At 42.9% G+C, this 72,089-nt stretch overlaps 1 protein-coding gene across 3 annotated transcripts; it reads right to left on the bottom strand.

Annotated features, from left to right (window-relative positions):
* Nucleotides 1-24,219: 24,219 nt before the first annotated feature.
* LOC140076743 (homeobox protein meis3) lies at nt 24,220-51,420 on the bottom strand. Of its 3 annotated transcripts, none has more exons than XM_072123411.1 (13): nt 51,078-51,420; nt 47,000-47,202; nt 43,813-43,960; nt 41,847-41,897; nt 40,047-40,097; nt 38,210-38,359; nt 35,847-35,958; nt 32,325-32,470; nt 29,761-29,837; nt 28,974-29,032; nt 28,790-28,879; nt 28,220-28,307; nt 24,427-24,567 (listed from the first exon to the last, which is right to left on the bottom strand). In XM_072123411.1, the coding sequence occupies exons 1-12, from the start codon at nt 51,087-51,089 to the stop codon at nt 28,249-28,251; spliced, it is 1,158 nt and encodes a 385-aa protein (XP_071979512.1). In that variant the 5' UTR covers nt 51,090-51,420; the 3' UTR covers nt 24,427-24,567; nt 28,220-28,248. The 3 variants fall into 3 exon arrangements, with proteins under 3 accessions (XP_071979511.1, XP_071979512.1, XP_071979513.1); XM_072123412.1 differs by having other exon boundaries at nt 28,220-28,304; XM_072123410.1 differs by lacking the exon at nt 28,220-28,307 and having other exon boundaries at nt 24,220-24,567.
* Nucleotides 51,421-72,089: the final 20,669 nt, after the last annotated feature.

Below are 72,089 nucleotides of genomic sequence, written 5' to 3'. Positions count from 1 at the left end.
ATATTACAGGTGCCCACAGCAAAGTTTTTTTTGCACAGAGAATTTGTTTTGTAAAGAGAAGTTACAATTTTATATTTTACCATAGAAGGAACTTCACAAAAAGGAAACCCCACAAAATATTGGCTACAGTGTAATTTAAAAAAAAAACCCCAAAAACATAATAAAAGCTATAAAACGTTCCCCATAATTGCGCCACCTAAAAATAAAGTTCATCATCCAAAATACAAGCCCTTTGTTATATTGATTTAATTAAAAATAATAAATAAAATAAAAAAAAATGTAAAATGTAAAAAAATTTGATTTTGTCATATAAAGTAGTTGAAAAAAAAACGTGGCAGTTCTTGACACCCCCCCCCCCCCCAATGGGCCACTATGTGCTGAGCAGGTTGCGGATTTGCTCCATTTACTAGAACAGGACCCTGAGCAGGAAAGGGTGGATACAGGTGGTTCTAATGGGACAAGACCCCTCAACTACCCCCCCCCCCCCTCACTAGGTAAATGCACAGGTTTTTCATTAACCTACTGGCCCGGCCTCCTCTTTGGTTGTGTTTTAGGGATTTTCTGGTAGAAAACAGTAATAAATATGAAGTAGTGGAGACTTTGTAGTTGTGAATTCCAGGGGAGGAGCGCTGCGCGGTATTTCTTCACTCTGCCCCTCACTTGACCCATAGCTGTCAGTCGGGCCGGCTATCATACTGAGCTGTCAGCGGCTTCTTCACAAGCCTGGGTTCTGTATTGCTTTGTCACTCACATGGGCTCCAATTTTATTACCCAGACGGTTCAGTCAGATACATCATGGCCCTATCTTACACGGGTGAAGTGTCTCCAGAGCTCTTATTATAGATACATCTATATAATGCACAGTGTTTGTAAAGCTTAAGACCTTAAAGGAAACCTTCCATCTGATTTGATGCATTATGAAGCAAACACACCTTGAGAATGCTGTAGCAACACTGATGCAGGAGCATATCTTGGTTAATCCCTGAGCTGAGTGGTTTTGCTGAAAAAACAATTATAACATTCACGACGTCGGGAAAGCTGGGTCTGGCTCACTGTCATAAACACATTACACACAGGAGCTTGGAATTACAAATGGTGGTTAGTCAAGCATGACTAATCAACCTGAGCTGAATCACTCATAAACAGCAGCTGGGGGATGGTGCAGCAATTGATTATTCTGTCTGGTAGGGAGAACAGTGATTGCATCATCCTCTCCTGCAGAGGGAAACTCACATGCTAGGAGAAGTGCGGAACCAGCCATAGAACGGACAGAGCTTCATTATCATATTGTTATATCTGTTTTATGAGCAAAACCACTCAGCTCAGGGATTAACCAAGATATGATCCTGCATCAGTGTAGCTGCAGTAGTCTCACAGTATGTTTGCTTCAGAATGCATCAAATCAAATTGTAGGTTTCCTTTAAAGTGTACTTCTGTTTTTTAAAATAATTTTAAGGAAATTGTAATATATAATTATCAAAAAAATAAGATCCCCACATTTTGTCTCTCTGGAGTTATAGTATGTTTCATATTCTGAAGCTACCACAGCTTCTTCTTATGTTTGCCCTACAATTGAGCTTAGTGCAAACTGCCCTTACATCCCATAATGCCTTGTTTTTCCTCATGAAGAAGCTAATCCAATGAGAATTCAACAAGTGTATTCACAGGGATCCGCTCAATCTGTATACATAGTATATATATAGTGAATAACCTGGAAGCTGCCATCATGTTGAGGGTACAGAGCCAGCTTCACAGCATGGAATAAAGAGTATAAACCAGCAGTGAAATATAAAATGTATATTTTGTGTTAGCTGCTATAGGTTATTCATGTCACTGCTAAACAGAATTATTAGGAGAGCAAGGAATTGGAGTAGGGGGCGGCAGAGCAGGGAAGACGTCTGTTCTTCAGAAAAGATGGGAACAGATAGTAGTACAGGCTTTGGCGCTTCCAGTTTCCTGCATTGTTGTCCCTTTGTGCACTTGTTTGTTTACAGGAGCACGGCACCTCCGCTCTGACTGCTTTCTGGCAGGCCCACGCCTCAAGTGACCAGAACCAGTCCGAACACGGAACACGTTAAGTCTGTGCTCCTGTAAACAAATAGGCACACGGCACAGAGGGACGGTGACGCAGGCGACCAGGAGCGTTAGAGGAGGTAAGTACAGTTTTGGTTTTTTTTTAATACCCCCTCCCCCCCCAGCCCGTCTGCATAGTTTTTTTCAAAGTAGGACAACCCCTTTGAGTATATACATAAACAGTAGATAGTAATATTTTTTAGCTCCCTCTAGTGGTGGCAGCAGGAGGCAAGCATTTAATTCTATGTAAATGCAGAGGGATTGTTATTTGGAGTATTAAATAGTCTAGGTTATTTTTTAGTACCTTAGCCAAATAATAGAAAAAACTAAACCAAACCGTGTCCTTGGGCCGTGACATTATTTCTGCAGTCTGTTTAGGCAAGCATTAAACATTTTATACTTATTGATGTCACTAAGGAATCCTTCATTGTCACTTTTATCACCTTGTACTTCAGAGTTCAGGCCACAGACGGAAATCATGATATGAGATGGTGGTAACAGGGTATCTGAGCCTAAGGTGCAGCACAGAGGTAACATTCACAATAGCCATTTAACTCATTGGACTATTCCACAATTTGTTGTGTATCACAGTGATACAAAGTCTATGGAACTTATAAAATTCTGTTGTCACCACTAGGGGCAGCATAGTACTGTTTAATAATACTAACCTCCCACGCCCCCCATAGTTACAGGCGGTCCCCTACTTAAGAACACCCGGCTTACAGACGACCCCTAGCTACAAACGGACCTCTGGATGTTGGTAATTTACTGTATTTTAGCCTTAGACTACAATGATCAGCTAAAACAGTTATCACAGGCGTCTGTAATGAAGATTTATTGTGAATCCTGATTCTTATGACAATCCAACATTTTTAAAATCCAATTGTCACAGAGACCAAAAAAATTCTGGCTGGGGCTACAATTATAAACTACACAGTTCCCACTTACATACAAATTCAATTTAAGAACAAACCTACAAACCTAACTTATCTTGTACCGCCTGTAGCTGTAGGGGGGTCACAGTTGTATTGCAGACTATGGTATAAAAGATCGAATGTTTGCATGTTCAAGCCCTCTATAGGTCACCAATATCATATAATGGTGGGGTGTCACATTTGACCAGCAATCAGTTTTGAAGAAATCAGAGCACTCCAGCTTTACAGTGACAACACATCAGCTCAGTAGCATTCAAATAAACAGGGCTCAACTGTAATACCAAGCACAGCCTCAATACAGTGTACGGCGCTGTTCTTAGTAGCCTTTTAAAAAAGTGACAGCACTCACTAGAATGCAGCAGTCTTCTAATGATCGGGGGAAGTTCTGGATGTCAGACGGCCTGACACTTACTTGAGTTCCCCTTTAAGTACAGGAGAGGAACACAATAAGGAGGGATCAGGAACAGGTTTGGTTAAATACAAAGAGCGAGAAGTGTAGCATAACTTTCACATCCTCCACAATGACATGGAGTCAGGAGACTCAAACAAATCCCCTTTAAAGAACCACTTGGGTCAGAAAATAAAAACCTGGATTTCCCCTTTAACACTTTTTGGAGCTCTGTCTGGATTTCTGACCTCCAGAACATCAGTTCATTTATGTATATTCTGTGGCTTTGGGACCTTTGATAGGGGATCCATAACAATCAATGGGAATCCAATCACGATACGCTTCATCACAATCGACTCCGCGTCCACCGGTTACGTAGATTCCATGATACTAGTAGTAGAAGCTGACCACGTTCATCAGATTGCTGATGGTCAGTTTAACCCTTGACCTTTATGATCCTTGTTTTGTTCCATACTGAGGGTCAAGGTGGGAGCCCCGACCCCACCCTACACACACTACATTGTCACCCTAAATCATGAAGACACATAAATATCATATCAATGCGGTTCTCCGGTGGCTGCGTAGAGATCCCCTCCTCCCACCCGGCGAGTCCCGGCATGACATTTGCTAAGATGATTATTCTCGGAGAAGAGATGTTCGTGTGATTTAATAAGGTTTCCTCGGCGGCACATGACTCTTCTGCCTCGTGAGATTATTGCAGATGCTGTGTCCCCGCTTAGGTAATATCTAAAATGTGCGGAGACCTTTATATGACCCCCCCAACCCTCTGACTGGCCAACCATTATTAGTTCTATCCTGCACTGGTATAATACTAATACAGACGTAGAAACCATTCATACATACATCTATAATGGGACTTAACGGGCCTCCATAGAAATTGTATAAACATTTTTTTTAAAAATATTCATATTTTATAGATACGTAACTTGCAAGTGGATTGCCATTGGGTTGGGTTAGAGGTATTCAGCTGGTCCACAAAATTGGTTGCAAGAAGGTTCAAGCCATTCCTACTCTTCTTCTTCTTGGGATTGGAGGACTTCTGACTTTCCCTCCGAAGATGGGAAAGAAGGACTAGGCATGTAGTCTGGTAGCAGCTGACAACAACGTGCATGGTTGGCCAACTCAAAAGTAGAGTCAGGAGTTGGCTGAACCTGCATTGGGCAGAGGGCTACTGAAGATGTGGAGGTACCTCAAAGGGAATCTGCTAGCTCCCAGGTCAGATCACAGGAACGGGATTATGTAGGGCACTCTTTAAGCTGTTCAGACAGCTATTGGTTTAAATATTTATGTAAATGAGCTTCTTATTGCATTAGACATGGTCTTGTCTGCTGGGGCAATGGTTTTCTTCTTTCTACACCACCCAACTTCACTACCGGCCTGGACATAAGCAATGTGGACACACATTGAACGCAGAAGGTGGAACAGTCACGTCTGTTAGGATCAGTGGACCCCCTGGACCACCGCGGGAGGTGGAACTAGCCGACACCTGGGACCGGAGTCTAAGTGGCACCTAGTATTCACCAGAGCCCGCTGCAAAGTGGGTTGGACTTGCTGCGGCAGGATACCACCAGGTCGCTCCCAGGTGCGACTAGCCCGCGGTGGCAGTCGAGGTCAAGGTACCTTAGCGGATGACAATCTCGTAGTCAGGTCCAGGGTCAGGGTCAGGGCAGGCGGCAGAGATGCAACGTCAAGTCCAAGTCCGGGGTCAGCAACAGGAGGTCCAGGCGGGTGGGAACGGGAACACAGGCACACAGAACACAGCAACACAGGACTCAGGAGCGGGAACACACAGGAACGCAGGAATACACAGGAACGCAGGAATACACGGGAACGCAGGAATACTCGCTTGGAAACTTTCTCTAAGGCTATGAGGCACAAAGATCTGGCAAGGCAGGAAGGGAGGTGCCGGATTATAAGGTGGAAGTGTTCAGCCAATGCACCAATCAACGGTGCGCTGGCCCTTTAAATTTTCTGCAACCAGCGCGCGCGCGCCCTAGGGGCCGGGGACACGCACGCACAGCAGTCCGACGGAGATCAGGAACCGGGACAGGTGAGTCTGGGGAAGCGGTGGCCACGGGAGCATTTGTAGGAGCACGGGTGCGACTGCGATCCGTTTACTGAACATTTCAGTTCTACGTCATGTGACTACTAAGGCCACAGTGGTCCCGTAAGAAGTAACAAGTTTCGGGTTCTACTGCTGGAGCTCTGGCTGGTTGGAAAACCCATTTAAGCAGTGACAGACATCTCCATAGTAAAAACACACAAGAAAGGCCCAGCAAAAAGTCATGAAAAGAGGTCAAGCCAAAAGGCTGGGTCAAAAATTGGAGGTTAAGGTTGGGGTGCAGGTAGGGAACTTGTTATGTATTAAACCCTTGGTATCAATGACCTTATCTGGATGCCAGAGTATTGTGGAAAATCTTCACTGCACTTCCGGATCCATAATGCCTATTGGCTGGGAAATTTTACTAGTCCAAGGTGGCTGCAGGAGCAAAATCATGGCAGAAACCAGGAGAGGTCCAAGAGATAGGAAGAAGCAACGATGGAGGGAAATAGATACAGGTAAGTCTCTTTGTACCCTATGCATGTGATTGAGAAATTGACTAAGACTCTTGACTCATTTGATTTAGCTTTAAATGAAATTTTCCGTATATTTAATGGATTAGTATTCCTTTATGGATTTAGAGGGTGTACAATAATAGGGGCTTTATGTGACTGACTGCAGCCTCTTGGGAATAAAGAGTTTAAAGTCAGGGATCTTTAAAGGACTAAAGGATTTACTCTGCGAGAGATTGATGGCAGGGAAAGGATTAGGCTAGAAGAGTCTGGATGCAAAGGGGTTAATAAGTGAGTCTTACTCCAGTTATTTTAAGAGAGTCTTGAGTTAAGAGTCTTGAGTTAATTCCCACCATTGTCCAACAGGTCACAGTATCTGAAGATTATCATGGAGAAGGTTGCGAGTGTCAAGTTGCCAATGAACACCATTAGCCAAGTAAAAGTTTGCGTCCTCCTGGTTTCCTCAAGTCCTCGCTCCGACTCCAAAATAAGAATGTGCAGCCAAGACGGACACCGTGATTGATGGATATTAGTGGAGAAGGACAAGTCACTGTAAATAATCAATTCCGCGTCTGGAACACTCTGATCTGTACAAGACTTCTCAAAAAGTGACGAATTAGGTGGAAGACGATGGAGCCGGAGCTTAACTTGTGCGTATAACTTACTGTAGACGTCAAAGAGTGAAATGGTCAACAAATCTGTCCGTGTCCTCCCGTCACACAAGTCCATTCAGCTGAAGATGGACCTGGTTTTCATGTATGACGGATAACAATGGATTTTGCAGATTTGGATGGGATTGTAGTCTGATATATTTTGTTTTCACGGCAGTGTGTGCCCTTTCCAATGGAAAAGTAGAAGCTTCGTGACCACCACGTCTGATACATGGACTTAAAGGCAGCCCTATTGACTGTCCTAGATATTGGATCTCTGCCAGTGAATGCCTTTAGATTCAAGGGTATCTACCTCCAATCTATTGTCCGTGGAGTGACAGACCATATCCCAAAATATATATTGCAGGAGACAAGGGGCGAGTAGGTTTGTCTAAAACCACATTTGCATTTTGAGCCTCCGTCGCAAATTCCAGTAGGACTTTTTCGTCTACTAAAATTATGGATATCAGAGTAGAAGATCAATGGACTCCAATAGAGTGACTGGAGAAAGATAAGATATAGGCAGATGACCATTCATGTTACACGAACATCAACCAAAGCTGAAGATTGTGGTGGGACCAGTTGACTTTGTTATGTGTGATAACGTGACAACCATAGGTATTTATGACATATCCACAACATATGGGGCATATAGTTGGTCGGGGGTCGTAGAACTCAAATATTGAGGTGACCACGTGACCACTTTCCATTCAGCCTTGGAAGTAGGAAGTAGTGAGCATGCACAGGCCCCTTTCCATCGGCTTAAGACTAGGGTTACAGGACCACATTCTTGAGGTAGGTACAGGTTTGATACTTCTGCACAACACTTATTATGATGGGAACGGTCCTCTAAGAGATAAACACAACTGTCGGAGATCTCTGGCTGAGGTTATTTCCATCTTTAATTGAGAAAACACGTAGACGTGGCTGAGCTGAGCATGTATAAATTTGGAGCAGTCAGAAAGAATTTCTAGTTGTGAAAGAGGGATTTGGCAGACAATACTAGCGCCATTTTTATTTTGTGTTGTCCTGGCCCTCGAGAGCTGGTAGCACATATGAGGCCTTTTTTAGGATCAGAGTTTGGCATCATGAGATCTTCTTTGGCTCCACTGCTAGAATAAGTCGGTGGATGAAGTCCACAAAGAGTTTGGTTCAAAATTGAAGGTCGGCTCAAAATACAGTGAGGCACATTTACTTACCCGGTTTAGTCGCGATCCTGCGGCGCGTTGTCCGACGAGGATTCAGGTCTGCCGGGATTCACCAAGGTCCGTGCGCCCGATATCCAGCAGGTGTCGCTGCTGCACCGAGGTACGCCTTCAGGTTGTCTGACGGCCACGCAATTTCTGTGGCGTGAAAGCCGGCGACGATGTGACACAATCCAATCGCGTGCGCCAAAATCCCGGGGCAAGTCGGCGCAAATCTGAAATATTCGGGAAACCCGAAGAAAGTGCGTGATTCGGACCCTTAGTAAATGAGCCCCAATGTGTTCAATGGGTGATTTGCAATCTCATTTTGTGGGTATTTTTTGGTTTCTCCACAGACCGAATGAGAACACAAGGAGGGTCATTTACTAAGGGCCCGATTCGCGTTTTCCTGACGTGTTACCTGAATATTTCCGATTTGCGCCGATTTTCCCTGTATTGCCCCGGGATTTTGGCGCACGCGATCGGATTATGGCGCATCAGCGCTGGCGTGCACGCGACGGAAATCGGGGGGCGTGGCCGAACGAAAACCCGACGAATTCGGAAAAACGCATTTAAAAAACAAAAAGTGTCGCGGAGCTTGCACTTACCTTCACCAGGAATAGGCCAGTGTACTTGAGTGCGTTCCGATGCTCTTCAGCGCAGCAGCGCCACCTGGTGGACGTTGGAGGAACTGCCTTAATGAATCCTGGCCGGACCCGAATCCGCCGCAGAGAACGCACCGCTGGATCGCGAATGGACCGGGTAAGTAAATCTGCCCCAAGGAGTTTTTAGTATTAGCAATCTAAGCAGAATACAGGAACACAACAACCTGAGGACAATAGCAAAAAAATTGCATATGCGTCCAGGTGTGGACGGACAGACAGAAGTACATCTCGCTGACAGCCATGTGTGGATGAAGCATCTTAAGCTGCCTCAGGAGAGTGGGAGTCATCAGACTTATCCTGTCTCCCCATAATGTAACCCTGACCCTTTCTGCGGAGGCATTCATCACCGGCTCTGCTGCCTCTGATCTGACACCAGGAATGAGGATCCTGCACATCCCACCACATTCCAGCCGCCAAACATCCCAGAGCTTTTCCAGAATGAGACTACTGGGAAATGTAGAATGGTTAACCTATGTATGGCTTGATGAAATGATATATAACTGGTAACAGAAAGACCCCAAGGTTTACATTGCTGCGGATTTGCTTCTGTAGGCACAGGGCACTCAAGGGTTAAACCCTGAACTTCATCGTTTGGCTTGGGTGGGAATGGGATGAGCTATATTTAAAGAAGTAAGATCTGATTATGAAGCATTATACCACTGTGGATACTATCTAGAAGGTACGGCCCCCCTGCCGGGTCATGTCATGGTCAGGGGATTCCATGCTGATGACTTCCTGCCAGCAGGTCGCTTGTGACTTTGAAAAGATAGCTATGAAGTAGAATAAGTACTTGGTTAAAAAAAAATCTTTATTTCTTAGACTAATTTTGCTTAAAACTGTGATTTCTTAGCAGCTTAGAGACATACAGAGCTCCAGCTGATAAAAAATGGGTTACCGTCTGCCACCACTAGGGGGAGCTTATAGTATACTGAGTTATAATTGAGTCTTTTTCATAAACCGTACGTAGTTAGCTATTTAGCTCCCCCTAGTGGCTGCTCCATTAGTTATAAAAAATAAATTAAGAAATATGTCTGCTGCTTTAGCTTTGAAGGTTGGTCTGGCAGCGGATTATTCACATGCATGCACTGAAAAAACATGAGTACTGTTGGGGGGTGAATGGTGAACTGTTTGTCTTCTCTGTGTGTTTGTAACTTTTCTTCTTTTTCTCCTCCTGCTGGCCAGCAAACCTTTGTCTCTGTCCACTATTGTTTCACCAGACAAACCAGTTCAGCAGCCACCACTCAGCATTACCTGATCTTACCTGTGTGTGCAAAACCTGAGCAGAGGGTGAGCTGGGGTTATATAGCTGCATCTGATTACTGCCAGGTGATGCTGAGCTGAAGCCATGTGGTTTATGTTTGCATTTCTAACTTTGGTTACTTTGTGTATATTGTAAACTCCCCTTTTATTTTTATATTGTGTATTATATTGTATTGTGGCATTATGTATATTAAGTAAGAAATATATCTTTGTGTGATGTTTGTTGTTAAAGGTGCAACCCAGGGGTGTATCCCTTTAAAACTCAAGGGAAATAGTTGGGTATTTAATGACACCTGTGTGTACATGGATGGTCTCTAGGTCAGAGTGTCTGATCTGACCACAGGGGAGCTGCTTGTTCCAAGGTAGCTGCAATCTATCCCCTGAATTATCAGCATTTTTGTTCTGTACATTTTATTTTTGTGCAAATAAATGCAAGCCTTTTCTTTGGACCTGAAGCCTGAGTAAAGATTTATTTTTTTTTTAACGGCCAGAAGACCCCACATCTCAACATATGGTGGCAGCGGTGGGATGGCTGTTTGTACTGGACTAAGTACAGTTTACTACTCAGCTGATGGCAGGACGTACCAGGAGGTTTATAACGACGCAGTCTGCTAGACCACCGCAGCGCGCTAAAGCATCTGCACGTCCCAAACTGGTAGAAGGATCTCGCCAAAAGGCAAAAGCAGTTCCTGTATTGGAGATGGAGAGCACCCAGCCAGAGGTATGCAAACCTGTGATTCCAGAGGAGGGCGCTGCAGCTGGTACTGATCCACCAGTGAGTGCAACTGCTCCAAAAAGCATGGAGGAACTCCTTGTATGGTTGGTCCAGCGCCAAGAGTTAAGTGATCAACGTAGAAAAGAGGAGGAAAAATTCTACCGTGAAAAAGAGCAATGGAGGCGAGACAAGGAGGAGGAGCAACGCAGAATTGACATCAAGCAACAAGAGGTGGAAAGAGCAAGGAGAGATGAACAGTTTATCCAGGCACTACAAGCCATGCAGCAAAATCTTTCTCCTGCCACAAAATTAAAGCTGACCAAGCTAACAGAGACTGATGATATAGAGTCATATCTAAAAGTATTTGAAAGAGTGGCTCAAGCAAACAAGTGGCCTGAAGATCAATGGGTCCTTCATTTAGTGCCATTCCTCACCAGCAAAGCACAGCAGGCATATAGCCAGATGAGGACTGATGACGCTGAAAATTATAAAAAAGTCAAAACTGCAATTTTAAGACGTTAAGTTATTATCTATTGGGTAAAGAGTTTGTGTTAATTTCCGACCATTATCCTTTATTTTTGTTGCATACAGTGAAGGGTAACAATGCTCGTCTAACACGTTGGTACTTGGGCTTACAGCCTTACCGGTTCTTGGTACAGTTCAAACCAGGGAGTCGGCATAAGAATGCCGATCACTTATCCCGATTTGGTACCCAAGTCCAAGAGAACTACTTTGTGGAAGGGCAAGCTTCCACTTAAGCAGGGAGGTATGTTGGGGGGTGAATGGTGAACTGTTTGTCTTCTCTGTGTGTTTGTAACTTTTCTTCTTTTTCTCCTCCTGCTGGCCAGCAAACCTTTGTCTCTGTCCACTATTGTTTCACCAGACAAACCAGTTCAGCAGCCACCACTCAGCATTACCTGATCTTACCTGTGTGTGCAAAACCTGAGCAGAGGGTGAGCTGGGGTTATATAGCTGCATCTGATTACTGCCAGGTGATGCTGAGCTGAAGCCATGTGGTTTATGTTTGCATTTCTAACTTTGGTTACTTTGTGTATATTGTAAACTCCCCTTTTATTTTTATATTGTGTATTATATTGTATTGTGGCATTATGTATATTAAGTAAGAAATATATCTTTGTGTGATGTTTGTTGTTAAAGGTGCAACCCAGGGGTGTATCCCTTTAAAACTCAAGGGAAATAGTTGGGTATTTAATGACACCTGTGTGTACATGGATTGTCTCTAGGTCAGAGTGTCTGATCTGACCACAGGGGAGCTGCTTGTTCCAAGGTAGCTGCAATCTATCCCCTGAATTATCAGCATTTTTGTTCTGTACATTTTATTTTTGTGCAAATAAATGCAAGCCTTTTCTTTGGACCTGAAGCCTGAGTAAAGATTTATTTTTTTTTAACGGCCAGAAGACCCCACATCTCAACAAGTACACAAACAGGGCCCATTTACACAGTAGTAGATTGTGGATACCACGTTTGGTGAACCATACACAGTGATATTACATTAGTTTCTGTACCAAGAGGTCCAAAAACCAAACTTATACTCTGTGGTTACCGATCCACTGAACAGAACTGTATGAAGTCAACATGCCCAGAAGCTGACCAGATCCGGAGACTTATAAAATCCATGGAGACCCCAATATTTCCAGCCAGGTGTCCCACCATACCTCCTCAGTGTCTACTGATGCTTCTCAAAGCCACCAGCAAGTCTCTACTGTAAACACTGGCTTGTGGGAAAGGAAGACCAAGAAGGTCTTCCCGGTAGTAATCCCGGTAGTAACTTTAGTAGAAATGCATCATGGGAAGCACTTCCCATGTTTTTGAGGTTATAAAGGCTTCTTGCCCTGGAAAGAACCATCTTTTACGAAGAACTTCCACATGAATCACTGGTTTTGCATGCGCTCCTCATAGCTGCGCGCTGAAGATATCTGGTAGGAGGATCACAGAGGCTTCTGGGGCGTGGAGTAGCCGCGCCGTGTGACCTCAGCTCCGCCTACTCCACGCCCCAGTAGCCTCTTTAGAAAAGTTACATATTAGGGCAATAAAAGGTGGAAAAAGATACTGGGGACACGAGGTTTAGCCTTTAAAAGGTCTATCCTCACGTCCAATAGAGGCACCTACCACCTGATCTACCTTAAGAGGTAGATCCCTGGTGGTAGGTTTCCTTTAATCTTGTGGGACAAGGTTCGGGCAGGATGAGACGTCTCTTTGCTAGTGTTAATTTTGAAAAATTGACAAACTTGGAAGATATAAACTTGATATAAATCACATTGTAAATGATTTTAGACTGGTTTGTAAGGAATTAACATTTTGGTAAAACATACAAGACCTTATGGGATGGAAGGTCAAACATTGGTTTTCGTGTTGGATGCAAATTGTCAAAACATCAGTTTTTTAGAGAATGTTACTAAAATATAAAAGTTGTCTTGGGAAAGTCCCTCCAGGGATTTGGTGCAGCACAAGAGAAGACTTGGACACAGGAGTCTGGAGGAAGTTGTCATGAAGAAGATGTGATAGTAGGAGTAAAAAAAAAGTGAGATGAATGGAGGACTAGGGTAAAAAATAAACGTAGGATTATAGGCCGCCTCCCCACACTGTTTACAAGAAAGGGGTTCCTGTGCCCCATAATTAGTCCACTTTTATATGTGCTCTGTTAGTAAACTTGAGCCTATAACCCCCATGAAGAAAGCCAAGTTCTCGGAGCGACGTCGGGGATTGGACCCAATTCTCGGGAGAGGAGAAGATCCCAGTGGTGGGACATTTATTGCCTATTCTTCTGGATGAGTTCTTATGGTGGGACAACCTCTTTATTAGAGACAACCACCCACTGGTGATTCCCAGGACTAAGAGGCTTCATCATCTAGGAGACATCCCAAGAAAATTGATACCGTAAACCAAACTTGTTAATAATCTTTCTAACTGAGAACTGGAGGACGGGCTGTCTACAAGAGAGGAAGTCCCGGAGATAAGGAAACCTGCATAGAATGAAGATAGAAGCCGGGGAGGAGATAACCACAAGGAGTAAGACTGAGGATTGTCTTCTGGACCTACTTGTCATGGAGATGTTTGATGCTTTAGTTGGAACCTTTTCTTTGAAATGTGAAGCATGGAAACCAGATTTGTACGTATTTTTTGGACTATAAGGCGCACAAAAAATCCTTTGATTTTCTCAAAAATCAAAGGTGCGCCTTATAGTCCAGTGCGCTTCATCTATGAACCGTACTTACAGACAACAGCTGCCTGGAACTGTGCACAGGTCTGCCACCTGCTGGTCATTCATCCTTATGATCAGGTGCGCCTTATAATCCGGTGTTACTTATATATGAACCTAGACATTGAAGCAGGCATTTATTGATGGTGCGCCTTACAATCCGGTGCGCCTTATAGTCCGAAAAATATGGCTCATACGGCTGGAGCTTGATATTTTATCTAGGGTTTAGGGTTTTAGAGGTTTGTGGGATTCTACCAGTGGTACTTTGCTCATTGTAGCAGACCCCAGGCTAGACGTATCTATCTACTACTCCTCAATCTCAGCTTCACTTATCTGTAGGGTGCAAGCACGGGTGCAAGCCGACCACCGCTGGACATTGCCCGGGAGTAAGTAGAAGCGGAGATTTATACAGGGCAGCACGTTGTTTGCAGCACGGTGGCTCAGTGGTTAGCATTACAGCCTTATAGCACGGTGGCTCAGTGGTTAGCATTACAGCCTTATAGCACGGTGGCTCAGTGGTTAGCATTACAGCCTTACAGCACGGTGGCTCAGTGGTTAGCATTACAGCCTTGCAGCGCTGGAGTCCTGGGTTCAAGTCCCAGGGTCAACATCTGCAAAGAGTTTGTATGTTCTCTCTGTATTTGCATGGGTTTCCTCTGGGTCCTCCGGTTTCCTCCCACACTCCAAAACATACTGGTAGGTTGATAAGATTGTGAGCCCCATGGGGACAGGGACTGATTTGGCAGCTCTGTGCAGCGCTGCGTAATCTGTGTTCGCTATATAAATAACGGAATTATTATTATTAATGAGCACTACACAACTAGAACGGTCTGGGGTCTGAATTTTCTAATTTGGTCTGGGGTTTGATCTTCTTCTTATGTATCTGATGTAATCGGATAGTGTATGTTACCAGTTAGAGAAGTCATTCAAGATCCGATTTGTAGAAGCTTCACCCAATTTTTCTAAAGATTTGGTTCTGAACCGATGTTGCGCCAATTGTCCTTGAAGTTGGTATATAATTCCCTCTAGTCCTCAAAAACACAAATTCTTTATAAAAAGCTTCTATCTTGTTTGTTAATTTTAAGTTAACAGTAAATGAGAGGAGACATGTATAACCATAGATGTATGTATATAGCATGTGTATGTAATCATAGATGTATGTATATAGCATGTGTATATGACCATACATTTGTTTATAGCATGTGTAGTAGTAGCAGCAGGACTGTGAAAATGGATTGTAGATTCTGCAGGTGAAGAATTAGAGGTCCTAACACTGCTGTGCTTTTAGTTCTCTGTTCCACATCCCGTCCACTTCAGTGTCATAATAATAATAATAATCTTTATTTATATAGCGCCATCAAATTCCGTAGCGCTTTACGAAACATAATGTCATGTTTGAATTTTGGGACCCCACCCACTGAGGGATCAATGCACAGTAAAAAAAAATCCAATTAGGGCATTTTATGTGTCCCAGAAACCCCCTAGATACATGTCTCTGTGTCGGCTACATCATATACTGTAGGTGATGTGGGAGGTAGCGCTGGTCAGACACGTGGGGGTTTAATGTTAATCCACAGATCTTACTGGATGAGGGTATAATCGCTTCTCCTCTGCTGGATAAGTTCTCACCCTTCCCCAGTAATCACTCACTATTTCCAGTCATAACAAAACACCCTTCTCTCCTGCCCCCGACTCTGGGTAATTACCGGCTGCAAACACTTCTACCATCCAGGCGCCTGGCAGTGTTTATACTGACCATATCCTGCTGACCCCCTCCCCGCGCTCCCCCAAGTCACAAAACTCCACCGTACACTGGGCCCATGTTTAGTGGGGAAATGTAGTAAGTGTATGTTTTATTATTCTACATACTGTAACATTACCTTATTCCATCATCACATCGACCTAGTCAGATTGTACTGTGACATCACTGTGTGTATTATCCCTGTACTGTGACATCACTGTGTATAACCCCTGTACTGTGACATACTATCCCTGTACTGTGACATCACTGTGTGTATAATCCCTGTACTGTGACATCACTGTGTGTATTATCCCTGTACTGTGACATCACTGTGTGTATTATCCCTGTACTGTGACATCACTGTGTGTATTATCCCTGTACTGTGACATCACTATGTGTATTATCCCTGTACTGTGACATCACTGTGTGTATTATCCCTGTACTGTGACATCACTGTGTATATTATCTCTGTATTGTGACATCACTGTGTGTATTATCCTGTACTGTGACATCACTGTGTATATTATCTCTGTACTGTGACATCACTGTGTGTATTATCCCTGTACTGTGACATCACTGTGTGTATTACCCCTGTACTGTGACATCACTGTGTGTATTATCCCTGTACTGTGACATCACTGTGTGTATTATCCCTGTACTGTGACATCACTGTGTGTATTATCTCTGTACTGTAACATCACTGTGTGTATTATCCCTGTACTGTGACATCACTGTGTGTATTATCCCCTGTACTGTGACATCACTGTGTGCATTATCCCTGTACTGTGACATCACTGTGTATATTATTCCTGTACTGTGATATCACTGTGTGTATTATCCCTGTACTGTGACATCACTGTGTGTATTATCCCTGTACTGTGACATCACTGTGTGTATTATCCCTGTACTGTGACATCACTGTGTATATTATCTCTGTATTGTGACATCACTGTGTGTATAATCTCTGTACTGTGACATCACTGTGTATATTATCTCTGTACTGTGACATCACTGTGTGTATTATCCCTGTACTGTGACATCACTGTGTGTATTACCCCTGTACTGTGACATCACTGTGTGTATTATCCCTGTACTGTGACATCACTGTGTGTATTATCCCTGTACTGTGACATCACTGTGTGTATTACCCCTGTACTGTGACATCACTGTGTGTATTATCCCTGTACTGTGACATCACTGTGTGTATTATCCCTGTACTGTGACATCACTGTGTGTATTATCTCTGTACTGTAACATCACTGTGTGTATTATCTCTGTACTGTAACATCACTGTGTGTATTATCCCTGTACTGTGACATCACTGTGTGTATTATCCCCTGTACTGTGACATCACTGTGTGCATTATCCCTGTACTGTGACATCACTGTGTATATTATTCCTGTACTGTGATATCACTGTGTGTATTATCCCTGTACTGTGACATCACTGTGTGTATTATCCCTGTACTGTGACATCACTGTGTGTATTACCCCTGTACTGTGACATCACTGTGCGCGTTATCCCTGTACTGTGACATCACTGTGTGTATTACCCCTGTACTGTGACATCACTGTGTGTATTATCCCTGTACTGTGACATCACTGTGTGTATTATCTCTGTACTGTGACATCACTGTGTGTATTATCTCTGTACTGTGACATCACTGTTTGTATTATCCCTGTACTGTGACATTACTGTGTGTATTATACCTGTAGTGTGACATCACTGTGTGTATTATCCCTGTACTGTGACATCACTGTGTGTATTATCTCTGTACTGTGATATCACTGTGTGTATTATCCCTGTACTGTGACATCACTGTGTGTATTATCTCTGTACTGTGACATCACTGTGTGTATTATCCCTGTACTGTGATATCACTGTGTGTATTATCCCTGTACTGTGACATCACTGTGTGTATTATCCCTGTACTGTGACATCACTGTGTGTATTATCCCTGTACTGTGACATCACTGTGTGTATTATTCCTGTACTGTGACACCACTGTGTGTATTATCCCTGTACTGTGACACCACTGTGTGTATTATCTCTGTACTGTGACATCACTGTGTGTATTATCCCTGTACTGTGACATCACTGTGTGTATTATCCTGTACTGTGACATCACTGTGTGTATTATCCCTGTACTGTGACATCGCTGTGTGTATTATCTCTGTACTGTGACATCACTGTGTGTATTATCCTGTACTGTGACATCACTGTGTGTATTATCTCTGTACTGTGACATCACTGTGTGTATTATCCCTGTACTGTGATGTCACTGTGTGTATTATCCCTGTACTGTGACATCACTGTGTGTATTATCCCTGTACTGTGACATCACTGTGTTTATTATCCCTGTACTGTGACATCACTGTGTGTACAATCTCTGTACATATGGTACTAATGTTGCAGTAATACTTGCCAGTTAGTGCCTGGGGTGACCCTAGAGGATATTATCACTACAAACTACATGTGAAGTTCAGGAATTATTTCCATAAGTAAGTGACCACTGAGGAGGTTTTGGTGCTGCAGTGGTGTTGGGTGTGATGGACTCTCCTCTGTCATCCTGCCCCTGACCCGGCACATCTGCTCCTTTCTTCCTCCCAGATATATTTAGACTCAGGTTCTGCTCTGTCGGGTCTTTCAAACCGTTTTATCTTCCGTCTCTGTCTGGCATCTGTCCCAGAAATATCAGTTCATTATGGAGGCTACAGCCCTGTGTGTGTATATACAAAGTATCCCGGGCGTAGACACAGCGAGGAGCGTGTAGTAAGAGGCGCTGAGAGGAGTAAGAGTCGTCTAGACTCTATCGGGATAACAGAGTATCCCATGAGTCCTCCTGGTGACAATATAGATGTATATAACCAGGCCCGGCGCCAGCACCCGGCCAACCCGGGCAAGTGCCGGGGCCCCGGGGTACTGGAGGGGCCCACTCGGGCCCCCGGATCAATTGTACCAGTGTCGCTATAAGACACTGGTACAATTGATCACCATCCGGAACGATCGCTTTTCTGCCTCTATGCTGCGCTGGTCGGGAGCGCAGCATAGAGGCAGAATCTAAAACTTGAGGAAGAATCTAAAACTCACCTGTCCCGGTTCCCACGATGCAGCGCTCCGCAGGGTATGCGACGGCTTTGAAGCCGGCGCACATGATGACGTCATCGGATCACGTGTGCCGGCTTCAGAGCCGGCGCGTACGGGAGGCCCAGGCAGAGACAGCTGCAGGCGCTGCTCCGTGGGAACCAGGAAAGGTGAATTTTTTCTTTTTTCTTTTCCGGAGGGGAGTGAGGGTGTCCATGGGGGGCGGGGGGGTCAGTGTGTATACAGGGGGAGAGGGGGGGGGGGTGTTAGTGTGTCAGTAGGGGGGGTCATTGTGTCCACAGGGGGAGGGGGGGGGGGTTCAATGTGTCTGGAGGGGGTCATTGTGTCAGCAGGGGGGTTTCAGTGTGTCCGGGCTCAGTGTGTCCGCAGGGGAGGGGGGGGTTCAGTGTTTCCGCAGGGGAGGGGGGGGGTTCAGTGTGCTGCCGGGGGGGTGGGGGCGGGGATCAGTGTGTCCCCAGGGTCAGTGTATCCGCAGGGGGAGGGGGCGCAGTGTGCCAATGGAGGGCGGTCCACGGAGGGGCCCACTAAGGCTCTGTCGCCCAGGGGCCCACTAAAACCTGGAGCCGGCCCTGTATATAACCGTATACATGTCTATAGGTAAATGGTCGAGCCCAGAACTTGGATGATGGTCCATCCACATTGCCGGGCTCCGTCATCGGAACTCCTACAGGTTCCAACCAAGTTATCCTGGTGTGACTAGTCTACCCCAGAAGTTTCCGAAACACAGGACTCAGACACAGTGGGGCACATTTACTTACCCGTGCCGTCGAGATCCCCGCCGTGCGTTGTCTGACGAGGATTCGGGTCTGCCGCGATTCACTAAGATCGTGCATCCAATTTCCAGCATGTGTCGCTTCCCCGCTCAGGTCCGCAGGGGTTCACCTGCTTCTTCCCGGTGCATGTGAGCGCTTGATCTTGTGACACAATTTGGTTTTTAAATTCCGCGGTTTGTCCGAATCAGTCAGGTTGTCTGATGGCCACGCCCCCCAATTTGTGTCGCATGCAAGCCGGCGCCACAATCCGATCTCGTGCGCCAAAAACCCGGGCAATTCGGCACAAAAAGGAAATATTCGGGAATCCCGAACCCTTAGTAAATGTGCCCCAGTGTGTCTCGGGTTGTTTTCTTATCATTTCCGTTCCATTCAGCCCAGACCCCCATGATACCTTCTACCAGCCCCAAGTTTTCTTACCTTCGAATCTCCCAATCTTCCCCACAATTCTCTTCTTTTTGCTCTCTATTTACTTCTGTGATTGTATCCATATTACAAGACATTTCTCCCAGTAAGTAATAAGGTCCCCTGAATGCCCCTCAAACTGTGACTCTGGCATCTTGTAGGTTGTGGACCTCAATTTAGTTACTAGGAGGCTACACGTCGGTGAATAGGGGTCTATGACTCCATGGATGGTCCATGGGCACCAGGATAGAGGTCATTGAGGTCTGTTGCTAGCGATGTCCCCACCATGTAAGGGCCATTGCTTGTAGTCATTCCAGAAGCCGTAACTCAAGTCCTGACAACCGTAGGCAAACACAATAGCCTCACATAGTCAGATCCAGTCTGTAGACTGTGCACCCATCGCCAGGTCCCCATTGGAACAAGGTCCACCGTCCATTGCCAATTCATAAAGTTATTGCTGACTGTACCCGGCATATCTTGCTCTTCCTCCTCCGTTAGCCCAGGGTCCCATGATTCGGGTGACTGGTATGCTAATCAGTCTTTAACATGCTAATTACCGGCATGCCAATCCCAGCCACTGACCTCATGCTTACCCTTCCAAGGATAATCTCTGCTGCGAATCTGGCAGGAATGGGCACAACTTCAATCAGCCGTTCAGAATAATGAGCCAAATTTTCTGCCCCTGCCCTGGGACTGTAATATCCAAGGGAGACCCTACGGCGCAGTCATTCAAGCAGACGTAACTGGATAACTACCGGACCCCTTACTATAATGTATTACTTATAAAGCGCTCCTAATATTGGGAAGAGCCTTATGGGCCTCCTAAGGATCCTAGGACTTGGTGCACCCCCATTCCTCCTTGTTGTCGTCATAGACTTGATGTAGATATCCCAGATTCTCATATGTGTATAAGGTGAAGCGCTGTATTTTGAGATGTTTTTGTGGGTTGGGGTATTTTTGGGAGGCTATGATTAGTATGGATGGTATCTAGCGCTCTGGGTAGGGGGGCTTGGGTGGCAGCTTATGAAGACGCACAGATGGGTTTTCCCTTAACATTGGCAAGGGTTGCACTCTTCTGGCTCGGAGACCTTGGGGGTCTTCATTGAGAAGCTTTATAAAAGATGATTTTGGCACTTGGTGAAGAAAGTATAATATTGGGTTTTCAAAAAACTAATGAATAGGGGATGATGTCATGACAGCTATCAACCTCTAGGGTTTTGAAAAATTTTCTTCACCAAAATAGGGGCAATGGAAAAAGTTGATGAACCCAAGGGGGGGGGGGGGCTGAATATAATGAAGGTTTTTCATGGTCCCAATATATATATGGAAGGTATTAGATTTATTGGTTGGTTTTAAAAAAAAAAAATAAATCCATGCCTAATGCAGAGTTTAAAATAAAAAAAAAACTTGGTAAAAACACAAAACATAAAATCTTAGTCCCCTTTTGCACAGGAAGACAAGTCGTACAAATCCCTTCAGACCAAACAGAAGATTGATTCATCAAAACACTAATGTAGGGCCACCCATAATTAGTGGCTACAGCCTGACCCCTGGGTCAGCCTAGTGGGAGGAACTAGACGGGCTGTCACCATCCATGTCCCTGCGGGCAAATAAGAATACATTGTTGGCACTGTCGTTGGCAGGTGCAAAAGACGGCAAAGGGGCAGAGGGTGAGGAGACCGGTTGTCAGATTATGGTGGTCACATCTTTGTTTGATAGAGATAGAGAAGATGGTGGGGGGTTGGGGGGAGGGGGACACTGCTGTATACATATGTACGGGCCACTTTTGACACTTTTAGGCACAGTGGGACACATTCATCAGAAGGAGAACAGAGGGAAAAGCAAGTAGAAAAAAATAATTTAGATCCATGCCAAAATCAAGATGGGGGCCACTATAGGTTATGCTAATAACTTAGGACATACAGAGATGCTATACCCCTTACTCTATCATAGATATGCCGAGAGTGCATGTTCTCAGTCAGAGGAAGAGGGGAAGAAACCAGACTCTTCAGATGACACTAAGCTCTTGGTGTTCACATCCTTCTACCCTTGAAGCAACATCTGAGCCAGTCATGATGCCCCCATACACATTAGACAACCAGTAATTATCATCTACTGGTCATATTGGGTAACACCATTTTAAGCCAAATGGACTTAAGCACCACCCAAAAGTCAATGAACCTCATAGTGAGAACTTGATATTGGTGGCCGAAGCTTATGGTCATGAGTCAAAAGAAGGTCCTCCATTTTTTTGTAGTCCTGCTTGACCAGGGTGGAGACCCCAACGTTGGCATCTCCTTCAATCAGACCAGCAAATATCATCAGCATGTACACAGACCAGAATCTTGATCTAGAAGAATATTGAAGAACTAAAAACTTATCTGGATGTTTCTTCAAGGTGATTGTCCTCTCAGTAACTTAGAATCTACATATTAGATAGCAACTACATTGGAAAGTTGCCCGTTGTCTCATTACTGTAGATCTTAATAGTTGGTTGTTTTGTCCCTCTGTGGTCGGTGCTTACAGCTTAGCTACAGTGAGAGGTAGTCAAAGACACGCCTCCTGTCTTCTCATTGGTTTAGTCTGCCACTCTCTCCTCCGCCCCCTTCCAGTTCTGCCTCCTCTGATTGGCTCCAGTATATAAACACGTATAAAAGCGTCATGACTTATGCCGCGGTTTCCACGAGGGATCACTAAAGAGAATCGCAGTGGGTGGCCACAAACTTGTGTTATGTCTCCAAAGCTCAGTCTTAGCTTTCTGCTGTGGTTAAGGGTGTGTTTTTTTTTTAATTGGATTGAGGCGGACAACTGTCTTAAAGGGATTGTACCAAGTTAGCAGGTTATCCTTATCCACAGATTAGTGAATGTCCGGCTGCTGGGACCCACATCAATCATAAGAACGGACCAACAGAAATCCAGAGGTCAACCCATTAATTATAACGGGACTTCCATTCTTCAGATCACTGGGGGTCCATTCTCGTGGTCAGTGGAGAGCCAAGCAGTCAAACCCTCACTGATCCTGTGGATATAGTTAACTTACTATATGTAAGAGTCCAACTGTTGGGAATCCTATCAATCATGAGAACAATCCAACAGAAATACGGAGTTCCAGTGAGAACAGGGACCCCGATTTCCTTTTCTCGTTATCAGTGGGGGTTCCAGCAGTGGGACCCTCATTATTCATCTTGTTATCTTCTATCCTGTGGACACCAATAACCTACCATCAATGATGGTCCAACTGCTGAGTCCTCCCCACTGATTATAAGAACGGACCCACAGCAATCCAGAGCTCCACCCATTAGTCTCTCGAACACTGGGGGTCCTGTTCTCATGATTGGTGGTGGTCCCAGCACCGATCCTGTGGATAGGGGATAACTTGCAAACTTGGTACATCTGCTTTCAAGTTTAACCCCCAAAAAGTTTATAAATATAGGCAGTCCCCAGCTTATGTACAAGATAGGTTCCGTAGGTCTGTTCTTAAGTTGAATTTGTATGTAAGTTGGAAATGTATCTTTTTTAATTATAACCCCAGCCAGAATTTTTTTGGTCTCTGATGACAATCTGTGATAACTGTTACAGCCGATCATTGTAGCCGAGGGCTAAAGTACAGCAAATTACCAACATCCAGAGGTCTGTTTGTAACTCGGGGTCATATACAAGTCGGGTGTTCTTAAGTAGGGGACTGCCTGTATATCACACAATGATACTGGTGGGGTTCCAAACACTTGGCTCTCACCAATCTCCAAACTGAAGGTGTTCCGAGACATCAATTCAAAAAGTATCAAAAGAGGTTTGGGAATGTCCAAACATCATATCAGATGGAATTCCCCTCGAAATTCCCATTGATCTCAGCCTTTGGAGTATAAAATTTTTAAAAAAATCCAGCGAGAGCATTCCTCTACAGACCCTGAAGTTTATGAGTGCTATAAATATTCAATATACAATTATATATATACATCCACAGTGGAATTTTTTTGTTTTTTTTGTTCAAGTTCTTTTTCTTTATCATAAAAAAAAACAGGTAAAACAATACACTTATCAACCCAAATAATTATAATATTAATTAAAAAAAAAAAATGTACAAGTTTAACTTAGTCCCTGCTGCAAGTGATGGCGTAGAAAAAAAAAAAAAAAAAAATCAAAACGGAGAAAAAAAAAACAAAAAAAAAAATTCTCAATCATCCGGCGCTTCAGTTCACATCTGTCCGTAGACTCAAGTTCCATGTTGGTCCATCCAAGGGAAGGAGGAAGTAGTGGGGGGCGGGCGGGCGGGGCGGGGGGGTCGTGTGCGTGAAAAAGAATGAAAAAACCCAGAACTATGAGTGTTTATTTTTCACACCGAGTGTCAGCTCTTCAGTCCACGCTGCAAGATGCTTAGGAAGACGGCAACGTTTAGGTTCTTCTCTTCTTTCATCTGTATTCGCATTGCAGCCGTTCCTCGGCTGGAGGGTATTTTTTTTTTTTAATATTTTTAATTTTCCCCTCTAAGGGGGCAACAAGTCCATTCAGAACTGAGGATTTGTTCAAAGGCTTGTGGGGATTTTTTTTTTTGTTTTTTTTTTGGAAGCTGGAGGAAAGGATAAAATCTCAATGACCCTGACACCCGGTATGGCTGAATGTTAGTGAGCGTGAATGTCTATGTTTTGACCGTTCAGAAGTGCGTCTGCCGGGCTCTGCGCTGAAACCAAGTGGTGAGGGGAGGTGCCCGTGGGCAGGATCATGGAGGCGTGGTGGGGGTGCCCGGGGAGGTAGGAGTGTAAAGACGGTCCGTGACGGAGGCCGGCAGGGTGCGGGGGCATTGCGGGCGTGTAACCGGCCGGTGGGAAGCCCATGGTCATAGAGCTGGGGGCCGCACTGTAATCCCCTGGGATCCCTTGGAAGCCTAAAGGCAAGAAAAGAAGAAAACAAAAATTGTCAGTTTCTCAGTTTTATTTTACCAAATTGCATCTGGGTAGTGATTTTGGTTCTAAGATTTCAGAAACTTTGTGAAACTTTTTATGCAAAGGAAATCTACTATCAAAATCCATCGTGATAAACCGGGGGGGCACTTACTTATAGATCCAGACACCGTGACTGTGGTCATCTTCTTGTTATCCATCCTCCATCTACAATCATGCTAATGATCCAGAAGGGCTCTGGGGGAGGTGTTACCAGAGACCCTACTTGCTGTAGCAGGAGCACTTCCCCTTTCCCCACTGTGTAAGATGACATCAGGGAGTGGGAGCAGGGGAATAGTGAGAGGTTCTCCTGCACATTGTAACAGCCTGTGAAGCTACAGCATGGCAGGGCTATGGTAATGCCCCCAGAGTCCTTCTGACTCATTAGCATAATTATAAAAGTTGATTGAGGCCATGGATAACAAATAAAAGTGACGGTACCTGGATCGATGAGTAAGTGTCCCTGGTTTATCATGATGAATTTTGAGGGTAGATTTCCTTTAAAAATTTCAGAATAATTTCTCTAAGTAAAAATGGGACAATATATCATAAATAACATCTCCACAAAGTCTGTTACCTATAGAAACCACTTTTGATACATTAGTGAATGAAGCGTGGTCTCTACAGGTAACAGGGACACATTTTGGATATGCGGGGGCCCAATGTGTTGTCATTCACATCATGCAGTCACACAGCTCGGGCTCGGATCATGCATCAAGGCCCCAATGCACCCTAAACACTGTTTTTTTGTTGTTTTGGCACCCGAGGCCGGCAGCACCCTACTGTAGGTGCCATAATAGGACTCCTAGAATGAGGTCATTTAGTAACAGGCAAATATTATAACGCGATACATGGAGTTGGAATGGATTCCGTGCGGTGGAGAAGGAGTCGTCCTCCTCGCTGAGGCTTGTACAATGGAAGCCTCCCCCCCCCCCCCCCAGCTGTCGGAGAGGGTTAATATTATCCCTCATTTATAAAAATGAAATACTTCCCGCTGTAGCGTAGTGCGCCCTCCGCTGACCCATGATAAAGCGCCGCTCGGAAGCAGAGAAATCTACATACCTGCGCAGTCACTACGATTCGACACGCCGCCGCAGACGGACTATTTAGTTTGCTGCCTATCAATTAGCTCCTGCTGGGGTCCTGTGTCCTCATCTTCTGTAGCTAATTCTCCCTCGCAGCCCCCCCCAACCCCCCCCCCCTTCTACTTGCAGCACAGAGACACAGGGAAGACCCTCAGCCCCCCCCTCCTCGCCATTTCTACTTCCTCCATTATAACTGAAGTGATCCTTCTCCTTCTACGCGTCTCGTAGGCCCAGGATTTTTCTCGCTTGCTGATGACTACAGATGTGCAATGGATACTGCCCTAACCTTTTACATTTCAAAAGGGGGACATCCAGGGGGTCTTAAAAATCACTTAAAATTGGATTTTCTGATTTTTTTAATTTCAAAATTTATAAAAAATGTAAAAAAAAATGTAATTTAGGGATTTCAGAGAAACGGGGGTGAGAGACAATATGGCCGCCTTTTTAGGAGGGGGTTCACTCAGCTCTTACTAGTTTTGTTAAGAAAGGATTTCTCCAAAACTAGATGGACTACTCAGAGTTGGGCGACTACTAGATCAGAGTTGGGGCGACTACTAGATCAGAGTTGGGGCGACTACTAGATCAGAGTTGGGCGGCTACTAGATCAGAGTTGGGCGGCTACTAGATCAGAGTTGGGGCGACTACTAGATCAGAGTTGGGGCGGCTACTAGATCAGAGTTGGGGCGGCTACTAGATCAGAGTTGGGGCGGCAACTAGATCAGAGTTGGAGCGGCTACTAGATCAGAGTTGGGGCGACTACTAGATCAGAGTTGGGGCGACTACTAGATCAGAGTTGGGGCGACTACTAGATCAGAGTTGGAGCGGCTACTAGATCAGAGTTGGGGCGACTACTAGATCAGAGTTGGAGCGGCTACTAGATCAGAGTTGGGGCGGCTACTAGATCAGAGTTGGGGCGGCTACTAGATCAGAGTTGGGCGGCTACTAGATCAGAGTTGGGCGGCTACTAGATCAGAGTTGGGCGACTACTAGATCAGAGATGGAGCGGCTACTAGATCAGAGTTGGAGCGGCTACTAGATCAGAGTTGGAGCGGCTACTAGATCAAGTTGGAGCGGCTACTAGATCAGAGTTGGGCGACTACTAGATCAGAGTTGGGCAGCTACTAGATCAGAGATGGAGCGGCTACTAGATCAGAGTTGGGCAGCTACTAGATCAGAGTTGGGGCAGCTACTAGATCAGAGTTGGGCAGCTACTAGATCAGAGTTGGGCGGCCACTAGATCAGAGTTGGGGCGACTACTAGATCAGAGATGGAGCGGCTACTAGATCAGAGTTGGGCAGCTACTAGATCAGAGTTGGGGCAGCTACTAGATCAGAGTTGGGCAGCTACTAGATCAGAGTTGGGCGGCTACTAGATCAGAGTTGGGGCGGCTACTAGATCAGAGTTGGGGCGGCTACTAGATCAGAGTTGGGGCAGCTACTAGATCAGAGTTGGGGCGACTACTAGATCAGAGTTGGGGCAGCTACTAGATCAGAGTTGGGGCAGCTACTAGATCAGAGTTGGGGCAGCTACTAGATCAGAGTTGGGGGTGGCTCCTAGATCAGAGTTGGGGCGACTACCAGATCAGAGTTGGGGCGACTACCAGATCAGAGTTGGGGCGACTACCAGATCAGAGTTGGGGCGACTACCAGATCAGAGTTGGGGCGACTACCAGATCAGAGTTGGGCGACAACTAGATCAGAGTTGGGGCGGCTACTAGATCAGAGTTGGGCGACTACTAAATCAGAGTTGGGGCGGCTACTAGATCAGAGTTGGGGCGGCTACTAGATCAGAGTTGGGCAGCTACTAGGTCAGAGTTGGGCGACTACTAGATCAGAGTTGGGCGACTAACGGATCAGAGTTTGGGCGACTACCAGATCAGAGTTGGGGCGACTACCAGATCAAGTTGGGCGACTACTAGATCAGAGTTGGGCGGCTACTAGATCAGAGTTGGGGCGACTACCAGATCAGAGTTGGGGCGACTACCAGATCAGAGTTGGGCGACTACCACTGTGAATGCTGTAATGGGGCCCATATTAGGGGTCACCCAGATTTTTCAGGATTTTTTTTAAAAACAGGATTAAAAAATGTATTAATATTGACCACGTGTAAGAAAGGCGGAAACAAATCCGTGGCGTCCTATTTTTAAGAGAAATCCAATTGGTCATAGAATTGTGGCCCTCCATCTGCTTAGAAACTACAAGTCCCAGCATGCTCAGCGATGGTCATTGCATGCTGGGGGTTATAGTTGGAGAACCTGAGGCTACAGATTTACACGATTATAAAATGGGGGTTGTGCCACCGTTTCACTCACATCCCCCCGGTAACACACATGCAGTGATGGTCATGCGTGTGACACGTGTTATCATTCACTCGTTACATGACAGGGGTGATGTATTCACGATGATAGAGTGGGGGGGTGGGGGAGATTTGTGATTTACAGGCACCCGGCCCTCCCCCCTTATAAGTCAAAAGACAAATGTATATACATATATATATATAAATATTTACTTACATCCCTAGTACCAGAAAGATGGCAGGGTGTTACATGTAGTGCCACTGCCCTTCCATACCTACGGCCATGCCTAATCCTCCCATCGCTCCTAAGGGGAAGACAGGCAACTAAGACCACAAGAAGACCACTGTGGTCCCACCAGCGCCCACATGCAGTGTGTTACCTGGCCTACCCCAAACTCGTATTCTAGGGTAATAGTCTCCAGTAGTTGCCACATTTGTACGAGAAGTCAATGTGGAGGTTAATGTATCGGTGGATAACCCTAAGGGTCATAGGACAGTGGGACCTGATCTCTTAATACAGTAAAAAAGTTTTCATGGAATAAGTTTGGATTCCGGAAATTGTTCCGATACTACAACCTGAGGGAACTACAACTCCTAGCAAGTTTAACTAGGTTGGGCTCATGGGGCTATGATATCAAGGCTGGAGAACCTCAGGTTCCTGTCATCGGGTAGCACTATTCATTCTTAAAAAGGGTAAACTTCCACCAGAACAGGACCTAGCTATGTGCTCCCCACTAACTAGAACAAACCCCATATTAATTCCAAATATATCTGCGTTGCGGCTCACCTGGCGGGCGGATTCCCATGTGTTGTTGACCATCCATAACATATCCCCCGATGTTCTGCCCATCTGGACTATAGGGGGCACCACCCTGTCCTATGTAGAGATAAAACAGACCAATGCATTAGATACAACCTCAGCCGGTGCAGGAACGCGCGTTACCGCGTGCCACAGGAAATTATGTGGTTACCTGTTCGATTCGACTGGTCAATCATCGGCTGGACGATCCGTCTTCTTGCATTAATAAACCTGGAATGGGATAGAAAAATAGACATTTGGACTCATGATGTTCTGGCAGCTGAACCCGGCAATTGTAGTGGGACCTACTGTCCAACTATTGACCCATCTGTTGGTGGTATAAATTGGGAGAAAGAAGGATTGGGCAATGGGTTTTTATCATAGGCCAGACTTGTCTCCTTCCCTTTGACAAATACAATGGGGGTCATTTATTAAGGGCCCGATTCGCGTTTTCCCGGCGTGTTACCCGAATATTTCCGGTTTGCGGCGATTCTCCCTGAATTGCACCGGGATTTTGGCGCACGCGATCTGATTGTGGCGCATCGGCGCTGGCATGCACGCGACGGAAATCGGGGGGCGTGGCCGAACGAAAACCCGACGGATTCGTAAAAACCGCCGCAGTTAAAACAAAAAATCTGTTGCGGAGCTTGCACTTACCTTCACTTAGCCCCGCTCGGTGAACTCCAGCGCGTTCAGATGCTTTTCAGCGCAGCGGCGCCACCTGGTGGACGGCGGAGGAACTACCTTAATGAATCCCGGCCGGACCCAAATCCAGCACAGAGAACGCGCCGTTGGATCGCGAATGGACCGGGTAAGTAAATCTGCCCCAATGTGTACATGTATTGGGGGTAAGTGAGGAACCAAAAGCCAACACCCCTAAACACTAGCCTAAAACTAGTCAACCCCTTCCCCAATATGGCTGCTTGGTGAATTTTATGGTGACACATATAGTTTCTTACCAATTATTGACCTGTAGTATCGTGAGCCCGGTGTCCTGCGCCAGCTGCTTCTTCTGTTCTTCTGAGGGATAGGGATGCTTTATGGAGTAAAAAAATAAAAAATTTTGGTTAACTTACAAAAACATAAAAAAAATGTAAATGATCAAAATCATTAAACCGAATTAAAACTTGGATAGATGTATCGATGACTTTGATATTAAAGGCCGGACGTGTTGTGTTCCATATGAATTGTGACCAAAAAGGGCAAATTAACCAGTTTATTAAAGCGCCTCTTGTCCATTAGACCTTCCACCGATGAATTGAAGATAATCCAAGGATCTTCTAATAAAACGTGAGACCATCTGGTTTGTTAAAGGTTGGGGGTTGGGGGGTGGGTGTTGCTATTTTTTTTTTTTCATGGTATCCTTCCTAGATCTAGGACAGATGGGACTCACACAAGCACAGCTTTCTTTTTCATGGACCCAGGAAATGTGCAACCGCTTGATGAGAGGGCCTTAAAATGACACAAAAAAAAAAAGCTCCATGGACCTGTCAAGGTCGGCAATGATGGATGAGGTTGGGGGTCTTGGGTCGAAGTCAAACAGAGACCTTCGCTTGACAACTCAGTGACAGATGAAGGGCCTAGAGTTCAGGCCTAGACAGACGCGAGGCCAAAATAGCTTGGCCCGAATGAAAGGCGGGAGAGAGGCGGGAGAACACAAGGATCTAAATGGTCGTTAAGGGTTACCGGGCCGGGGCTTTTGATAATCCACAAATATTTGTTGTGTAACAAACTTTTTTGGCTTCGAGTCACGGGAACGGAAGCCTTGTTTATTTACGTCTCCGCTCAATGGTGGGGAACGCAACACATTTCTCCCACCGGAACGAGATCTGACTGGATTGTGGTGAAAAAAACATGAACAATTGCTTTTACTTCAATTTAAATTTTTGGTGCAGATTTATTTATTTTTCCAAAAAATCTAAATAAAAATCCAAATCTTTGTTTTTGTTCTACAGCTGCAAAATTTTTTTTTTAGTTTTTAAAAAAAAAAAATAATAATTATAAAGGCAGATTTAGAATTGCGAGAGGTCGTTGGGGGGTCGCTGGTTGGGATCTTCGGACTACATGTCTGTACTCAGCATGGACTTGCACATACGCAGGAACCTCCAGATACCCGTTTTTGGTGCTATTTGGTTAGGGTGCCAATTGTAGACGTCTACGCAACCCATTGGCCCAATTCACAAAACAGAGCCCAAAATGTGTCCCTCTTACGCCCGCGGTATACTGCATCATTTTAGGTTATGACCACCGTTTGCTCATATGGGAACACATCGCGTATTACGCTTTAGTTAGCCCCAAGCCTGAATTTATCCGCAGCCTCCGCTTGACATAGGCACCATCAGCCCAGTGAAAGACGACCTGCATTTTGATGAGACTTGACAATTTCTGAAGAGCTGCCAATGGCCGGAGCCTGTATAAAAGCCGCGTGATGCCGGATCCCCGTCAGCCAGAGATTTTCACCAGCTCAATCTCTCTCCCTTCCCCGGTGCCTGCCGCTAAGCAGGTTCAGGGTAATTACCTAGAATTGATTACCCGTTTACCAGCTTCTAATAGGTTTATAGCTTTGTCAATTAGTAACTAATTGGTCAGCGTTCATTAACTCTGCTTTGTTTAACTAGGCAGGGACAGGCCCTGTTCTGACTAATTGTTTCTGTGCACTCCGCTAGCTGAGATGTTGCCCGGGGCTGACTTCATGGGTAGTTACAGCAGAGATTCGGGAGCTTTTATGCCGCACTTTAGTAATTTTTAATTGGGTCTGCACTGTTAATATCTCCTATGAAGGATCAGGGAGGGGGGGAGGTCTTGATTGAAACCAAGCGAGGGTTAAAAAGGAGCGTACCGTGACTCCATTATGAGCAATGGGTAATAAATAAGGACTGCACGCAACACTAATATATTATTATGGAGGAAAACTATAAAACGCATTAATTGATGGACGCTGTGCATGAACAGAATGCAACCTGCCCACTAAAAGACGTATCCCGATAGATCCCCAGCATGAATGTGGCCTTCAGAAACCACGTTTTGTGCCTATTAAAAACGTGGCGACGATAGGCAACCAGAAGTTTTTACACTCTTTGGGTCATTTCAAGAGGATGAACCAATATTCCAAGGATTAGATATTACAGGACCACTTTCAATCCCTATTATAGATCTACAGGAATTCTTCATTTCCATGAAACATTTAGTTGCAAATCAGAATTCATTGGATTTGTTGTCACTATATTCTCCCCATCCATTGGAAAATCTGAAATCTTCTACGAAAATCAACATTATTTTTGCAGGAACTGTGGTCAAATTTACGGCTACGGTAATAACCACAGATTTTTTTAGGAAAATCCAGATGGAGAATTTATAGTGTACCATCCTATGTGGACATAGAGTAACCAAGTCATGGGAACGGGACTTCAATTTGATCCAGATGAGCTTACAGCTATGGTCACGTATATCCAAACCCAGATTTTCCTATCGGATTTGCGACCACCATTTCCAAGATATGGGCGAGTCTCACCATTGTACTTACCGAAAGGTGCTGGAAGAGCCACGCCCTCATTATGTTTGTGGCGACTTTAGGGAAGATTCCTCTTTTCTTGTTCCTCTTTTTGTCCCTGTCTAGTTCATCGTCGTCCCCCGTGCTGGGAGAGGCCACGCTGTTGTCTAAACAGTCCCCTAAAATGTGAAAACATTAAAAAAAAAGGTCAATATACAGAATATACAATATCCCATCATTCCTACAAGAGTCAAGTGATATCATATAGGCATTACATTATTCTATCCAGTCTCACAACTGTGTGGTTTCATTACCGTGTACATATCCCATTATGCTTTAAAATAATGGGTGGCCATATTGGCAAAATATACCCCGGGCCTTCGCTGGTCTTAACTTACTGGAATGTAAAGGACTTGGACTGAATAAACGTCGGAGGTTTTAGGTCTCAATCACACAATGGGGGAGATTCATTATGGCTTCTCCGCCAGTTTTCTGGTTTCTCCGACCGGGCAGGAAGCCTGGTGGGCGGGCAGGAAGCTGGGCAGGAAGTCGGGTGGGTGGGCAGGAAGTTGGGTGGGTTGGAAGTCTTAGGGGGGTAAATGGCTCTCCCACCGGATTTACTATAGCCTCCACCAAAAAAACCCAGTGGAGACTATAGCAAAAAACTCCACCATATGAGACCTGGTTTAAACAGGTCTGACCTGGCGGAGAGATTGTGCCTGATCTTCTAAGAGGTCAGAGCTCTTAATATATACGGGCACTGGAGGGGGAATTTTAAGTCTGGTGCTTAAAAATGAATTCCCTCCAGTGTGTTTTGCCTGATGCGTTTGCAATCTCTTTCAAAACGCATCGTGTGCACAAGGCCTTACCCCATGAGCAACACTGGCAAAGTAAAGGGAAGCAAATTTACTATACACAAGTGCTTTACCCCATAAATTAAAACCCTGGAGCCACAAGATGAAGTGATATCCTACTGGAGTTTCCAGAATACACAGACACAAAACTAAGAATGTCCATGTACGATCTTATATGTAATCAACGTGTACAAATAATAGATACCAATAAAAAATATATATACAAAATATTAAAAAGTGACATGAAAAAGGTGGATATCACAACAAGTCAACCGCAAATGCTACACCTAGGGGCAGACATGGATGGGCAGATGTCTCGATGCTGACATCTGTCTATCCTCATATGGAAGGTTTATAAACCTTATAGGAAGATCTCTCTATTCTTCATCAATCCCAACCCTTAAAAAAAACAACTATAAATGGTTGAATTGTCTGAACCCTACCACGTCTCTTCTTTAATCATTAGTGGTGGCAACGTTTATAATTCGGGATTACGGTCCCCAATATTGGAAATGGCTCAATGGAAATTTAGTACTGGGACATGGAGTGGTTCTGGTGGACCGGTGAGGTCTCGATCGTTCACACACACAATCTCTACTGTCTTTTAAACATAAATCAGAGAGGAGGAGGACAGGGGGGACCATATAACAGCTGCTCAGCTCCTATAACCTGCGGCAAAAGAGAGGCTTAAAAGCTTGCCTGGAGGGGAAGTAAATTATGCATCAGAGCCTGCGTCTGCTCTGCCCTGTGTTACACAGTATTGCTTCCCTCCCTTCACCTCCACAACGCCCTGTAATCCGCTCTCTCTCCATATGCAAAATCTGATGAATTTTCATAAACTTCTGAAGACCAAGAACAAAGGCTTCCTACACGGGGAAGGCCGCTCTGATGTAAGTTGGGGTCATATACGGCAAGGACACGGCTGGTGCTGATTTTATTGTCACCCTAGAAGATGACCCGGTGGTCCGAGTACATAGGAACAAGGTGGAGGACTTCTTATTCTATAGATTTTGGAGGCCAGGGATACTTATTGCTCTATGTATACATATGGCAATGTATATTAGAGTTTTACGTCAGACTGCAGCCCAGTATAGTGGATAGTGGAAGGACACTATTTTGGAGACACTCTGATTTCGACGTGTGCACTGGGAACTTACCTGACACACAGGAATGTGAACAGACCCTTAACTAGAGGATCATTATCCAAATCTGTGCCCCAACTAGAGATCTGTCAGCGTTCCCTATAATCTAATCAGATCCAATCTGAGGTTTATAGAAAACCATTCTACCTCCCGCTTCATTGAATCAGATCCAATGGATGACTGGAGTTAACTCAATCCGTCCTGATCAACAGATAATTGGAACCATTACTACTCTATAATTGTATAGTAAATAGCGAGGGATTATCCGCCGTATCTGCGTGATCACAGGAATCATTACTGCCGATCCATAATCTAAATGTTGCATTGGATTTGTGCGGAGCTTGGGGTGCCGGTATTGGCATTAGTTTTTCCCGTATGTAATATTTACCATGGAACGTGGATTTCTACGGAAATACTGGGGCTGGAGCGAGGACGCCGAGCTTGGGAACAGCCAGCGCACGTCTGCTTGAGTTGTTTATTTTACACTAATCCAGTTTACATACTGCAAGGAGCGACTGGAAGAGGGAGAGGGGTGGTGTAGCTATGGGAGAGAGAGCGCAGATCTGGGGGCTGTATAGAGAACCCCCCCTTAGGATTATTCTGTGATTAACCAACACTCCCTGTGGCTTTATAGCCGCCCTTGCTGTGAGTCAATGAAGCAGACACACAGCGCAGCAGCATGAAGATGAAGAAGAAGAAGGAGGAGGGGGGGTGTAGTGTTGGGCAACGAAGGAGGAGGCAAGAGAGGGGGGGGTGCAGAGATTTATGAATGAGAGGTCGCACACAGATGGAAAGAAGAAAAAAAAAAACTTCTTCAGCAGCCCAGTTAAGGCTCTGCACAGTTATCTGATGACCTTGAAGTTGGAGAGCAAAAAAGGGGTGGGTGGTGCAATGAGAGAAGGGGCCTGGATTTAGCACAAGGAAAGAAGCTCGCTGTGATTTCACTTCTGTTTCTCCAGGAGAGAAGATGAGCTCGGAGATGAATGGACGGAGAAGTGGACGGTCAGCAAAACCTGAGCATGAAGAGGCCGGCGGGGAGAGGGCCTCAGGGTCAGGCTGCAGTGTGTATAATCTACCTCTCTGTGGCCCCTTCCCAACAGCCATTCTCCTCTATACGGGCCGAGTGCTGGAATCCCGGCTCCTAATTACCATATCAGTCATCCTGATCTAGAAGTAAACACTGAAATGCCTTCATGACCAACTCAAAATGCAGCTGGCTTTCCCCAATTGTCCCTGGCGAGGCCTGGTGCCTACCCCCAACTCAAACTCCAGCTCCATCGGCAGCTTTCAAACCCAAGTCTAAGAGCTGAGGAGACATAGGGGGTCCCAAGATGTTACAAATCATAATATATTCCAAAAAAAAGAATTAGTGTGTCCCGTAAGGATCTATATATGTAACCGGATCCAGTTACATCCCATATAAGACTATGTGGTCCATCGCGGTCTTGTGTCTAGGCCTTCGGATTGTCAATCGCAATCAAAGAGTTAGACATCGATTCGATGGGGCAACCCGTGAGCGTGTATACAAAATGCAATGGATAAATCCACGTTATCCTTACCCTGTTCACTGGAATTATCCCCGCTCTGTGATGCCAACCCTCCGCTGGACGGTCCCGGCGTCCCCGAGTGGGTGGAGCCTGTTTCGTCGTGATCGCGAATCCATGAGTTGTTCTGCAGAAAAAGACATGAGTTCAGTAAATGTCCATTACATGGATTTATTGTAAGCAACTTAAAGGGCTGATCTATAAACTCTGCCGTGGTACCTGCTAACCGAGAAGGTTCAATAACAACACAGGCATAAAAGACCTTGCAGGCGTTATAGAGGGAGAACTCAATTTTCTATGGTCTCTTTTGTAAAAAAAAGCTTTTAGAAAACCCAACACCGGGGAGATAAGAGAAGGATGAAAGGAAATCTGCTGCTTGGGATGTAAGGGGTCGTTTTCATTTGTACATACACCCCCTCTGGGAGCTGAACTGACCCTTATTGACCCTTTAATCCCACATTCAAAGAACTCTGCTGCCTTAAGGCTCCAGTCCAGCTCCCGCTCTCCCTTGCTCTGTGTAGTCAGCCCTTACTTCCAGGTGATCACAGAGTTTTAGGTTCCAGCTGTGAAGATTTGGATATAGCAGAAACCCCCGCGAACCTTTACCCCTGTCCTGATTAACCTGGGGGCTGCAAGCGGGACACAAGGGTTAAAGAGGGAGCAGGCGGGCGCGCTGACCTCAAGGGATCACAAGGCAGGGAGAGTTTTGTTTAAGACCGGCGGGAGGCCTGGATTCAGACATGAAATGTAAATGACATACAGGCAGTGGGGCCTTTACATGCTAATTCCCCTGCGAAATGAAGAAAATGCCCCCATATTCAGAGATGTTACCTCTGGGTCAGAGCCTTTCATGACAACAAGGTCTGCCGGGGACAGGGACTTGTTTAAAGGGTCATCCTTTCCTAGGACCGGATAACACCAGGGCCTGGCCCCGGTCTTATGGGTCAGTTCCTCCTGACATTGGAGCAGGGTAATGACTAATAGGTCAGTCCTTTCCAGGGCTTTGTACAAATGTCAATGACATATTTACCAGGTCAGTCCCTACCCCCCATACATCCGACATGATGCACAATGTAGCCCCTGGTGTCTACAAAAATGTCACATTTGCATTTATTTTCCTTGCATACCCTGTGCAGTAACATCCCATCCACACCAGGGGGAAGCCATGAAAAAAAAAGATGGCCTCCGGTGTATAGGGTCAGCAAAAACCAAATCTAAGCCTTTACGATAAACCCCCAATACCTACTATTGGGAGTAGAGGGGGGTCACATGATGTTTAAAGGGAAGTAGGTGGTGCAACCTCTTAAAAGTAAAGAGCAATCCAAGTCATCAAAAACCCTACATATCATACAGTAAGTATACATTTACATACAATCCCAGGGGTTGTAATTGGGTCAATGGGTCATTTGAAAAATTAATTCCCACAGCTGCCACCAGGGGCGCTAAAAATCTAAGAGGGGGCATTTATCAGGGCTTGTACCCCCAGTTTTTTGGCGTACAAGCCAGGTTATAATCGCAATTACTAGCGAACCGCCAGTAATCACAATTAGTTTCGCCTTCATGGCGCCTCCATGGACCGGAGCTGACCATATGGTTGCCCATGATTTTCCCCAGGGGTGCCACAAGATGAATTGGGGGGGGGGTGATCAGTCCTGGGAGTCCAGGGGTAAGTTTAAAGTTGCAGTCTCCGTTTTGCAGTCCACATAAATTAACATGAGCAGCAATTTGTAAAGATTATTTTCATTATTTAAATTAATTAATTAATTTTTTTAATATTGTTTGCCAATAAAATGTGCTGGATCTAAGGAATTGTGGAGGGAGGAGACAGAGAGCGCCCACTAGAGACCGGAGGAGTAATGAGCCTGGTGGACGCTGACTGTGCAGCCTGTGGTGATGAAGGGGTTAGGTGCGGATGGCGCGCACGGGGGGTGACAAGCACACAATAGGTTGCTGCTTGGAATTTGGAATTAGTGCACTCAGTGCGAGGCCTCGCTCTGTACCCGGCCTGCTCTGTAGCCTGAAGGAATATTAAAAATGCATCAGTCCAGCTATAGGCAAATGCATCGCTTGCATTAGTTTGTAAAGGAGGCGAGAGAACGCTGGAAAAACCGTTGTTATCTAGCGGGAAGGGGAAGGGGGGAGCGTAACCAATAATTAACAGTCCTGGGATGTGCCTCATTAATGATGCAGTGGTCCCAGCGCTGATCTATCAAACACCCCACCTCAATGTGCACGCGTCAGAGCGCGGCTAAGACAACAGATGCAGATATAGTGACATAATAAAGTCACGGCTTATGCCCGGAATATGAATGAGGATGCAATCACGTGACCGGATATCCACTGCTGGATAGGATATCCTACTATCCCGACGTTCTCACCTGATCCGATAAACTCGTGCAGGATCCCGTGAAATCTTCCAAGTCTGATTTGGAGGAACCGTCGCGGTCGTCTATCACCAGGTCGATGGGCATCTTGCCTTTCAAGCAGGTGATATATCGGTGGCAGAAGTTGTCGCACAGGTCGTGAACCTGTAAAAGGAGGAAACGAGATGTCTTAACGAAGTGATAATCGGAGCACGAGGGCTCTTGGGAATTCATGGCAGGGTTAGAAGGGTCTGATCACATTCTTCATCTAATCAGCTAATCCCTCACTTAACAGACTTGTGCGGGATAACATGGGGAGCGTTTCACCACTCCACAAACACTTAACAGTGCGCTAAGGGCTGATAGAGACCAACCGGGTCAGGGAGGTAAACCAACAAGTTCTGTGCTGTCCCAACATGTCCCGAGCCAAGTCAGACCACACAGAAAGTGACTAGCATTCCATTCCCTAACCTGTCATAAAGTGGGTGCTCTTAACCACTGAGCCATGCCTTCTCTAATGATTATATGTGAGCCTTTCTTATTTAAACTGTATGTTTATTGATTTTTTAACATGTTTTCAAAAAGAACAGACATGTAGAACAAGAATAGAAGCAGAAGGGTGAAAAAACGCTGGCTTCCCAACTTTTCTCCAATTCCAGCTACGACATCGGCTCAGTGGTTACAAGGGTTGAATCCAGAACAAACTTGTTATTCTTGTATTTCGATGAGAAGATTTCCCGAACTGTCTAAAGGGCCTGAAGATGGGTAGATGACCCAACTATAGTGGTCCGAATTCTGCAAGTGAGGCCCAAGACGACCTTAAAGCATCTACTACACAGTACCCGGACCTAGAATAAGAACACAGCCTGGAAAAGGCGGATTGGGATCTATTACAGGAGCAGTTTGTAGGGTAACCTGGCCGGAAGGTGAACCCACCAGGGGCTATCCTTTTTTATTATTTTTTTTAAAGGCACAGCCCTTACCTCCCGCATCTACAACCCCCAGGCCCGTTTCTTTAATCCTTCTTGATTCCCAGCAGGCTAGCAGAGGGAATCAAAGGGTTAATTACCACATTAACAAGAGGATTATCTGGTTACAAACCACCAGCGCCTCTTGTATCCTTTAATGAGCTCATTAGCTTATCAAACCAGAGGGGCAGTTCTGAAGTAGCTCCTTTCATCTCCCTGCTCCCTCCCCTGCTTCTCAAAGTGGTATGTGCCAACCAAGCTCATCCAAAGGCTGATGGGATTCTCCATACAGGAGGAGGGGGGGGAGGTGGAGATTTTTTTTTCTTTTCCTTTTTGACTGTACAATTAACCTCTTCCTGCCTGCAGGCATGCACAGCACGCCCTGTGTGTGCCTCCTCGGCTTTACATGTACAGCTCATTACTGCACCTCCCATCCATCCGTGTAAAATAGACAGAAAACTACATGCACTGTTTAGCAGTTGACCTAAATATCCAATGGACCTTAATGTGTTTATGTACAACGCTTGCAGTATACACTGAACTAGTCAGGGTCTAGCAGGTGCTATGCTATTTTATGACTACCAGAGCTCACAATCTAGTGCATATGATAAAAAGTGTAGGTTTTATTGCTGGGCAATGCGACTGCTATGGGGGGGGGGGGGGGGGTGGCGGTGTCGCTTGCAATATCCAACCACAGGCAGGTTAAAGGTCACAAATGTCGATAAAATCTTGCTGAAGGCCCTACACAAGGCAAAAACCATTAGTCCATAGACCGAACAGAGAGAAGGATCAGCTACGTTCTCCAACCAGACTATTGGGGGTTGTTAAAGGGGCACATCACAAAAAAAAAAAAAAGAAAAGACAAGCGTTGCATGGTGACTTACCTTTTCTAGCTCTAACAGGTGAAATCTTAAAACCTGGATCGCTTGGATCATCTAAAAATAACAATAAAGCAGAATTAAATCTCAACCTCAGGCTTAGACTAGATCAGTGGTCTACAACTTTGAGCTCAGCAGCTGTTATAGAAATCCCAGTGCATGCTGGGAGTCGTAGTCCCCACAACAGCTGGAAGGCCGCTGGTATATATTACTATGTACTTGCATTACAAGGACCCTCTTAGCTATTCCGTTACAGATAAAGGAGTATATGAGAGGTGGGGATATAGAGGGATAATACATATTCTAACAACATTAAATAAGCGGGCAGAAGAGCTTGCATTTCTCTTTAGCAAATGTAGAAGAAGCATTTAACCCATAGAATATCTTATCTCAGAATGCTACTACTCGCTGGTATCAACTTAGCCATGATTATGATTGGCCAGGGGGGGACACCTAGCCATGGCTATGATTGGCCAGGTGGGGACACCTAGCCATGGCTATGATTGGCCAGGGGGGGGGGGACACCTAGCCATGTCAATGATTGGCCAGGGGGGGACACCTAGCCATGGCTATGATTGGCCAAGGAGGACACCTAGCCATGGCTATGATTGGCCAGGGAGGACAACCAGCCATGGCTATGATTGGCCATGGAGGACAACTAGTCATGGCTATGAGTGGCCAGGGAGGACAACTAGCCATGGCAATGAGTGGCCAAGGAGGACAACTAGCCATGGCAATGAGTGGCCAGGGAGGACAACTAGCCATGGCAATGAGTGGCCAGGGAGGACAACTAGCCATGGCAATGAGTGGCCAGGGAGGACAACTAGCCATGGCAATGAGTGGTCAGGGAGGACAACCAGCCATGGTTAGTTGCAAGGGGCATCAATTTGCCCTATTGGCTGTTCGGCCACCAATACGGAATTATGTCCGAGTTGTGCGGCCGAAACCCCAACATCTAGTCCAGTCATCTCTACTCATATTCATAGTAAAGGATCATACACACTTGTATTTCATGGATTGCAATGTTCAGTGTTTGCATATATCACATCTCTGTGTTTCATTTTTTGATCATCTGACTGCTGGGATCCCAAGATCTTGATAACTGGGTACAAAGTCGTCCTCTTCTAAATGGTGTAACGGCCATGCATGTGCACTGCTCTAATCATCTCTATTGAACCCCCTAAAATAGGGTATAGGGTTTTCCCACAAATTATTTCCTCTTACAAGTGTAAGAACTCTGGGTCATCGCACACGTCATTTCACAGTCCAATCCTAGATTGAGACGTGCTCACTGAAGTCAATGAATGCAGTGAAAAAAAAAATGGACGCCACTCGGGATTCTATCCTAGTGCGGTCAGTTTTCATATATTTGTTTCAAGGAAATCCCAGTGCATGCTGGGAATCGCTAGATTTAGGACTAAAATCGGATTGAAATTTGCACTGACCAAAATCCTTTCTTTAGCAGCCGACCCAACACCAGAGGTCCTATAGAAAGGAGTGGAGCCACAATGCGCGTGTGTGACCAGTCCTGATTCAGGACCGCTGTTTACATGATTATAGGGGGGGCCTATAATCAAAGATGGATGATCATGTACAATTTCCAATCTCATTACGTCAAATACGGAAACAAATGCAAAAACAAAACCAACGATGTCTGTATGGGGCATCAGATTGTGTTTGTGATCCAAGTGTGAATGCTTCCCTATGTATTATCCTCTTTGCACTACAGGGTGAGCGCTCCCTTAAAATCCATACTGCGACAGATCGATACGATTGAAAAAAAAAACTTGTTTTCGCACAACTTACCAGATTGTCCAGCTCCGGGTTGGATGAGAAGAGAGGTTTTTCTGTTCTGACCTGGAGACATAAAGCAGAGAACACGTTATTATCAGACATCTTCTGCCCCCCCCCCCCCCCTCTGCTCTTATTCCAGATAAACTTTGCGTTTTAATCTCCAATAATCTATTAAACTGTTGATCTTCCTGCCTGGCGTTTCCCCGGAGAAGCCTCCTGACGGCCTCTTCGCTTTTATGTCCTAAACCTTTTTCCCTTTCACCATCCATAAAACATCAGCGTTTCCGATATCGAAGATTTTATCCCAAACGCCCGAACTTCAAAATCAGCAGCATCTTGTAGCGGGGTAGAAACGTGCGATCGGGGCTTTTTAAATGTTTTCCATTGATTTTTTTTCGCGGCGTAATTTTATTTAATTTTTTTTTTGTAGCAGATTTCAAGATTAACCCTTGGCGTCCTCATTAGAAGCAGATTGCCGACGCTCCCCGGCTGCGTCTCTTTCACAGTCTCTCAGGCTGTATCGACAGCCTCCGCTCATTATTAGTCATTATACTCACACTTTTAATTACGCCGCTGCCGCACATATGCCGACGGGCAGGACTGGTCCAATTACATCTTATCATATTCATTTACATCAGTCCGGGTTTTGGGAATAGATTTCTAATTTTAGGGTTAAATCATCCTTTTTTTGTATTGCAGTTCTTGGTTGTATCTCTGGAAAAGTTGGCAGCTTTTACAGCACACAACTTTTCCAGAGTCCTGAATGGATTTCAGATTATTTGTTCACGACTTCACTGATGGAGGGCAACAGACGTTGTTGGAGCTATAAGCCATAATGGTTATTGCTCAGACACAACTGGTCATTTCTTTACATTAACAGCACCACTCTGGTCAAGTGGCCAACACTGGTATTACACATCATCTACATTTAGCATGGGTGAAATACCAGGCACAGCCTATAGACTAAAGTGGCGCTGTTATCCTTACAAAAAAATTTCTGATATGTTTACTTTATGTTAAATTGATGTTTTATTCAACTAAAAAGAGAAGACTGTATTAATTCTACAAGAGCTTGGCATGGCTGGATATATATAAATATATATACAGATATAGATATATACATAAAGATTATCGGAGAATTATTAGAAATGTCTGCGAGCAAAACTGTTCCATTTGTTCATGGCAACCAATCGGAGCCCAGCTTTCATTTTATAAACTGCTTTGGGAAAATGAAAGCTGAACTCTGATTGGTTGCTATGAGCAACTTGAAAGGTTTTGCTCTCAGACATTTCTGATTGCTCATAGCAACCAATCAGAGCTCAGCTTTCATTTTCCCAAAGCAGTTTATAAAATGAAAGCTGGGCTCCGATTGGTTGCCATGAACAAATGGCACAGTTTTGCTCGTAGACATTTCTAATAAATCTCTCCCTATGTGAAAAAACTAAAACTGCACAGAAATCACCTCATTTTAATGACATGCGCACAGTTTCATAATGCGTTCCGCTGTAATGTATTTTTAGTATGCGGTTTTTTTTTTGCCGCTGCGGTTGAATGTATAGATTTGGATATATTCATGATTTAACTCTTTCCAGCAATGCCAAAGCTACGCTGCAAAGCATTCTGGGACTTGTGCTTCCTTACTGATATGTGTCTTACAGAGCAACCAATCAGGGCGCAGCTTTCATACCTCATGGTGCTCATGAAAAATGAAAGCTGTGCTGTAATTGGTTGATTTTCTTTTACACGTTTTTTTTTCGTAAATCTACGGAGCCCCTGAAAATCGTCCGCCTCGATTTGGCAATGGAGATGCATAGATGAGGCGGCCACCTGGTCTTTGTCAGTGTTCTCAGCTTCTAAGGGAGCCATCCTGCTTTGTGTTAATTAAATCCACCTTCCTTGCAGATCGAGCCCCCTGATAAACGCCTCCACTTCTGAAGAAGCCATCGGCGGGCGGCTCCACTCCGCAAATCACACTGACCTGTTTGGCAAATACTGCAATGTCTTCGTTGAATGAATCCGAGGAGCACACGTCCCCCCCTGGGAAGGAGCCGGAATTATCCCGCGGTGAACAAGTAGCCAGCTCGCACTTCTCAAACACCAGCGCCAGCAGGGGAAACAGGGGGTGCCTGCGAGGGGGGGGAGACCGTGTTACACTCAGACGTCAAGTCGTCACGTGATACGAAGAAATGACACAACCTGACCCAGCTGCTGCCTCAAGAGCTTGCAATCTATTCCTAATCAGAAATACCACCCCCTCCCCTGACATAGAAATAAAATCAGGGCGACAAGATTAAAGCAGCGACACATGGGAGAATTTAGCGGCACTTTTGATGATGCACAGGGGGTTTACGTAAATACAGATAGGTTTGTTTGTATATATCGCAGCAGTAGGTATTTTTAGCACCCCCCACACACGTGTCAGTATATTTATAGACGAGCTGGGGTGGGATTGTGTTACATACTCGCTCTTTTTTCTATACTTTAACAAGAGAAATTTCCCTCTCTCCGATTTGTGGCTTTTTGAAGAAGTTAGAAATCGGGTTCATGTTTAGATTGAAAGCTCTTGAGATCAGAATTTATACACAATTTAGAGGGCTGCATAGAAATTGGAAGAAAAGAATGAACTGCCTGTTACAAGGACATGAGATTATGGCGAGCTGACCCCCAGCAGGTTAAATCATACAGATTAGAGGTAAATGCTGGGGGCGTATGGTGCTCGGGATAGTCCCAGACGTGTGGAAGATAACACTGAGCGCTACATACACTGGATATCAACATCAGAACACAAGAACAGAACTTACTGATTAATACTTTAACTATACATTACTATAATTATACATATATACCTGTGTACATAGAAATATACATGTGTATAGATATATCTATGTATACAGGGGAAGATACATGTGTATAGATATACCTGTGTATACAGAGGACGATACATGTGTATAGATATATCTATGTATACAGGGGAAGATACATGTGTATAGATATATCTATGTATACAGGGGAAGATACATGTGTATAGATATATCTGTGTATACAGAGGAAGATACATGTGTATAGATATATCTGTGTATACAGAGGAAGATACATGTGTATAGATATATCTGTGTATACAGAGGAAGGTACATGTGTATAGATATATCTATGTATACAGGGGAAGATGCATGTGTATAGATATATCTGTGTATACAGAGGAAGGTACATGTGTATAGATATATCTATGTATACAGGGGAAGATACATGTGTATAGATATATCTGTGTATACAGAGGAAGATACATGTGTATAGATATATCTGTGTATACAGAGGAAGGTACATGTGTATAGATATATCTGTGTATACAGAGGAAGATACATGTGTATAGATATACCTGTGTATACAGAGGAAGATACATGTGTATAGATATATCTATGTATATAGGGGAAGATACATGTGTATAGATATACCTGTGTATACAGAGGAAGATACATGTGTATAGATATATCTGTGTATACAGAGGAAGATACATGTGTATAGATATATCTGTGTATACAGGGGAAGATACATGTGTATAGATATACCTGTGTATACAGAGGAAGATACATGTGTATAGATATATCTGTGTATACAGGGGAAGATACATGTGTATAGATATATCTGTGTATACAGGGGAAGATACATGTGTATAGATATATCTGTGTATACAGAGGAAGATACATGTGTATAGATATATCTGTGTATACAGGGGAAGATACATGTGTATAGATATATCTGTGTATACAGAGGAAGATACATGTGTATAGATATATCTGTGTATACAGGGAAGATACATGTGTATAGATATATCTATGTATACAGGGGAAGATACATGTGTATAGATATATCTATGTATACAAGGGAAGATACATGTGTATAGATATATCTATGTATACAAGGGAAGATACATGTGTATAGATATATCTATGTATACAGGGGAAGATACATGTGTATAGATATATCTGTGTATACAGAGGAAGATACATGTGTATAGATATACCTGTGTATACAGAGGAAGATACATGTGTGTAGATATAACTGTGTATACAGAGGAAGATACATGTGTATACATATACCTGTGTATACATAGAAATATACATGTGTATAGATATACCTGTGTATACAGAGGAAGATACATGTGTATAGATATATCTATATATACAGAGGAAGATACATGTGTATAGATATATCTGTGTATACATAGAAATATACATGTGTATGGATATATCTGTGTATACAGAGGAAGATACATATAAAGATACACAAGCCTTTTCATGTCTTCATAAACATTCATAGATAATGAGATAGATAGATAGATAGAAAATTAAATAAATATCTCTATAGTCTGATAGAGAGATACAGAGGTAAATATCTATATTTAGTAAGATAGATAGATCGTTACTAACCACAACCAATGGCAACAATCTAAATAGATAGACAGATAGATAGGAGGTAGATATACAGATATGCTATAGATACATAAATGATGAAACAGACAGATACAACATTGCTAAATACAATATCTATATGAAACTACAGTATAACTAATGTAAATGTCTTGCTAAAATACCATTAAATGTAAGCACATAAGCACAAGACATTCTGCTGTCATTTCCACCCTATGGCAACAATGTATATATATATATATATATATATATATATATATATATATATATATATCAGTATATCCTGATAAACAGATTAAGCTATAACCAGAAGACAACTGCTAAATAATTCCACTGAAGAGTAGATTATATGTTATAGTCTGCCACAGACATCCCATCCATTGCTCTGTACATACACGTTATATATATGTCCTATATGTGAGCAGCACGCATACATATATATATTACACTCTATGGAGGCCGACAGATCATCATTTATCAGAATAGGCCTTGGTAAGATCCGCAGACCTCAGAGCTAACAATCAGTCCATGTCCACACGGAGAGTGCGGCTGCCCACCACATTACTCCCATCTGTGAGGGGCCTAGGGGCAGCCTGTATGACACATCCCCAGCTCACACTATAGACATATCATTTAAGCAGCTCTGATCCTGGAAGATTTGCAAATGTTCTATTACGCCAAGGGGTCAGCAGTAATGTGCAGCCAGCAGTGAGCTCATGAGGCGCCAGTCTCTCTTACCCATAAATCTCGTCCTTCTCCCTCTTCAGGCCATCATTGCTGCCCATCCCAGGGGGCATGGGGACCCGATGTGGTGCCCCAGCACTTCCATAGGGTGAGCTTTGGCTTAGCGAGTGATGCTGCATGGCTCTTCCTGTGTGTGCATCCCCAAATCCGGTCAGGGGGAGCCCATCTAATCCAGGGTAATGCACCATTTCGTCGTACTGCAAGGAACAGGACAAGAGGGGTTAATTCTCTGGCACAAATAACCTAAAATGCACTGTATGGATAATGTACCACCCTTTACCCCTATACATGAATACATAGATGAAGCAAAGCTCAACTGGTTATTTTTTTGATACTAATGATTTAGATAATTTAATGCCAATATAGAAACCCCAAAAATTACAATGACAAACTCAGCTCCACTACATCTGTGTATAACATCATCACAGTATTTACCTAGTATATCTCATGTACTATATACACTATATACTAAACACAAGATCCAGGCTATTACACTACCACACCATATATACACAATTAAACATGTTAATATATAGATACATTTCAACATTTTGTATAATTATTACATACAAATTAACACACACACACATACATATATTACACACACACATTTCAGAAATATAGGTTTTTTTAGTAAAGTAAAATAAACAATATTTAAACAAATAAAGGAAATTCAACTTTCAGATTAAAATCCATTAAAAGCATCAATGTCCTTGCAATAAAAAAAAAAACAGCCCTAAAACTTTTATCATAAAAGTGCAAAAGTGATTAAAAAAAATATATTTTTTTTTTTTTATAAATCCCATGAACCCGGCCTGTAATAAAAAGGTATTTTTTTATTTTAAAAATATATATTAATCATTCCCCAGAGGTTTCTATAAAGAATAAATTATTTTAAAAAATTACGTTTTATGTAAATGTTTCAAGTTTGGTTGCAAATTTCTTATTTTTGGTCACGGCAATGTATTATTTGCATATTTTTTTTTTTTTAAAACACATTAAGGGGAATCCTGAAACTGGACACTTTAGTTTTTTTGTTTTTTTTTTAATTTAAAAAAAGATTAGCGCTCATCAGTTTTTAATTCTAGATTGTTTTAGAATGTTTGTCTTTGTTTTGAACGGTTTTAAGTAGATGTGATTTTTGGGGAGGAAATTTGTTTTTTTATTTATTTATTTTTTTTATGGGACTTTTTAAATAATTTTTTTGTGTTTTTTCTTTTTTATAGTCTTGCTACGTTACAGTATTTTATGCATATCGTTACAGGTCTGCACATCAAGCTAAATATAATACAATGCTCACTCATGATATATTGTATTTTTTTATTTTTTTTTTATTTTTTTGGTGTATGTCTTCCCACACTCCACACACTCTCCTCCACTCCCAGGCAGCAATCACTCAACTGTAAAGAAACTTTTGTAAAATGCAAATCTCCGGCCAGCAGATCCCTCTCTCCCTCTCTCTCTCTCCTTACATTTTCCTGCTTTGGCCCTGGAGATTTGGGAAAGTTTGGAGAAGTGTGTGATTTTTTTTTTTTTTTCTGGGCAGTGCTACATGGTACAAACCTAGTGAAAACTAAAATATACATATTCCATAAAAACTCTAAAATCACATATTTACATATTATTCTTTATAAATTTTATGTATAATTCATCTATATTAATTACAAATAATTTTGAAATTTTTAACATTTTTATTTTCGTATTTTTTCTAATTTTTTCTTTTTTTGCCTATTTTTTTTTTTATCACATGACTGCAACTCATTTTGACTTCCCAGAATCAAGCTGACCCTTCCTAAATAATCTTACACCCCATATCCTGAATATACATACGTTTCTCGTTTCTATAACATATAAGGATGAGATTGGGGGGGGGGGGCTGAGGCTGTAAACACATCCATCTCTCTAAGTTCACACATTTAATGAGGATGACATTCCAATGTTAATTTGTGCAGAACTAATTAGTGCAATTGTGTTATTTGCATAGAGATCAGAGTGTTTGAGGTCTGGGTTGTATATGTATATAAATGATATATAATAAGCACATGTCATACATATAGTATACAGCCAATGTATAATTCTACAGAACTCCATAGATTACAGAGTCAGTATACAAGGCAGCGTGACTATGTGTATATACAAATATATGTATATAGAAATCTATATATATACATAGATATAACTATAGATACATAGTATATACATGTGGATTTGTACACACACACAGTATGCATTCAGCAGGAGTTTTCTCAGGCAGGAGATAAGATCTCTCCTGCGGCTTTAAGACATGAAAACTTCTTGGAAAAGAAAGTTTTAACAAGTAAAGATGTGAGGAGGCTGCTGTACACAGCACAGATAGCAAGCTCCACGACCTGGAGTTATATATGTATCTACATACCATACACTGTACACAACCTGTTATATGTGTATCTACACTATATATATATATATAAACACAACCTGGACCTGATGTAAACATGTAATATTATGTACAATCTATAAAAGTCCGCAGATCCATGTAGAAGAGGTCAGGTCCATACAAAGTGTATCAAGAGAAATCAGAGAAGCCACTAAATATTCTATAGATAAAAATATTATAAAAGAAGTAAAAAAAGATATAATGTTGTGTCAACAACTCCCTGACATCATTGTATATAATATAATGTATCCAGCATAAGATACAATATGTCCAGTATGTTATATAATTCAGTGTGCTATAACATATCCTGTGTACTATTTTATGGAATATTTCCAGTATAGTATATGGTATAATGTATCCTGTATATTATATGATATATTGTATACTGTAATATATATTATGCCTAGTGTATTAAATGATCATATTTTATACAATGTGTCCAGTATAATATAATATCTAATAGTATATCTAGTCTTCTATAATGAGTCCATTATATTATGGGCTATTTCCAGTGTATTAGAAGCTATAATGTGTCCAGTATATTATATGCTATAATGTGTCCAGTATATTATATGCTATAATGTGTCCAGTATATTATATGCTATAATGTGTCCAGTATATTATATGCTATAATGTGTCCAGTATATTATATGCTATAATGTATCCAGTATATTATATGCTATAATGTGTCCAGTATATTATATGCTATAATGTATCCAGTATATTATATGCTATAATGTGTCCAGTATATTATATGCTATAATGTGTCCAGTATATTATATGCTATAATGTATCCAGTATTTTATATGCTATAATGTATCCAGTATATTATATGCTATAATGTGTCCAGTATATTATATGCTATAATGTGTCCAGTATATTATATGCTATAATGTATCCAGTATTTTATATGCTATAATGTATCCAGTATATTAGAAGATATAATGTATCCAGTATATTAGAAGATATAATGTATCTAGTATATCATGTGTCTATTATATGACATAAGCACAGGGTAAAATATGTGTAACATTATGTGAGTACAGTATATGACATATGTTAAGTGACAGTAAATATACTGTAATATATACTATACAGGACACATAACATACGAGTCCTGCAATATATATTGCAGGACTCGTATGTTATGTGTCCTGTATATTTTCCTATCTTGTGTATCTGGTATATTACTTGTGTACAGGACATTCTAGCTCTCTGTACACTATATATGATGTTGTATATGGCTGAGTTGGAGTATATATTCTAGCTTCTTGTGTATTATAGGGTATAAAAGTGTCCAGGGTCAGGGTGTATATAAGTATAGGGTATATAAGAGTCCAGGGTGTATATAAGTATAGGGTATATAAGAGTCCAGGGTGTATATAAGTATAAGGGTATATAAGTGTGCAGGGTGTATATTAGTATAAGGGTATATAAGTGTCCAGGGTGTATATAAGTATAGGGTATATAAGTATAGAAGTGTCCAGGGTGTATATAAGTATAAGGTATATCAGTGTCCAGGGTGTCAGAGCTGTGGCTATGATCACACATGTGATGTGATGTGTACAGCAGAGCTGTGGCATGTGAGTGCCCCCCACCCCGGGTAAATCAGAGCCCGTGTGTAGCCGGCCTGGGGAGCCCATGGAGGGCACCTACCCTTTGTGCCATTCCGCCTGTGCTCGTCCTTGTGGCTGGAGACAATGGGAGGTGAGGGCGCTAGCAGCAGCGGCGGCTCCGGGCTGGGGGACGAGGTGCTGGCGGCTGGAGGGCTGGAGGCTGGAGCATGGAGGGCAGGCAGGAGAGGAGCAGCTCACAGCCGCCTGTCCATCACTGAGCAGAGGAGAGATGAGCCGCTCATGCCGGCAGTGCAGGAGGATGCTGGGCTCTGGCTGGGATGTGTGCAGCGCTCTGTACAGGGGGTGACGACGAGGATGATGATGATGGTGGTGATGATGATGATGATGCTCCTCTCTCTCCCTCCCTCCAAGCCCTGAGCAATGAGCAAACCCGGAAATACAAGAGCCTTTAACTCCTGCACTGCCGGCCCTGACCAGTCCCCCCAGTGCTCTGCCCCCTCCCTGCATGGTGCCAGCACAGAGAGGGGCACAAGTCACTGCTCATCCCATACACTGGACCCCCCCTGCATGGTGCCAGCACAGAGAGGGGCACAAGTCACTGCACATCCCATGCACTGGACCCTCCCTGCATGGTGCCAGCACAGAGAGGGGCACAAGTCACTGCTCATCCCATGCACTGGACCCTCCCTGCATGGTGCCAGCACAGAGAGGGGCACAAGTCACTGCTCATCCCATACACTGAGCCCTCCCTGCATGGTGCCAGCACAGAGAGGGGCACAAGTCACTGCTCATCTCATGCTCTGAACCCTCCCTGCATGGTGCCAGCACAGAGAGGGGCACAAGTCACTGCTCATCCCATGCACTGCCCTCTCCCTGCATGGTGCCAGCACAGAGAGGGGCCCAAGTCACTGCTCATCCCATGCACTGGACCCTCCCTGCATGGTGCCAGCACAGAGAGGGGCACAAGTCACTGCTCATCCCATGAACTTACCCCTCCCTGCATGGTGCCAGCACAGAGAGGGGCACAAGTCACTGCTCATCCCATGCACTTACCCCTCCCTGCATGGTGCCAGCACAGAGAGGGGCACAAGTCACTGCTCATCTCATGCACTGGACCCTCCCTGCATGGTGCCAGCACAGAGAGGGGCACAAGTCACTGCTCATCTCATGCACTGGACTCTCCCTGCATGGTGCCAGCACAGAGAGGGGCACAAGTCACTGCTCATCCCATGCACTGGACTCTCCCTGCATGGTGCCAGCACAGAGAGGGGCACAAGTCACTGCTCATCCCATGCACTTACCCCTCCCTGCATGGTGCCAGCACAGAGAGGGGCACAAGTCACTGCTCATCCCATGCACTGGACTCTCCCTGCATGGTGCCAGCACAGAGAGGGGCACAAGTCACTGCTCATCCCATGCACTTACCCCTCCCTGCATGGTGCCAGCACAGAGAGGGGCACAAGTCACTGCTCATCCCATGCACTGGACTCTCCCTGCATGGTGCCAGCACAGAGAGGGGCACAAGTCACTGCACATCACATGCTCTGCCCTCTCCCTGCATGGTGCCAGCACAGAGAGGGGCACAAGTCACTGCTCATCCCATACACTGGACCCTCCCTGCATGGTGCCAGCACAGAGAGGGGCACAAGTCACTGCTCATCCCATACACTGGACCCTCCCTGCATGGTGCCAGCACAGAGAGGGGCACAAGTCACTGCTCATCTCATGCACTTACCCCTCCCTGCATGGTGCCAGCACAGAGAGGGGCACAAGTCACTGCTCATCCCATGCACTGGACCCTCCCTGCATGGTGCCAGCACAGAGAGGGGCACAAGTCACTGCACATGCCATGCACTGGACCCTCCCTGCATGGTGCCAGCACAGAGAGGGGCACAAGTCACTGCTCATCTCATGCACTGGACCCTCCCTGCATGGTGCCAGCACAGAGAGGGGCACAAGTCACTGCACATCCCATGCACTGGACCCTCCCTGCATGGTGCCAGCACAGAGAGGGGCACAAGTCACTGCTCATCCCATGCACTGGACCCTCCCTGCATGGTGCCAGCACAGAGAGGGGCACAAGTCACTGCTCATCCCATGCACTGGACCCTCCCTGCATGGTGCCAGCACAGAGAGGGGCACAAGTCACTGCTCATCCCATGCACTTACCCCTCCCTGCATGGTGCCAGCACAGAGAGGGGCACAAGTCACTGCACATCCCATGCACTGAACCCTCCCTGCATGGTGCCAGCACAGAGAGGGGCACAAGGCACTGCTCATCCCATGCACTGGACCCTCCCTGCATGGTGCCAGCACAGAGAGGGGCACAAGGCACTGCTCATCCCATGCACTGGACCCTCCCTGCATGGTGCCAGCACAGAGAGGGGCACAAGTCACTGCTCATCCCATGCACTGGACCCTCCCTGCATGGTGCCAGCACAGAGAGGGGCACAAGTCACTGCTCATCCCATGCACTTACCCCTCCCTGCATGGTGCCAGCACAGAGAGGGGCACAAGTCACTGCTCATCCCATACACTGGACCCTCCCTGCATGGTGCCAGCACAGAGAGGGGCACAAGTCACTGCTCATCCCATACACTGGACCCTCCCTGCATAGTGCCAGCACAGAGAGGGGCACAAGTCACTGCTCATCCCATGCACTTACCCCTCCCTGCATGGTGCCAGCACAGAGAGGGGCACAAGTCACTGCATATGTCATACAATGCCTCCTCCCCACATGGTGTCAGCACAGAGAGGGCACACACCAGTCACTGTATACCCCCTGCAATCCCCCCTACCGGCATAGTGCCAGCACAGAGAGGGGCACAAGTCAGTGACCTCCAGGGGCTGGACCCACTGTGTATACTACACTACTATACTAGATATACATATAATAGTATACTTAATATAAATACTACCTTTATTAATTACCATAAGTATGTATATACCATGAACTATATTTTTATATATATATATTTTTTATGCAGCTCAGTGTATAGATGTTTCTTAGACCTGTCTGATTTTGGACCAGCTGGGTAACAGCCAGTCCGTTCACCATTAAAGGGATATTCCAATTACCCTTACCAAAGGATGGGATATAACTTGCTGATTGGTGGGATACCATTGGGAATCCTACAGATCACGAGAACGAGGGTTTGTTGTACTCCCAAATGAATAGAGCACCAGGTTGCGGATGTGCCCGCTGCTCTACTTATCTCTATGGCATTGCTCTATTAATTTGGGAATACACCAGACCCCCTATTTGTGCATCCTAAAGGGGCAAGAAATATAAACTGCTCCTTTTAACAATTTTGGATTGAATCTCAATTTGGCACCAATATCCCCCTTTACCACCAACAAATTTATGAAGGAGGTTCTCTGGGTCATGTCTGGTGTAACTAGCGAGGGTTATTATGGCCATCTTCACAGAGGGGGATGAGATAATTGGGTTAGGGAGCGTTTATCACAGGCATACACTAAAGGCTTCATATACAGATAATTGACGCCGGGGTGTGAAGTGCCCCAGTCACATGTAAAATCTCAGCACTGCGAGGGGCCGCTCCTCCTACTTCACACTTACTCCTTATTATATGGACTAAGCTCCTGAATATCTACTACATGAGTTAGTAGGTAATAAACACACACTCTGTTTAAATCCTGTGGTGATTATTTAGTGGCAATGTATATGTTGAGCCTTAAATCTAGAGTAGGCCGAAAAGTGAAGCAGTTGCCTATAGCAACCAATCAGATCGCTGCTTTCATGTTTAAATGTACTCAGCACAACTCAAAGCTGGATTCTGATTGGTTTCTGTGGCCTAGTCTTCTAAACACTGTGTAAATGTCTGATTTCTATTAGTGAATATTGAGACCTGCATATTCATAAACTAAACTTTGATCGATGTAAAATAGACGATACAAAGGATAAGTGAAAAAATAAAGTTATACATACAATAAAAATGTATATATATTTTTTTCCAAATCAAGTGTGTTAAAACAGACATTGTAAGTGGTTCCAAAAACTGGTTTTCCCAAAAGGATAAAAAAGACAGGACTTGTGTACATGCACATATGCCTTGAAGTTTAGTGTCTTACCATTTTCAAGATCTCTGATTTCTGTCAATGAATAGAATAGAATCACATATGCACCTAATATTTCTCAAATCCGCAGTTATTCTACAGTCGTTTTTAGCACTGTAAGCTAATAAATAGACAGCACAAGTCTCTTATCCTAGTATTTCGGTACAATGTGTCAGTGCAGGTAAAATATATTAGGGTCTTAATTTTTGGAACAAAACAAGAGACTGCGATGGATTGTAGTTTATGGCTGTAAATCTTAACCCTTAGTTCATATAGTCCTAACAATTCCCTGGCAGCAGCAGCTTCAGGGTAGATTTCAGCCGCCCTTTCTTCTTAATGTGTTTACAGCTCTAATTAGACAATAGTAATGATCAGCATTTCCATCATCCTGGTGTTTACCCCTCTCACAGTATATAAAGCCCAGTGACGCCCTCTTTGATAGATATCATTATGGCCGCCTGTAAAAATGACAATGTGACGCTGATAGAAACCACATATATCATTCCACTTACAGCAGACATGCAGTTCACAGTGCGCTATTACCTTCTGTTGTCATCCAGGGCAGACAGAAATATACATATAGCCAAAACTAGGGTCATAAAATCAGATCTAATGAATAAACACTAACCTCTTCTCTTCCCTAGACCACCGGGAAATATAAAATACCGAACTTTATCTTAATAATCATGGAATTTCCATTAACTCTTTAACTATCGTATAAATCTTATAATCCAAAATCCTATAAATCTATGAAAAGCAGTGAAAGTGTAAATACCTTAAAGTGAACCTATAATTTATAGGGTGGGTGTCTCGGGGGTTTATTGACTCCCCACGTTCCTTGAAGGTGTGAATCTGATGCACACAATTAGGAAACTCTGAAGTGTGGAACCAATGAGACCAATGTAGGGATCAGCAAGTGCTACTACTACCCCCTATTTATTTAAGCATGAGATATACCATGGAAACCTCTATTGCACACCTATAGTACTGACATGTTGTCAGCTTTGTAGCATTCTGACTCCTTGGCGTATACAAGGAGGCACCTAATATACAGACAGTAGTCTATAACTTACTAGTGGCTTCTTGGGCCATTACCCATGAGTGACAGTATGGGTGCGAGACTGCTGTCATCAGCATCTATAGCAGACATACGTCACAGGTTTCCCTTCAAGCTGTTCCATGGATTTGTTAATGGTGTATTGATGTAATACTAGGATTATAATGACTTTCAACTCGAGTAATCCTCCCCTCTGGGACTATGACACCTGAATTCTCTTCTATGCTAAATACCTCCTTAAGGATATACATGTGACCCATAGGGGACCCTCACATTGCTCTTCTGCCTGAGGCAGAGTTGTCTTTGCATGGATAAGAGTTTACGTGAGATGTACAGCATACATATGTCATATGCCCTGAATCGGAGCTTCTGTCCGTAACATTCACATGATGAAAATTGAATGTAATATATTGTCTGTTTTCACAAAAGATCTTCAGATATTTTCATAAGGAAACTGGAAAGAGTTGACCTCCAGTATAGGTTTACCTAAATGCATATATACTATGTACATATACAGTAGATCCCTGTATTCCCAGTGATTTTTACAACTGCATCATCAGAATGTTGATTATAGATTTTCCATATATATGCAATATTCTAATACTAAGGTATATCTCAGTATTATCCCAGTGCATCTTACACTTGCACACTCAGTTCTTCCGAGTGTGCATGTTTTGGAAATAGAAAGAGTGCGACAAACCATTGCCGGTCATCTTTGACAGTGACTAATCTACAACAAAAGTATTAGGTATCGAAATACAAGATGTCCGATCTTTCTGGCATTCTCACATCACTTGTTTGGGGAGGGGGGGTTCTAGAGAGGTTTCCATTTACAGAAGATAGCAGCCAATCCCACTAATATCATTGTTTTAGCTGATTATTCTCCAATGTATCTAGTGTAAAGCAGCTATCAATAAGGTACCTGATTCCCGATACTGATGTCCAGAACCCCACAAGTAGACAATAAGGATTTGGTGAGAGGAAACACTGGGAAAGCCAACTTCATGATTTGTACGTTCCATCAATTGAAATGAATGGGTGGCTGTAAAATAATGGCAAGTCCTCCAAAACAGAATTCTGAGCTCGACCTCTCCTTTTTGGCCCAAAGACAGGGATTTTGAGCATCAGACCACCTTCTATGATGGGACGTGACCTTGTAGCCATGTATTGACTATTGGGGTCCTAATGTAATAACTCCTTTAATTTTAAACAACATAACAATTCACCATCAAAGTGTAATTTTAATCCTACACAGATAAGTTAAAGTGAGAGCCTTCTACTGGGCCATATAATTTGAGAGGAAGAAAGCCCTTTGGGCACTTCCGGCCTCCAGCCCACCATGTACCACCATTTGCCTGAAGACCTAGTCTTCTCCCTGATCATGGTGATAAAGACCACTAACTGAGAACAACTTTGAAGCAAAGCAACAAAAGGGTAGATTTTTTTCCATATCTGTACAACCCTCCAGAACATGTGGGCGCTATATAAATAAATTGACTCTCTAAGCACCAAATGCATTCAAGATTGCTTGAGGAAGTTGAGTCCCTGGAAAGATCTTTCTATGTACAGGGCCGTCAGACAGAGAAATCCGGAGTTTTCCATTCCCTGCCAGCTGGGTCAGCAGTGTCAGCCATTAAACTCTGCTACGCTGGATGCTCGCTCCTCTAATGCGCTCCCTTATGCACTTGCTAATCAATGATACAGGTGAAAATGGGCCTTTGGAGGGCTAAGAATCCAATTACTGAGCAAGAGAATGAGGCCGCAATGACTGGATAGAGCGACGGCTGCCAAATTCTGTGTCTTTGGCACAAAGATCTACCCCCCTTTCTTGAATGACAACTGTTACTACTGATATATTGGCCTGAAATGAGCCATTGCGATGGCTAGGATTAGTCTACGTTCATGAACCACAGAGCAGCCTTCCAGCAGAGGTGGTAGATGGGACCTCAGCACCGGATTTTAGTCTCTGTGCATGACTGGTAAAACAGTGGTAATGAACTGCACAAACTGTGAACAGCTCTTTGCCCTCCCCCCCCCCCCCCTTGAGCAATTAAAACAACTAACTCCTAAAATCCCTATTTAGCACCTTCTACTGTGAATTCTGTGATGGCTTCAGGATAAATAATCGTTAATCAGGCATTTAAAAGGGGAGGTGAGACTCTGGTGACACTAGCAGTGTTCTGTACAAAGGTGACACAAGGGGCATCAGATAAGAGATTTCTCCAAAAAGCAACTTTCAAACAGCCTGAAGTTTGACTTGCCCACCCTAAAGTTTATCTGCAGAGGATCTAGGTGACTACAAAATCTCCTATCCACACTGGAGAAATTGGAAACCTATGAACTCTCTACTGCTTTATGTATCTCAAAAACTTCAAAAGTGGGCAACTGAGGAAAGACGGCAGATGTGATGTTTTTGTCCGGACCTATAACCATCTAATGTATATTTAGGAATCCTTAGTTGTACAATCATTGCGGAAGAATGAAGGGTTCAGCAATGATAATCTCTTGTCTTATCATTTGTTTCAGTGTCAGTTAGGAGCTGGTTTTAAGGAAAGGCAAAGTAAATTTGTGGTGTTTTAGGATAAGAAACTACTAGATAAGACCATTCCCTTTATACAACTTACTACACCATCGGTATAGAATGCAATTTAGTAGAAAAATTGCCAATCCTAAAGCTTCGTCAAATTTTTCAAATTTTTTGATTCGGGTTCGAAGCCTATTCGGATTAAATCAATGTTGCCCCAATTATCCTGGAAATTGTTATTTAGCACCAACACGAAAAAAAAATATTCAAATACTTGTTGGTGCCCGAAAAATGCCAGATTCTTCCCGAATCTACGAAACTACCAATAGATTTGCTCATCTCTAGACCGTTTCTTGTCTTATAGTTATAACACAACTTTTTTATTGTAATGATTTGTATTTTACACCATCAGGTTGGGTTGATCTTTGGAAACTGGATGAATAGTGTTTGTCAAATATATAATTTGAAGGGATCATTTGGACTTGAAAGTTCCCCTAATTGGAAGCAATTTTGCTGAGACGACGACAAGCTTATTTTCCCACAGTCTTATGGGAATCAATGGGACACTATTAAAATACGTGGCCGCAATCTACTACACAGGGGCAGCTCTTTGCAGTGACCTTTTGCTCTGAATAATATATGTTGGAATATGAAAGAAGGTCCTTTTTGTATCATCTAATGGACTAATTTTATTGGAACCATGTAGGTTCTTACATTTTGAGAAAGATGATTGTAGGATCAGTATGAAGACCATGGGCCGAGAAACATTGGGCTGTGGGCACTATCATATTTGGAGATCATACCAACTGCAAAAAAGTCCTAAGTGGCATTTGATTGATCCTGGCCATGCACTTGTAAACTAACCAACTTTATTATATCCATATAATTCCTTTTTGATAGACTCTTTCTTGTGGAACTGTATAAGATTATGGGAAGTCCCCTGATAGGGCTCCATATAGGGCACCATATTAGAAATCAGTAACCGTCCTGTCAAGTTTTCACTTATAATCAGGACCAATTCAGGACCTGTGGGATCCAGGACCCTTCTACCCTCCTCCTACCTTGGGCAAGGTTCAACAAGTCAAAAAGCATTATGATAGCTATTCATTTTCCTTTCAAGCCTTCCCCTGTTTCACATTTCAAAATCCTATTACTTTCTCCCCCTTCCCCACGTCTCTCCTGCCAATGAGGAACAGGGTCCCGGGGTCCTGCCCTGCCGCACTGATCCTGCATCATAAATTATCCAAACTCGACCCCATAAAACTTTACCGAGCCAAGTGTTTATTTTGTGGTGTAAAACCCAGAGATTTGGGGTCAGAAGGAAGAGAACATTTCAAGAATTCCTCCCCACCAGCCCCTCACACCCAATTTTTTTTTCCCTTGAAAGTCTGAGCTAGAAAATATATATTTATTGCTGGGCAGCTGTAAATTCAAAATCTCTGGTTGACCCCGTCCTGCACTCAGCAGCAAAATTAACCCTTTCAAAGGATTTTTCTAAAAAGAAAGCGAAGATCGACGCCGTAACATAATCATCTATTGTGGGCGTAATCCTTGGAGGATCGCTCTACTTTTACATCTCATATCTGGATTTTCCCACTCTAACCCATGACTAAAAAGGAATCCCAAACTTTTTGGGAATTTGTTCCTACTAAAGAACATGTCACAAAAAATGTTCTCTACTGGTCTCCATTATGGGGGGTTTTCTTCATGCTTCTAAATTCCCATATCTAAATTTGGTATAATATTCCTACATCTAATATTCTTTTAATGAAACTTCGGTGCCTACTATCATTTGGTCTACCTCGAAGTCCCAAAATATAGCAACATGGACAGGATTATGGAACCCAACAGAATCTTCCTTAAAGTTTTTGAGATTTTTAGCTTTTCAAAATGTAAATCATTGACTTCTCGGAACTCTCAATAATCCCTTATGCCCCAAATCTACAATATTCATTCAAGAATAATAATAGGTTCTGCAAGTTGACTCCAAACCTGATAGGTTGGATAAATAACAGAGAATAAAATAATGGATTTAATTTTTGGGTAAAAAGACCATGGACTCTTGGGTTGGAGTTACATTCAGCACATGATTTTTAGTGCTCCCCAAATTTCCTTGTGTTACAAATTGCATATGTATGATGGAGAACCTTAGTGATGCTTTAAATTTTTGAGATTTTTTTCAAGACGTTTTTAAGACGTTTTTCCAAGGAAAGCGGCTCAACTTCCAACCTAAAGGGCTTGTAAACATGAGACATTGTGTGAGAGTCCTGGGTCTAGCCATTGTAAAAACATTTCACAATATTTACCGTACCTCTCCGTCAATATATGAAGATAACATCATTTCCTTTGGTCGACTTCCCCAAACTTGGTCTAACAATAGCTATGATATGGTTAGGTTGTCTATCCTTTCACATGGTATCAGTGGTGGAGTGTAAGCCATCTGACAGAAAATATTGACTTTATACGACTGGTAAGAAACAGAAAATGAGATCTTTATCCGGCCTTCTGCTGCTGGGGCATCTTAACAATGAATGTGTGATGTCTTCTGTACCCCCTACTGTAGATTATACGGATTATAAAAGTCACCAAAGGTTAAAGTAGGCTCAGGGATCTAAAGGGACGTCAACTACTGTTTTTAAGGTTGGGGGTTGCTATAGATGACTTTTATCAAATGGGGTTGTATCATTTTAATACCCACAATTTATAGAATGTTTTGGGGTGCTTAGATATATCTTTGTACATAGGTTGACCTTCTTTCTAACACTTTGGGTCCGCGGATTGCACTTTTGTCGGACTTCTCGACATTTACGGGATTTGCGCCGCTGTGACAGGGTATTTAGAAGGGGATTGTGTAGCAGGCGATCGGATTTTGGTGCATCGGTGCAGGCTTTCATGCGACAGAAATGGGGAGGGCGGGCCATCGGACGATCCTACCGTTTCGGACTAAGTGTGGGATTTAATATTCAAATTGTTTCGCAACCAATGCACTTACATGCACCGGGAAGAAGATGGTGAACTCTGTCGGACCTGAGCGGGAAAGCGACAGATGCAGGATATCGGGCGCACGATCTCGGACAATGCACTTTCGAGAACTCCGATGGACTGGGTAAGTAAATGTGCCCCTTTGCGTGACAATGTTTGAAAAAAGGTACTTACTCAAAGGCTTTCAAGTTTAGTTCACAGTTACCAAAATGTTACAAAAACATGACGAAAAACTACAACTACGCAAGGCTTTTTTCAATAAGGACCCCCAAGTTTAACTGAAAACTCTTAGGTTCCGGTGCCCCTAATAATCACTTGACTGTAGAATTGTTCTACGCTTAGGCTCAGTGTCTTGACACCTCCCCCCGTAGCCTGGGGGGCTACCTCTACGTGCCTATAGCTACGCCACCAGTTACACCACCTCACTCCATTATGTGTCCCTTTGCTTTGTAGATCGCCCATATCTCTGTTGTACAAATAAATAAGCCTTTTTGTAGGGTCCTGGTTTCACTTTGCAGAGAGAATTCCAATTACTGGGACACTTCTCTTATCTTTGGCCCCCGATGGCTCACACACTTGTTTCCTCAGTGTTAATTCCTGGGGAATATCAGTGTTTTTGTTTTAGCTTATTTTTTCGGTTTCCCCCGATTTGTCCTGTTTGTACAAAGTATTAGCAGAGGTCAGTCCAGGGTCATATAAGATCCTGCACCTTCTTCCCATATCCCTTTCTGAATGAGCTTCCAGATCTTATCTGTGCTGAGGAGCAGGCGCTAGGACAACTCTGCTGCGGCTGCTGCTGCTGCTGCCCACCTCTCTGCCTCCCCGGGAGGTATACACTGATGGCAGATAAGGCCACACATGGTCACATTACTCTCCATTTGTCTTGCACTCTGCAGCATTTGATGTATCAGTCACATCCAGGTGACACTGAATGACACAATAGATATAAATGTGTTTTTCTCTAATTACTTGTTGTTTTCCAGTTTCTTCTGCTCCATAGCCTATGAGGGTGAATAGTGCCTCTAGTGCTAGTGATCTCTGCTGGTAATAGGGATCAAATATCTCCGTTACCTGCCTGCGGAGCAGAGGTCACACATCTCTATTCACACAAGAGTCACTTTCCTGATCATTCACATAAACATAGTGAAACCACTAAAAGAGATGATATTTCCTGCCTCCGATCCGGCCAGACTTAAAGGAAAATTACCACCAGGATCAAGGGTTGTAAACCAAGCACACTGACATACTGGTGCTTGCCCCCTCTAGCAGTATCTACTTTTCTTTTAGCTTCTTATGCCCTTGTTTTTATGAAAAAAAGGGCTTTATAATTATGCAAATGAGTCCGAGGTGCTCCGTGCTTGATAGCTGTTAATTGATCCTGGAGCCCCTCAGGGTCATTTGCATAATTTTTAAAGCTTTTTTTTTTTGTAAATAAAAACACACTTTGTAATATGGAATAGTGACAAAATTTCCAATTCCATATAAATTGATACAATAAAAACATACACTGTTTCTACAAAAATATGACTAAGGTTCACTTGTAACCCTACTAATAATGTATGGTTATGGTCACCCTACAGGGGTTATCTGCTTTAGAAAATTATTTGAAAAATATTAAAATCTAGAGTTAAAGGGGTTGGCCATTTTACCTCATGTTTTTTGTGATGTGTACGTGTGGGGCAGGACATTAGGTAATTTACCTATACACATCTATTAATAGTTCTGTTCCGCTTTCTTGATATGTAAAGAGAAGCCTCCTGTCTTTTACCTCATCAGCCGGAGATTCCTGACCAGAAAATGGCGGCAGATGGAGGGTCATGTGATCTCTAACTGTCCATGAACAATCGCCCTGCCAGGACTTTATGAATATAACATTAAGGTCCTGGCAGGGTGATTGTTCATGGACAGATAGAGATCACATGTCCCTCCTTCTGCGGCCATTTTATGGTCAAGAATCTCTGGCTGATGAGGTAGAAGAACATACAGAGTGTCTCTCACTCCTGGGGAACCAGAATTCCTGGATATTACGCGGATAATACCTTCATATTAATGATGAATGTGCAATGCTTCATTTATCCAGTGATGGTGTAAGTAGAGAAATTGAGCATGTTCCTAGTGATGATGCCATAGATCACATCTGATTGTCAGGGCTTTGAGTTCCAGTGTTTCTTCAAGAATCACCAGTAGAAATGAATTGAGGATTCAATTCAGAATTTCAGAAAAATTTGACTTCGGAATACAATCTTTATGTTACTCCATTTGTGGTTTCTAACCAGGTATTATCCTCTAAAATACAGGCGGTCCCCTACTTAAGAACACTCAACTTACATACGACCCCTAGTTCCAACACTCTGGATGTTGGTAACTTACTGTACTTTAGTCCTAGGCTACAATAATCAGCAGTAACAGTTATCACAGGCGTCTGTAATGAAGCTTTAGTGTTAATCCTGGTTCTTATGACAACCCAACATTTTTAAAATCCAATTGTCACAGAGACCAAAAAAGTTCTGGCTGGGATTACAATGATAAAAAAAAGTTCCGACTTACATACAAACTCAACTTAAGAACAAACCTACAGACCCTATCTTGTATGTAACCCGGGGACTGCCTGAGGCAGGCCCCCGGTTACATACAAGATAGGTTCCCGGAGGTTCGTTCTTAAGTTGAATTTGTATGTAAGTCGAAACTATATATTTTATAATTGTAGATCCAGACCAAAATTTTATTTTGCCCCAGTGACAATTGGGATTTTTAAATTTTTTTCCTGTAATTGGACCAAGGATGATCAAAAAAGCTTCATTACAGACACCTTAGAGCTGATTTTATGCAGGCTGGGACTATAGTAACATCAGAGGTTACAGTGGGCAGAGGGGTCCATCTGTAACTAGGGGTTGTCTGTAAGTTGGGTGTCCTTAAGTAGGGGACTGCCTGTAGTTCCGTTCCCTTTCAAAATGCCAGACATAACATCTCTGACTATAATTCTCACACCGATTTTCTAGAATTTCGAGACCTTGAGAAAATTGTGTGACAACATCCTCGGGAGCTTTGGTGGTGGGTCCTATACATTTTTAACCAGAAACAGATAAATACAAATTGAAAAACTTGACCGTAAATCCATAAATTTTGTCTTCTTTTGTTAATACAAAGACTTTAAAAGAAAATGTTCTTATTGTAATAATAATTCCATATACAGACGGTCCCCTACTTAAGAACACCCGACTTACAGACGACCCCTAGTTACAAACGGACCTCTGGATGTTGGCAATTTACTGTACTTTAGCCTTAGGCTATAATAAACAGCTATAACAGTTATCACAGGCGTTCCGACTTACATACAAATTCAACTTAAGAACAAACCTGCAGACCCTATTTTGTACACTGCCTGTACACAGTGTAATGAGAAACAAGTGACCTCTCCCCCTCCAAAACCTAAAAGAAAACGCTCTCCAAATGCTCAGAATCGGACTGTAAGCTCTTCTACCGCGTAAATCTGTTATAAATTCCTCGAAGCAAAAAAAAAAAATCGTTTCACCGTAAGTCACTTAATTAAGGATCCCTATTGAATCACAAGAGTGAAACGAGTAGCCCTCAATAAACTCGTTACATTATCAACTTCTGGATCAAGAGCTTAAGCTGCTCCATTAAAAGCTCGGCATGAGATCCCATTCTTTCCCCTATTCCGCACCAACCTTCCAGTCGAATCGTACAATGTGTCCATACTGGGAAAATTGGCAAACGTGATGGCATTGAGGGTATAATTACAGACATAATAAAACCTCCTGGTGAGGATACGCCGAGTGTGGAAACCTCTATAACCTCCCCACTACCTCCAGTTACAGGCAGCGTACAACAATCATTTGCTGGATATAAGCTGGGACCTAAGACGAAGCACAGCGCCCCTAGTGACCGTATCATTATATACACTTTTTTATTAATTTTTATTTTTAATAATTTGCATTTTATCTCTAAAGATAAAAAAGGAGGCAAGTAAAAAAATATTGTAGTTTCATTAAAAAAAACACACACAAAATCGATTAAAATATTGAAAAAATACAGGTTACATACAAGAAAGGTTCCATAGGTTTGTTCTTAAGTTGAATTTGTATGTAAGTCGAAACTGTATATTTTATAATTGTAATTTTTGCCCCAATGAGAATTGAAGTTTCAAAATTTGTTGCTGTAATTGGACCAAGGATTATCAATAAAGCTTCATTACAGACACCTTACAGCTGATTATTGCAGCCTGGGACTATAGTAACATCTGGAGAGGTCACCAGAGGTCACAGTGGGCAGAGGGGTCCGTCTTTAACTAGGGGTCGTCTGTAAGTCGGGTGTCCTTAAGTAGGGGACTGCTTGTAATTTGCAATTTTTTCTTACATTGACATTTGCTATTATTTTGTTTGCCTGTGATCCTTAATTGTTGTATCTGATCAGTATCATATTATGTTCACCAACACCCCCACTTGCTTGAAAAAAATAAATTATCTTGTCCAATCAAAATTTAAGCACAAGTCTCTTGGGACCTTGTCATCAGAAATGACCATTTGTATGGACATTGGATAATTGGGAAAATTATATACAGGTGGTCCCCTACTTATGAACACCCGACTTACATACGACCCCTAGTTACAAACAGATTTCTAGATGTTGGTAATTTACTGTACTTTAGCCTTGGGCTACAATGATCAGCTGTAACACTTATCACAGGAGTCTGTAATGAAGATTTATTGTTCATCCTGGTTCTTATAACAATCCAACATTTTCAAAATCCACTTGTCACAGAGACCAAAAATTTTTTAGCTGGGACTACAACTATAAAATGTACAGTTTTGACTTACATAAAAATTCAACTTAAGAACAAACCTACACAACCTATCCTGTGCGTAACCCCGGAACTTCCTGGGTATTATTACATTAAATTTATTTCTGATGTGTATAAACCTCTTTGTTTTTGTACAGATGGTTGTTATTGGAAGACCGTAAAAATGTAATCCATGATAGTACAGGCGGTCCCCTACTTAAGAACACTCGACTTCCATACGACCCATAGTTACAAACGGACCTCTGGATATTGGTAATTTATTGTACTTTAGTCCTAGGCTACAATGATCAGCTGTATCAGTTATCACAGGTGTCTGTAATGAAGCTTTAGTGTTAATCCTGGTTCTTATGACAACCCAACATTTTTAAAATCCAATTGTCACAGAGACCAAAAAAGTTCTGTCTGGGATTACAATGATAAAATATACAGTTCCGACTTACATACAAACTCAACTTAAGAACAAACCTACAGACCCTATCTTGTATGTAACCCGGGGACTGCCTGTATCCACACCCTTGAGGTCCCCTTTGACCATAAAATTATTGTGGTCCAAATTGTTTTCATAAGACAAATACATTTAAAAATATAGGTTACATATAAAGATGGGGGACCTAAACTTTAAGTTCAAGTCTGGGGGTGCCTCTTATGTAAGCCGGACAGAGTGCAGCGAATCCGGCATATCGATGCCCCTAGCTATGAGCCACAGCAGTGTCCCCCTGACTAATCACAGCCATTGGGGTGTCAATCTGCCGATTTACCAGCACGGCCACTAATCCGGCTATATGCCTGGGTCTCACCTAAACCCCAGACTTGAAGTTTGGGTTCTCTAATCTCTAGTTTCATATTTTTTTTATCCATGTGAAGGTCCAATCTGGAGGAAGGGACCAACCTGACGGCCCTTGGCAGAGACTATCTAAGATTAGAGCATGAGGAGGTCTCTCTGACGCCGTATGAGGTGACCGAATCATGAGTAATAGTTGGGAGCTTGATGCCAATTATTGTTGTAGCCCAGCAGTATTTTGACCACATTGGACATATATGATGTGTGGCAGCAAAATTTACCCTGACCCAGCTTTCTATACATGTTTTATATTGATAATTGTCTGGTTTACGAGAGCTGTAGACATCATCAGAACCTAAGTTTATGGGGAAGCCCAGATGTTCCCTTTTACATCTAGATGGAAGGAATGATGGACGTCCAGGTTCATTGAAACCATCTGATTCTTAGATACTTCCAGTAATAAGGGGTTTGTTAGCAAATGTCTTAACTTTTGGCTGAAATAAATTAATTTCCAGGTCGCATCTCTCCTTTTTGAAAGGGTTGGGATCTAAGTGATGTAGTAGTTACGATACAAACGTTCTTCACTTGACACCATCCTTGGTGAGGACCTCCAGTATGGACAACCCCTACTAACATGTAAGATCCTGCTACTAGTCATTATTATTATTATCGAAATCGATGGGTTACCCATATGATGCACAGATGCACTGGATCCTTCAGAAAGTGGTGGCCCATTTATTCCATTCATATGCCCTAGTTCAGCACCGGATTCGAGGCTTGTCGGAACCCTCCGATGGTAGATCCTATAAACCTTGATTCTGGATTTTAAGACTTATGTAGATGTTTTTATATAGTATTACAGCCACTATGACTAAGGAGTAATTTCCGAAACGCGTCAATGGCTCTCGCTTTTCCATGTGCACATGGTCTTTTAACCATACGATTAAACGTTAGGTTTTAACATGTTTTTCCCTAATATTATTTGATATTTTTCATTTTTTGCCTACGCTGGAGTGTCCACTTCATTTTTTCCTATTACAGGCAGTCCCCTACTTAAGGACACCCGACTTACAGACAACCCATAGTTACAGACAGACCCCTCTGACCTCTGGTGAAGCTTTCTGAATGCTTTACTACAGTCCCAGACTGCAATGACCAGCTGTAAGGTGTCTGTAATGAAGCTTTATTGATAATCCTTGGTCCCATTACAGCAAAAAAATTTTAAACTCCAATTGTCACTGGGGCCAAAAGTGTTTTTGTCTGGATCTACAATTATTAAATATACAGTTTCGACTTACATACAATTTCAACTTAAGAACAAACCTCCTGACCCTATCTTGTACGTAACCCGGGGACTGCCTGTATATAGTATTATTCTATAACACACTGCCCTACAATCTAATCTACAAGGGAACACTATCCAAGGATCACTCTTGTTTTGGCTACCACAATGGTCATAATAATTAAGACAGCCATAGAGTATTCTCTAAATATGTTCGAAATTGTATCCACTCACTGCCAAGCACACAGTAGATTATATATATATACCCTGATAATTCTTGGCTTGTTTCTTTTTTTCTTAATTACAAGTGTCTCCCGGTTTCTCGCCCCCTTTTCCTATCTCCCCTATCTCCTTCTAGTTTATTCCACTTTTCCCCTTTCTTTGGCGAATCTGTCACCACCTCTCCCCCCACACACACACACTGCAACCCTCTCCCTCACTCCCCCTATCTCTGTTCTGTACAATCTCAGATAACTCAGGCATAATTGCCAGTACAAAGCAATTAGCTTGGATCCCCTTCCATTCATCACAAGGTTCTGGCCTGGTTCTTGAAAGATAAAAATACATTAACACTCAATTAATTCCTTACATGTTAGTGACAGGGGCTGAATAACACTTCGCCTGCTGGAAAGTAAAAGAAAAAAAAAAAGTGGGGGTAAAAAAAAAAAACACTTTTGCAAATTTGCTTGCGCCATCGAGCAACCTGCATGGCCACCTTTGTTGTGGAATGCTATTGTTCGGTGTATAGCACAAGAAAGAGACATTACTGGCCATTCAAGCTCATAGACAAACAGCTAAATACAAGTACAAAGAGTTAAAAAAATGACAAAAAACTATTCTTAACTCTCTAAGTACCAAAAGATACTTTTTTAAAAATAAAATACAAGCTATAGCTATAAAGTATACAGGCGGTCCCCTACTTAAGAACACCCGACTTACAGACGACCCCTAGTTACAAACGGATCCCTGGTAATTTCCTGTACATTAGTCCTAGGCTACAATAATCAGCTGTAACAGTTATCACCGGTGTCTGTAATGAAGCTTTATTGGTAATCCTGGTTTTTAGGACAATCCAACATTTTTAAAATTCAGTTGTCACAGAGACCAAAAAAAATTTCTCTTATAAAGTATACAGTTTTGACTTACATACAAATTTGACTTAAGAACAAACCTCTTGTACGTAACCCGGGGACTGCCTGTATAGTAACAACCAACAAAAAAAAAGATGAAAAAGATCAATTTCTTCTCTTCTTATTTTTTTTTTTTTTACAAATTTGCTAAGAAATCAAAAATAATCTAAAACCTACAAAACATTTTAAAAGTAGTAACGCTCACAAAACATTATCATTATTCATGATTTGAATTTGTGATCTCTTACAAGTTAAAAAAAAATTATTATTTTTTTTTAAATATTGAATTTATATTACAGATAGATATTTCCTATGAAAAGAATCTGAAAAATTCCATTTATTAACATTTTTTTGTTACTTAAATGTTATAGATGTTATAAATGTTTTAGATATAAAAATTTTTTTAATATTTTTACATTTTTAATAGTTTTGAAATTTTGAAATATTCTAGATTTAGATTATTTAGAATATTATTTAATTTGTATTTTTGAATCAGTTTTGGAATAAATAAATGGAAACAATAAGGAACGCTCTTTGGTCTTTGATTAAGAAAAAAAAAAAAAAATCGATACAATGTAAGAAAAATGAACAGGCCATAAGCTTTGTAGAGATGAGAGGCTGCCCTAGTGGTAAGACAAGTTTTAGTAATATTCAGAAACAGGTAGAATCAGAATTCAGAAATAGGAATTCTTTGAAAAGAGTCAAAATTCCGATTCTATTCTGGAAAAACCTTTGGATGTTCAATTCCTGTTGTGCTGTAAGATTCTCCGATACAATATACAGTCTGCTCCATCCCCGCCTCCCTGCCAAGTAAACAAACAGCCAGATGCAGAGCTCCAGGAATATAATTGCAGACATTTTTATTTTTTCGGCATTTTGCTATTCTTCTTCTTCTTCATTTGCTAATTTCCCCCTGCACACATGTTCAATTTGCATAAAAAAAAAATAAAAATATATTTAAATATAATTTTGTTGTTTCGGAAAACAAATAGCAATTCAGTAGATAATTTTAGACGCCATTTATCAGCTCGATGTTTTCATCGGGGGAATAAATTTGTAGGGAAACATTTGGGTGAACCTACCTATCGGGGTGATAAAGGTCGGGGCAAATGATGGTATTTTACTTAAAGGTAAAACAATAAAAAAAAGGTGAACATTACATGACATTAACATAAAATTCACATCTTGTATAATGTATGCAAATAAAAATTTAGGCCTAATATTTAAAAAAAAATTGTAATTAAAAATAAATATGTTTATTTATTTTTTTTCATTCCTAAAAGCGTGATGCTTTGCCCTGATATTTTTTAGGTTTTCACAAAAGACTTTTTTTTGAAAAAAAAATTCTCGACTTCTCAATTTTATAGTCCGTTTTTTTTTTTAAATAATAAAAAATATTTTCGCAATGCATGATAAAACTGAATTAGAGAATTTTTTTTTTTTTTTCTGGAAGACGGTGTGATATATATTTTGCAGTAAAAAAAAAATAAAGGGTGCTTAAAAACCAGCCTCTGTGAAAACAAAACTCACGATATAATGGAGGGTCCAAGATTTATTGATCATAAAAAAAGGAATTTGACAGCATGTTGGTAAAGGCCGGGGGAGTATGCAGTTCCTTATTTTATTTTTTGGGAAAGGCTTGTGGGCCCTGGGCTTCATCTGCATTTTTTTTTTTTTTAAATTAGATTTTTTTAAAAAATATATATTTTTTAGAGGGCAGAAATGTATCAAATACAATTTTAAATTTTTGTTGATTGATTAAAAATGCTAATAAATTTTTTTTTTTTTAAATTCCGTTTAACTAAAATATATATTTTTTTCTAAGGAATTGTCACATGTTTTCGAAAAAAAAATAAAATAAATTGAAATGGGATTTTTACTAATTGATGTGATCCTAATCCTAATATTTTTGTTGGCCCTCTAGTGCCGATGCTGTGCTCCCAGGCAGAGATAAGATCTCACTTGCAGATGCTCCATGTGTGTGTGTTGTGAAGCAGAGACAATAAGCAGTGGAGGGTCGTGGGCTGGTCGCTCAGTGAAAGGGTTAATGGGTAGGAGCCTTTATTTATATGGACATGATCTCTGCTCCATGTGCTAAGGAGGGGTGGGGGGTGTAGAAGATTTAGTTTATTTTCCTCTTTCTGTCTCTCCTTTCAGCTGATCTTCTTTCAGAACAAACTGTTAAACATTTAACTGATTAGTTTATTTGCAAAGGCAATTAGTGTCAGGCCACTCTGGAAAAATAAACTCTTATGAAGATGGATAGAGGGGAGAGGAGAGGGAGGAGAATCTACATCCCAAACACGGGATTTGTACAAATCCTACACATTAATACACCCAAATAATCTTTTAATCCTCCACCTTGTGTTTTCATTTTCTTATGCACCGGAGAGAGAGAGAGAGGACTTTCCTTTTAAGTTCCCGTCGTTAAGGAGT

This window comes from Engystomops pustulosus, chromosome 9 (genome assembly GCF_040894005.1).
Source record: "Engystomops pustulosus chromosome 9, aEngPut4.maternal, whole genome shotgun sequence".
NCBI classification, from domain to species: domain Eukaryota; kingdom Metazoa; phylum Chordata; class Amphibia; order Anura; family Leptodactylidae; genus Engystomops; species Engystomops pustulosus.
This window is presented reverse-complemented; position numbering and strand designations above follow the sequence as displayed.

Excerpts from the sequence above, each read along its gene's own strand:
- LOC140076743 (XM_072123410.1), bottom strand. Across the intron at positions 35,959-38,209 it reads GCACGAGTTTATCGGATCAG|AACAACTCATGGATTCGCGA; the intron begins GTGAGAACGTCG and ends CTTTTTCTGCAG. Across the intron at positions 32,471-35,846 it reads GGATAATTCCAGTGAACAGG|GGGACTGTTTAGACAACAGC; the intron begins GTAAGGATAACG and ends TTCACATTTTAG.